The 69,491-nt window shown below is 45.0% G+C and overlaps 4 protein-coding genes and 1 long non-coding RNA gene across 10 annotated transcripts in view; 4 read left to right on the top strand and 1 right to left on the bottom strand.

Moving 5' to 3' along the window:
- SMARCD1 (SWI/SNF related, matrix associated, actin dependent regulator of chromatin, subfamily d, member 1) overlaps positions 1-7,176 on the top strand; it is a 12,858-nt gene extending 5,682 nt beyond the window's left edge. The window contains exons 9-14 of one of the 3 annotated variants that reach the window (XR_004384925.1): positions 44-141; positions 1,793-1,928; positions 3,453-3,575; positions 5,156-5,257; positions 5,384-6,022; positions 6,270-7,176. Coding sequence is in view for 1 of the 3 variants with exons in the window: in XM_032876826.1 (XP_032732717.1) it covers positions 44-141; positions 1,793-1,928; positions 3,453-3,575; positions 5,156-5,257; positions 5,384-5,437 (513 nt within the window). In the remaining 2 variants the exon portion in view is untranslated. Of the gene's footprint in view, positions 1-43; positions 142-1,792; positions 1,929-3,452; positions 3,576-5,155; positions 5,258-5,383 lie in introns of all 3 variants that reach the window. The other 2 variants (XR_004384926.1, XM_032876826.1) reach the window with 2 other exon arrangements.
- A 1,166-nt stretch (positions 7,177-8,342) lies between these two features.
- On the top strand, positions 8,343-17,347 carry GPD1 (glycerol-3-phosphate dehydrogenase 1). 2 transcript variants are annotated; one of them, XM_032876829.1, is made up of 9 exons: positions 8,343-9,723; positions 10,284-10,473; positions 10,985-11,162; positions 11,960-12,100; positions 12,712-12,850; positions 13,089-13,201; positions 13,886-14,119; positions 14,342-14,448; positions 15,449-17,347. In XM_032876829.1, the coding sequence occupies exons 2-9, from the start codon at positions 10,433-10,435 to the stop codon at positions 15,543-15,545; spliced, it is 1,050 nt and encodes a 349-aa protein (XP_032732720.1). In that variant the 5' UTR covers positions 8,343-9,723; positions 10,284-10,432; the 3' UTR covers positions 15,546-17,347. The 2 variants fall into 2 exon arrangements, with proteins under 2 accessions (XP_032732720.1, XP_032732721.1); XM_032876830.1 differs by lacking the exons at positions 8,343-9,723; positions 10,284-10,473; positions 10,985-11,162 and adding an exon at positions 11,558-11,783.
- Positions 17,348-18,230: 883 nt separating this feature from the next.
- LOC116878958 (cytochrome c oxidase assembly protein COX14) lies at positions 18,231-20,704 on the top strand. 2 transcript variants are annotated; one of them, XM_032876823.1, is made up of 2 exons: positions 18,231-18,307; positions 20,292-20,704. In XM_032876823.1, the coding sequence occupies exon 2, from the start codon at positions 20,300-20,302 to the stop codon at positions 20,471-20,473; it is 174 nt and encodes a 57-aa protein (XP_032732714.1). In that variant the 5' UTR covers positions 18,231-18,307; positions 20,292-20,299; the 3' UTR covers positions 20,474-20,704. The 2 variants fall into 2 exon arrangements, with proteins under 2 accessions (XP_032732714.1, XP_032732715.1); XM_032876824.1 differs by lacking the exon at positions 18,231-18,307 and adding an exon at positions 18,314-18,508.
- Positions 20,705-29,578: 8,874 nt separating this feature from the next.
- Positions 29,579-58,047, top strand: LOC116878957. Its single transcript, XR_004384924.1, has 3 exons — positions 29,579-30,072; positions 51,883-51,981; positions 58,004-58,047. It is a non-coding gene; the product is annotated as an uncharacterized LOC116878957 (long non-coding RNA).
- On the bottom strand, positions 37,395-67,972 carry CERS5 (ceramide synthase 5). 2 transcript variants are annotated; one of them, XM_032876822.1, is made up of 11 exons: positions 67,603-67,972; positions 48,400-48,505; positions 47,696-47,826; positions 46,576-46,633; positions 44,215-44,265; positions 43,417-43,509; positions 41,776-41,904; positions 41,502-41,608; positions 40,594-40,750; positions 39,488-39,596; positions 38,213-38,324 (listed from the first exon to the last, which is right to left on the bottom strand). In XM_032876822.1, the coding sequence occupies exons 1-11, from the start codon at positions 67,797-67,799 to the stop codon at positions 38,317-38,319; spliced, it is 1,146 nt and encodes a 381-aa protein (XP_032732713.1). In that variant the 5' UTR covers positions 67,800-67,972; the 3' UTR covers positions 38,213-38,316. The 2 variants fall into 2 exon arrangements, with proteins under 2 accessions (XP_032732712.1, XP_032732713.1); XM_032876821.1 differs by lacking the exon at positions 39,488-39,596 and having other exon boundaries at positions 37,395-38,324; positions 67,603-67,960.
- Positions 67,973-69,491: the final 1,519 nt, after the last annotated feature.

The following is a 69,491-nucleotide window of genomic DNA, read 5'->3' as shown; positions in this document are numbered from 1 at the left end:
CTCAAAATGCTAGCTTCCTAGCTGCCTTTCCTCTTTCACACAGATCTTTGAGTCTCAACGTATGAAGTTTTCAGAGATCCCTCAACGGCTGCATGCCTTGCTCATGCCACCAGAGCCCATCATCATCAATCATGTCATCAGGTAAGTCGGTGTAGGCGAGGTGGTGGTGTGCCAGAGTGGGCTGCTCCCTGCTCTCACCAGCCAGTTGTCCGATTTTCAGGAGGTAGATTGTCAGATAGTGGTGATTTAAATTATTTAAACTTACAGTTTAGTGAAAAGAAGGGTTACGTATACCCAAAACTCATTATTTCTTAATTATTTTATTACATCTTACTAGTATTTGTGTTTGTGGGGTTACTTCTGTCTGTTCGTATGTGTAGTGGAAATAGTCCATTTCCCCTGATATCCAAAAATAGACAGTTCCTGTGAAGACTTTTGCAAGCTAAAATGGCGTAAAGCAAGAAAGTGATTACCATTCATTTATATGAAAACATTTTTGAGCGTCCCGGGCCCCCAAAAGGACCTCTTTCGCTCAAAATAAATAGAAATAAAGTCCACGTGCTCACAGACACAAGTCAAAGCTGTGGTGGCTTACTGCTGAGATGCTATAGTTCTCCCAGAGAAGGAGCTTGCGGTCGCCCCCTGCTGCTCGGGGTGCGCGCTGCCTCTGTGATGCTGCTGCCACACCGATGATGATGATGATGATGATGATGATGATGATGAGCGCAGGTTTGGCTTCTCGCCTGTCTTCCTAACCGGGAAAATCCTCCTAAAAAACTACCGTAGGCCTTTCGGAAAAGCAAAGGGGTATAACGTGTTAGGATGAGTTACTGCACATCTCATCCCAGCTCCTTGATCAGTGACATAACGTTGGCAGCTTGAACTCAACCACGTTGGGAGTATTTAAACCACAGAGATCAGCACATGCTACAGATTGGCCTTTTTACCTCCTCTTTTGGAAAATCAGTTGTTAGACATTTACCAGACCATCACGGATGGGCTCCTATCTCCTGTGTGGATGGTAAAACATTCCAATCTGAGACTCCACAATTCTTTCATCTCCTTTCACTGTTTTGTTCGGAAGATGGATGGGCAATGTGTCTCACTAGATACGGAGTGAAGGAATGCCCGTCCTCCTCCTCAGAGCGCAGGTGGCTGGCTGTAGTCTCTGCCTTCTTTCCCTCACTCTGTATTAATTCCAATAGAGGCTTTCCTTTCTATCCTGCACCATCACTCAGCCACTAGTAACTCCTACGACTTATATGTTGGATCGTTAATAGCTGATGTGTCCTGTATTCTGTGCTTAAAGTTAAGCCTTTTTTTTTTTTTTTTTACTTATTTTGTATGGTTTGTGTTTTATTTGGATTTACTTTCAGGGTCAATTTTAGTTTAACGGGGAGAAAGATGTATAAGATACTATAGAAGTACTTTCATTTGGGAAGGGAGAAACTTCATTTTCACTGGATATATTTTGTATCATTTGAATTTTTACCATTGATTTAAAAAATATACAGTAGCTTTGTTGGATTTAAAAAATATACAGTAGCTTTGTTGGCGTTTGTATATAGTAGGTCATACACACTTGAAGTATAGTTTGAGACTTTGTCCAATGTAACACCATGTAGCTACCATTGCAAGAAGGATACAAGAAATTCCTGTTAATATGCAAAAGTTCTCTTGTGCCTTTTTGCAGTCAACCCCTTACCCTCATTCTCAGGCCTTCTTCTGGATCTTGTGTAAATAGGGCTTAGGGGATAAACCCTTTACCAGTCCCCTCTGGTTTCCTCCCCAGTGTTGACCCAAATGATCAGAAGAAGACTGCTTGTTATGACATTGATGTGGAAGTGGATGATACTTTGAAGACCCAGATGAATTCTTTCCTGCTATCTACTGCCAGCCAGCAGGAGATTGCTACCCTAGACAACAAGGTAGGGGCCTCTGCCCTGGGTAGCTTGGGTGCCAGCAGCCCTCTGCCACAGCTCATAGGCTATCTTTTGATTCTCAGCATTGGTTCCGAATGTATTAACACTTAGTATATGCCTGTACAGGTGCCGGTTGGAGCTGGATGCTAGAATTATGCCTGTAACTTTGAAGAGCTTTGAGCCTTAGTTTTGAACTGTGAAATAGAGATTGTCGCTTTTTTTATAAGGTTGGGAGGATTCAATGCAGCAGTATACGTAAAGACACAATATCTGGCACGTGAAAACAGATGGTAACTGCTACCGTTCCTGCTGTTACTCTGGTTAGACATAGTCCACACAGGTAAAGCCAGAAAACTCAAAGGAACACAACAGGAAGGCTTTCCTGAAAGAGTTGCTGCCCCAACTAAATCTTGAAGGGCAAAATGAGAGTTAATGAAAGGGGTGTGGGAGGCAGAGGACTTTCCAGAAAGAGGGAACAGGGTATGTAAAAGTTGAAAAATGAGAGAGAAGTGTATTCAAGAAGTATAAGCCGTTTACTAGATCTGTTTCAGGGTGCTCGGGATGGGAAGTTTGGGGAAGGGGAGCTTGATAGGGAGACAGGAGCCTAACCACGAAGACACTTCAGTACAGGGAAACTAGTTTCTCTTTTGTCCCAAAGCCTGGAGGCAGTGATGCTCTTTGCATTTAGAATGATCGCTGGCAGGAGAGCAGAGAGCAAGTTGTAAGAGGGGCAGATCTGGAGGCAGGAAGCCAGTTAGGAGGCCAGTGCAGTAACGCATGGGAGATGCGTAGAGGTCAGAATCTGTGGTACTGACATTGAGGATGAGAAGTAGACAGATCTGAGAGGTGTCCAAGTGGAATGGAAGAGACTGGGTACGGTTCAGGTGGGGGTGGTGGGGAGCAGCTTGAGGGAGAAGGAGGCATTGTGACTCCCAGGGGCTTAGCTCGGGTGCATGGGAGTGTTCTTCCAGATTGGCAGCAGGAGAGCAGAAGTGAGTATTGGGGGAGAGGTCGTGGATTTCGTTTAGGAGAGTTTAGATGCTTTGAGATGTCAGACAGCTGGAGTGGTTGGAGTTTAGCAAAGGGACTGGTCTCTAGACTGAGGACTCAAGAACCTGTCAGTGGTAACGGGAGATCTGTCAGTGAAGGAAGCTGCCAGGAAGAGTACAGATGATGAGAGAAGGCCAGGAACAGACCCCGGGGCCATAGCTTTTGAGACAGCTGTCTGTACCACTGCTCCTACCTCTGAGTGTTTTTGCCTTTATTTGTGCTGTGGATTAAGTACTCACCGTGTGGCTTCCCCTATAGTGGACATTGTGGGGACCAGAAGGAAAACTTCACCATGTGGGGTGTGTGACACCATGCACAGACCTGCTCAGAGAATGCCGAGAGCTGGAGCAGCTGGGGCTTGAGGCAGCAGTCTGGGCCTGGGTTAGGAGCAGCAGCACAGGGAGATGGGAGATACTGTCTGCCCTGTAACTTCGCACTTCCCAGTCCGAAATGTTAAGACTTTCTTTCTCTTCCTTTCAGATCCACGAGACAATAGAAACTATCAATCAGCTGAAGACCCAGCGGGAATTCATGCTGAGCTTCGCCAGGGACCCTCAGGGTTTCATCAATGATTGGCTACAGTCCCAGTGCCGGGACCTCAAGGTAAAGAACCTACGAAAGGTGCATAGGGACTTAGGTCGGTGAGGCACACATTTGCTTTATTTTTGTAGCATCTGGTAGAAGAGCCAGAGGGGGAGGTGAAGGACCATATTGTCTTTAGCCTGCTCTTGGGTCCATTTTACAATCAAGTAGGGAAATGGAGGTGGAACCGCCAAGTGTTTCTCTAGTACTTGGAGGCGTCACTGTGTACTGTATCGTAGTGGGTGCAGAGGGCAAAACTGGATCTCTGCTTTCAAAGTGGTCTGCATTCTGTTTGGAGAGACTAGGCTGTGAAGTTTTGTTTTGTTTTATTTTTAAGATATTTATTTATTTATTTATTTATTTGACAGAGAGAGAGAGAGAGATCACAAGTAGGCAGAGAGGCAGGCGGGGGGTGGTGGGAAGCAGGCTCCCTGCTTAGCAGAGAGCCCGATGCGGGGTTGGATCCCAGGACCCCAAGATCATGACCCGAGCCAAAGGCAGTGGCTTAACCCACTGAGCCACCCAGATGCCCCTAGGCTGTGAAGATTTATGCAGTTAGTTAGTTAAAATGTGAAGATGTAATTGGTCTTATTTAATAACTCACGAATTGGGCAGCATCCCTTCTAGGAAATGGGCACTCTGAGGAGTTGTACAGAATGAAGGTTTTGATAGACAGGAGTGGGGGGCGGAGCAAGGAAGTTATTAGCAAAAGTAAAGAAAGGATTGTTTCAGACCAGGTTATTTTCTTTTGAGGGGAAGGGAACCGACTGATCTGATTTAAAAAGTTGTAAATCATGTGAGACGTTATCCGAACTCACCGCTACCACCGAGATCGTTCAAGGGAGAAGGGAGGTGGGTGAGGCTGGAACAGCTGGGGAATGCCCCCTGGTGAATTTGGGATTTGAGCTGTTTCTCAGGGGAGCACCATAAGCTCAGGCAAGGAGGTGGGGGTGAGCACTGAATGAGTGAAACGTGCCCCTGGTTTTCTCCTTTCCTGTGCAAGGTGACTGACTAATTACGGAGGCTGAGCAGAGGAGCAAGGGATCAGGGTGCCAGAAAGGGACCCTGAACGGAGCAAGGACTCGTTGATAGCAGGGGGTGGCTTCAGTCGTGTGTTAGTAGTTTGCGAGGGCCGCCATAGTAAAGTACCACAAACTGAGTGCCTTACACAAAAATTTATTTTTATCTGGAGGCTGGAAGTCTACAGTCAGGGTGTTGGCAGGGTTGTTTCCTTCCGAGGGCTGTGAGGGAGAATCTGTTCCAGGCCTCTCTCCTAGCTTATGGTAGCCTCACACATTCCTTGGTTTACAGATGGTGTTCTCCAAGTGTCTTCGCATCATCTTCCCTCTGTGCATGTCTGTCTCTGTGTCCAAGTTCCTCCTTTTTTGTAAGGGTAGCAGTCTTGTTGGATTGGGCCCACCCTAATGACCTTATCTTAACTTGATCATCACAGAGATCCTATTTCCAAGTAAGATCGCATTCCTAGGTCCTGGGGGTTAGGATTTTGACATCTTTTGGGGGGATATAGTTCAATCCATAACAGGTGTGAAGGAGGGAGACAAGTCTTTTCTCCTCTCTCTTCCCTCTCCCATATCCCCCAGACCATGACCGATGTGGTGGGGAACCCGGAGGAAGAGCGCCGAGCCGAGTTTTACTTCCAGCCTTGGGCTCAGGAGGCTGTGTGCCGATACTTCTACTCCAAGGTAGGCGCCTGGGCATGGGAAACTGATGAAAAGCCAGGGGTCTGAACTCCGGATGGGGGCCAGTGGTAGGAGATGCCAACTTCTGGTTTGTCTTATCCTCTACTCTCTCCACTGTTTGCTCTCTAGGTGCAGCAGAGACGACAAGAATTAGAGCAGGCCCTGGGAATCCGAAACACATAGGGCCTCTCCCATAGCCCTGATTGGGCTGCACCGATTCTCGTATTTGGGCCCTGAGCTGCCTGCCTCATAGCACCTGCCTTGGTCTTGCTTGGGGCCTTCCAGGGGATGCTGTTGGTTCGAGGACAACACCAGAATGAAGAGGGTCTCACATTTCTGTCTCACAAGACACCTGTCACCCTCTTCTCCCACCCCATCCCTTCCTGTCCCCCAGCTTCCCTTTGCCCCACAAAGTTCCCATGTGCCTCTACCCTCCCCAGGTCTACATAGGACCTCTAGGTAGTGTTAGAGAGAGAACCTGTAGTGGTAATCAGTGCATTGACTGGATTGGGCCTAAGGCCAGGTGGTCTTCAAGGGGACCAGCTATACTGATCCTGCCCTTCAGAGACCCAGGAGTTGGGAGCTCTAGCCCCTTCTCTGAGACTCAGGCCTGGGGGCACTCTATAAGCTAGTTGATCTTGGCTTTCCAGATAACAGAATCCAATTTCCTCCCTTCCTTCCCTCCACAGGTTTGGAGCACACTCTCCCTTTACTTGTTGCCCTCTAGCACTAAAGGAACCCTGGTTCTTGGGCCCCACTGAGCCCCAGGTCAGTCTGCAGCCCTCTGGATTGGCCTGCTGTCTCAGTGCTTCTCTTACTCCCTTGTAGGGGGTCCACATCAGTATTGGAGTTTGTTCTTTAACTAGTGCTCCTTCCCAGCACACTCCCTGTAGCTGCTGTTTTTAGGATTCCCTGCTATCGATCTGTCCAAACGCAGGGCATTTGGGCGGGGGAGCCTTGCCTTTCCCGGTCAGAGTCCCAGGGATCTAACCTGGGGTATTGTCATTGCTGGCAGACGCTGTTCCTTCCTGGTGTTGCTTGGAGGCGTGACTCATTTATTCACTCCGCCCTGCCTCCCCTATCCCTTCACGGAGAAACAGGCCTGAAATCAAACGGGTAAAAGCCCTGGGCCGTCCCTGTCTTCCTGTCCCTTGTCTGCCCAGTTGACACCCACTGGTGACTTCTAGGGCACTGAGGAGTGAAAGCGCCTAGGGCTGGCGAATAGCTCTGAGTTGGGTTTGTGACTCTTCCCTCTCCCTGCCTCACAGGATTGTGACTCCCCAGCCCCTGCCCTCAAAGCTTCAGACCCCTCAGGTAGCAGCAGGACCTTGTGATCTTGGCCCCTTGGAACTGAGATGGTTTTGCATCTTTCCAGGAGAGCCTCAGATTCTTCTTCCAGGTTGTATCACCCCAAGTTAGCATATCCCAGGCTCGCAGATTCAACATAGCAGGGTGGGAGACAGCTGGGCACAGAGGGGGAATTCCGTTCAGCCTGGGCTCTAAACCCACAGAACTGACAAAGCCCCTGCTTCCCCACCCCCTCCTCAGGCTCCTGCGAGCACATCCTCCAGCCCCATAGCCCCGCCTCTTCCACACCGGGGACAGAATTTTCTCCCCATCTTTCCCCTCCTCCCATTATCCCATCCCTCCCTTAAAAGGTTCTCCCCACAGACACTGGACAACCTCTGTCCTTGGGGCTGGAACCATGAGAAGGAAGTTCAGCACTCCTACACTGTCCCTGTTGAAGATAACTGTTTTTATTAACTGAATTATTATGTTTTTTTCATGGACCAAAATTTTTTTTGTACTGTCCCCTTACCGATGTCACCCAGTTTTAATAAAAGAATCTTCTGAAGGATGGGTCCCCCTACCTACTGAGGGAGAGCTCTTCCCTGGGCTCTTTCTCTGATACCATTAGCCACGCTCATGGTGTCTCTTCATTTTATTTAAATAACTATTTATTGAGCACCTGCTATGTGCCAGCTGTGGTGCTAAGCACTATGGATATGGTGGAAAACAAGGTTTCTACCTTGTGGACCTCCAGTTCTCACCTTCGAGTTTATTCTGTCAGCCCAGCAGTCCAAGCAAGCTGGGTAACTGTTGGGATTATTGGACTTCCTCACTGAATCTGACAGTCCTGCCCCCAGCTCTCGGTAGGGAGGTACCACAAGACAGTGGCACTGCCATCATCCCCCTTATCTTGAGCTCCCCGTGGCACCCGCTGGCTTGAGAGCACGGCCTGGGGGCACCTGCAGTTCCTTAGGCTTGCCGATCCTGAGCCACCTGTCGGCGAGTTCCTTGCAGGGTTTCCCTCTATGAGGGCCTGCTCAGCTGAAGACATCTGTGTGACTCTGCCTGTCAATCCTCTTAAGGTTCCAATTCCATCACCCTGAGCGATTTCAGTTCGTTCTTTTTTTAAGAGATTTTATTTGGGGGCACCTGGGTGGCTCAGTGGGTTGGGCCTCTGCCCTCGGCTCAGGTCATGATCTCAGGGTTGTGGGATCGAGCCCCGCATCGGGCTCTCTGCTCAGCTGGGAGCCTGCTTCCCCCCTTTCTCTGCCTGCTGCTCTGCCTACTTGTGATCTCTCTCTCTGTCAAATAAATAAGATACTTAAAAAAAAAGATTTTATTTGACAGAGAGACAGCACAACTAGGCAGAGCAGCAGGCAGGAGAGGGAGAAGCAGATTTCCCACTGAGCAGGGAGCCTGAGGGAGGCCTCCATCCCAGGATCCTAGGATCATGACCTAAGCAAAAGGCAACTGCTTAACGACTGAGTCACCCAGGCTTCCTGAGATTTCAGTTCTTAAGACCAGCATGGAAGTACCATGTGATTCTCATGCTACAGCAAACCTGCCCATCGGCACAGTAGGGAATACCGCTCAGGACTGGTGTGTTAGCAGAAGCATGAAATTTTGTAGTTCCCATCATAATGTGCTCGCTTCTCACCTGGTGGCTCATACTTGTCTCCTTGGTGCTGTTATCTAGGTTGATTCTACCCAAGAAGGGGGTTTAGAATGTAGGATGAGTGCAACCACATTCCAAACTTGTAGTAAAAAAAAATTAACCTTTGCCTTCATGCATGGGAACGCCCGCGAACGTACTGCCTTGCAGGCAATCGAACCCACCCAGGTTACAACTTGTTCCCGATGTGGAACTTGGGGGTTGGGACTTGAGTAGGGAAAAAGAATGTGTGGGGGTGATAACTTGGGAGTGGAAAAAATTGATGTCAAGGACGTTGAAATGGCATCTGTTTTTACCCAGGCTAATTACATGTGTAATGAATGGCTGATGAACCATTATTAATTTCAAGCAAATAATCTACAGTTCGCTCTTGGGAAAAGAGCTCCAGTAGTACAGATAACTTCTGTGATGAGCCAATTCTGAGACTGCACACTCTTTATTCCTATATAAATGCACAAATTCGGGTCTCCATACTACTGAAAATGATTTTAAGGGCAAAATGAGAGATGGGAGAATTTAGGCAAAAAACAAGGGGTTATCTTATGCATAAACATCCATTCTCCGGGGTTCCTACCATATGCGCCAGGGACAGAAGCATTCTTTCTCTTCCATCTCCCATAATCAGTGTTCCCAGCTGGCACTTGGCACCGGTGCCTTTATCTCAGCACCAGTGCAATAATGGAGCGATCCATGGGAGGCTGGCTTTGTGGCAGGTGCAATTTTACTCCTAAGGGAAACCATCAACTACCAACTTCATGTATGCTCCCCTATGATAGGAACTCCATGGCCATGGGAGGGGAATATGGTGGGCCCCTCCTGGGCGGTCCTTGGAACTTAGAACAACCTTTTTTCTCCACAGTCTTGCCCTTGGGCCCATTTACCCTGACTCAGTGGTTGCACACAGACTCCTCTCTGGCCTAGTGCTCATTGCTGTTGCCAGCCAGCAGGGGCCCCAAGGGATGGAAACACCCACTTAGCAGTCTGCCAAGCCAGGAGGTCAGCACGTGAGCAGACAGTGGTGTCTGCCCTCTAGGCCAAGGTGCACAGACAGCAGATGTGTTAGGGGCATTTGCCCCACTCCAGATCAGCCTAGAAACCAGTTTGTCAAACAGATGGCTGCGGGTGATAATAGTGTCCTGGACTGCTCCGTGTGTGCTTTCCAACCTCTTCCCATGTCCCAAATCACACACCCCACTTACTCTGTTACAGGATCTGAGAACACAAAGCTCCACAGAAGTTAAAGCTGCCCCACATCCTGCCCTCCACCCCTTTCTGGCTTCTTGCAAACTAACCACTGACTTGAGGGAGCCCCTAGTGTGGTAGCTGGGAAATCCAAGAAAGAATTGAAGGACGCTCAAAGCCTCTTGAGGACAGTGAATGCTTTAGCTGCAGTCCTTTCTCTCCAGCCCTCTTCTCCAAGCCCGGAGTCTGCAAAGAAATTGTAGGCCACCTGGCATCAGAGCTTCTAACTGACCTTTCCCACTTTCTCTTCCTGGAAGACGTTCAGGTGAGGATCCTTTGAGGTGAGAGAAGCCCAAGGGTGAGTCCCTGAGATGACCTTGTCCCTTGGGGCTCCTGGGGTCTCTTATCCTTGGGCTCAGATGCCCCCAAAGCAGGCCCTTACCTCTTATTTTGTCTGATCTTTAAAAGTGAGCCCACACAGGGCCCCCTCACTCACAGCCCTGCAGCAGAGCTAGTGTGGGGCCAGTGACAGGTAGTCTCTGTCACTGCTAGGGGACAAACCTGTAGAGATTTTGGGCTCCTGGGAGGCCATGTGGGGTGATTGCTACCTTGGAAAAGAAAGCATTCCTGTATCTACTACTAGGATTGAATGCAATTTATTCCAGTGCTGGGAGACAGAAGGGAACGAGGAGGGGGGCAGTCACTTGCTCCTCATCTGGGCTGTTTCTTGGCAGACCTCAGAATGAGACCATTACAGGGAAGGAGGACTGGGGCCAAAGGAAGAAACTCACTAGCACCATCCACTGGCACCTAAAAGGAAGAGGGGCCTGGACTCTGCTGTTCCCCACCTGTCTCTACCCTTTTCTCTTTCCCTGGCTTTGCCAGAGTCCCTGTCTCCCCAGGCGCCCGCCTCCCCACCCGCCCCTGGAAGGCGGGACTTGGCTGCACCCACGTGTGGTGGAGTTATATGCTCCTAGTCGGCAGAAGAGCTGGGGAGCGGAGCACTGAGCTGAATCAGTTAGAGAAGTGGCACCATGGCTGGCAAGAAAGTCTGCATTGTAGGCTCCGGCAACTGGTAAGTGGCTCTGTCAAGCAGTACTTGGTGGAGGAGGTCCCCCCAAGAACACAGGGCTAGGGGAGAAGCAGGAGGCAGCCGGTGGGTAGGAAGAGCCCTCCAATTTCTGTTCCAGCCTTGCTATCTTCCGTGCCTACCCCCACAGAGCAGATGGTGCCCAAACCTCTCAGGTCCTTGCCTGCCCGGGCAGCTGCACCTGTTTGCTACAGGAAGGGAGCTTCCAGAGTGCTCCCTGCCTGAAAAGCTGCTTGGGGTTGGGGGTTGGGAAGATCAGAAGGCTGGTCCCCTTCTCAGGCTGTGAAGTGTAGGATAGACTGAGTCTCCTTTCTACTGCCAAGAACACACTTTCCTGGTGCTGGCGGGGGCAGAGGGGTGTGACAAGGAAATGGCAAGTAAATGATCTGGGGGGCTGCTGTGCTATCCCCTCACTGCCACCCTGTGCCTCCTCCTCTGTCACTGCTCCTCCCTCATGCCCCAACTCTTCCACCTTCTGTCCTCCCCCTCCCACCAGGGGCTCAGTTATTGCCAAGATTGTGGGAGGCAATGCAGCCCAGCTGTCACCCTTTGACCCACGGGTGACCATGTGGGTGTTTGAGGAAGACATCGGGGGGAGAAAGCTGACAGAGATCATCAACACACAGCATGAGAATGTCAAGTACCTGCCAGGGCACAAGCTGCCTCCCAACGTGGTGAGCCTCAAAACCCTGCAAGGAAGGGACAGGGAAGTGGCACAGTGCTTCCTGCCGAGAGGGGCCATTTCAGCTGTTCCTTGGACTTGGGAAGCATCTTGGGCCAGCTGCTCTCGGCACAGGGCACCCCTACGCACATCCCCCAAGGAGCTCTCCCAGGACTTTCTGGAACTGAGAACTTGAACCCACCTTCCCACCCCCATACACTTATGGGCTCCCAGGCAGCAAAGGGAGGGGGAGAGGACCAGGAAGTTGGTTTCCATGGCAATCAAAGACTGGGGGTCTGGGTAGCAGCTGCCTCAGGCTCTAGTCTGTTACTTATTCACTGGGCTATTAGCTGACCAGGAGGCTGCTCCTTGGACTTAAGGCCCCTGGTCAAATACATGTGGCTTGCTCCCAACCTGGAGAGGGAGAGCAGGAAAGACAGGGAGGGCTCTCCCTTCCCACTTGGGGGCCCTAAGAAGCAGGGTGATGAAATCTTACTTGGCCTCTTCCTCCTGCCAAGCCTAGGCTTCCTGTGGCCTCCCTCGCTGTCCCACAGCCAAGGGCTAGAAGCGTACTGAGTGGAGGTTCCCAGGAGTCCTCAAGAGCCCTGGGCAGCTGGAGCGAAAGGGAATGATGGTGAGGGGGAGGGAAGACGGTGTTTCATTCCTCCAGGTTCATCCCTTCCAGATTCAATCCCCCAACTGCCCTTCCTTTCCCCCAGCAGCCTCACTCTTTAGCTCCTAGATCTCCTGAATGGGCTTCTACAGGGGCTAGAAGTCTGTGAGGCCCATGAGCACTGGTCACCCCCACAGGTGGCTGTCCCAGATGTGGTCCAGGCTGCAGCAGATGCTGACATCCTCATCTTCGTGGTGCCTCATCAGTTCATTGGCAAGATTTGTGGTCAGCTCAAGGGCCACCTCAAGGCAAACGTCATTGGTGTATCTCTTATTAAGGTGCCGGAACAACTTCCTGTGGTTGGGGGGGTGCAGCTAACCCCTAACTGTGGGGTCAGGGTGGGGGAAGAGGGGAGAAAAAAAAAGTCAGAAGACGGCCAAGAGTTTTTTGGAGAGGGGAGTTGTTGTTTTGGGGAGGCTGAGAAATGGGTGCTGGGGGCCTCTGGGAAGGGGAGGCTGGTTGGGGAGTAGTTAAGAGATCGGTTTGGAGGCTGATGTCTTGAGGAGTTTAGGAGGCATACATGGGATGTCTGGGGGTATGAGAAGTGGGCTGGTTTGAGGAATGTGAAAGGGAAGCTGGTTTGGAGCAGTGTCTGGGATGGAAGCTGGTTTGGGGTACTTGGTGGGGGGGTTTATTTAGGGATGTGGAGGGGATACATTGCCTTGGAGAGGTAGGTTGATCGAAGGTGTGTAGAAAGGGAATTTTCAAATGGATTCGTTCCATGTGCGATCTACCGTCCTCACAGCAAGCTTTGGCTGGGTTGGAATGGGACAGGGCTTTTGGGGAGGGACACTGATGGACAGTGGTTTTGGAAGGGGCAGGATTTCTGGGTGGGAAGCCCTCAGTTGGGAATAAAGGGCACCTGGCCTGAGCTCCATCCTGTGCCCAGGGGGTAGACGAGGGCCCTCAAGGGCTGAAGCTCATCTCTGAAGTGATTGGGGAGCACCTTGGCATCCCCATGAGCGTGCTGATGGGGGCCAACATTGCCAGCGAGGTGGCTGATGAGAAGTTCTGTGAGACAACCATTGGTGAGAGCCCTATCATCACCTACATTCACAGCACAGCCTGTTATGTCCCCTCTCTGTACTCCCCTCACCCCCACTGAGCCATCTTCTCCCCATTAATCAGGCAAAGGAAGGAGACCCAAGCATCAGAGGTGAGGGAGGACTGGGACATCCCCAGGGAAAGGGTTGCAGGTCCTGCTTAGGGCAGGCGTGGTTAGAGTCAAGAATCCCCTTTGAAAGCCTTGCCCCCTTCCCACTTTAGGCTGCAAGGACCAGACCCAAGGAAAACTTCTGAAAATGTTGATGCAGACCCCGAATTTCCGCATCACAGTGGTGCAGGAGGTGGATACAGTAGAGATCTGTGGGGCGTTAAAGGTGAGAGGGGTGCAGAGGCAGCTGGGGGGTGGGGGGGAGAAGGCCCCAAAGGAGGGCCTGGCTTAGCTCTACCACGTTGCTGGGACTCCAGGCTCTCACTCTTGGGCAATTGCTCCTCTTCCCCACCAAGTCCCCCCAACACAGGAAGAACTGTAGCAGCAAGGTCAGGGTCATTCCAGCCTGCCAGTTATTCACCATCAAACATTGGGCCGCCTCCTTCCTTTCTTCCTGTAGCTCCTTGGGGGGCATCCCTATCCCTGCCTCCAGTGGGTGGTCCAGGGGTAAGAGGAGATGTCCTGGGGAAGGACCCTGGCTCATGGGAGATAAGACATCCAGGACACCCAGGTAGACTGATGGCCAGAACTCTGGATCTTGGATAGAGCTGAAGACATCAGGGATATGGAACAGAATAGTCATGGAGAGGAGGGTCAGCTGGACAGGAGACTGGTTTTCAGCTCAAGTTCTCAAGGCTTGGGGTATGGGGCAGCACTGGGGAGGCAGGAAGCACGGGGCCAGGGTTACAGGAAGTAGGAAAATCAAGAGGTGGAAACAGCTGGGGACCCCAGGCACACTATACTTCACTTATTCAGTAGTGTGTCCTGGCTGATGGAAGGAGCATGAGGCAGGTGCCGATGGGCCTGCCGGCAGGGATCCTTTCTCACCTGTGACCTCCACTCTCCAAAGAACGTAGTGGCCGTGGGTGCTGGCTTCTGTGATGGGCTGGGCTTTGGCGACAACACCAAGGCTGCGGTGATCCGACTGGGGCTCATGGAGATGATCGCCTTTGCCAAGCTCTTCTGCAGTGGCCCTGTGTCCTGTGCCACCTTCTTGGAGAGCTGCGGTATTGCTGACCTCATCACTACCTGCTATGGAGGGCGGAACCGAAAGGTGGCGGAAGCCTTCGCCCGCACAGGAAAGGTGGGACCCTGGGAGAATGGGGAATGGAGGGCAGCCTGACAGGTTCCAAGTGGAGGGGTTCAGCTTGAGGCGTCTCTCGAGCACAAACATTAAGACTGTTGTGAATATTCCGAACCTTTCTTTCCTCCAAGATCCCACCTCCCATCTGAGCCCCAGACTCTCCACCTCGCGCGCACAACCCTCCTCTCCCATTTCCATCTACCCGTCCTATTTTCTTCACAGCCCATTGAGCAGCTGGAGAAGGAGATGCTGAATGGGCAGAAGCTGCAGGGGCCCCCGACAGCCCGGGAGCTACACAGCATCCTCCAGCACAAGGGCCTGGTGGACAAGTAGGTGTCTGCCCCAGCCCCACTGGGGAAGGGGACCACAGCCATAAGTGCTCTCACATTCATCTTCCTGACCCCTCCTCCATCTGTAAAGTGGGTGGAGAGGGAAACTTAGGTTTACAAAGAGACTAGAGCTTGGAGAGAGTCTGGTCTGTTCACTGTCCCCTAGCTAGTTCATAGGCTTTGAACTGCCTCCAGGCTGGTGTTCTTTAACCACATTGCTTGGACCCCTCCATGCAGCCTCACTTCCTGCCCTTTCCTCCTGTCCTCTGCTATGGGGACTGGGTTCTGGGGCAGTAGGTATAAACTCAACTGACTGCCCCACTTCTCTGTCCCTCAGCCCCAGTCTAAGCCACTCCCTGGAGGCCAACCCTTCTCTACCCTGAATCCTGTCCTGGGTGCTGAGGTGTGAGGAGGACAGTCTCTGAGTCAAGGTGCTCCTTTTTAGGGAGCACAAAGACAGTGGGGGTGATGGGCTGATCAGAGCAGAGCTCTGTTGGTCTGAAAAAGAATCCTAGAATAAGAGAATTTGAATCAGGTTCAGAAGATCAGCTCAAGGCTGGTCAGGGGCATGCCTCCAGATAAAGCAAGCAGCCTGTGCAAGAGGATGGGAGGAAGGAAACACATTTATTGAGCTCCTTCACATTAATACATAATCCCTTCTTCACTACTCTGTTATATGGATCCCATTTTACAGTTGATGATACTGAGGCTTAGTAGAGAAGTTAAGTGGCTTGCCCAACTAGAACAAATAATTCATGCCACGGAATCATACAGGTAAGTTCAATATGGTAGGGAACAGGGCAATCAAAAACCTACCCTAAACCCAGGACTAGGAAGTTGGAATTCTCAGCAGCTGGAAATTTAGAGCCAGAGTCTGCCTGAGCTCAAAGGTGGGAGAGTAGAGGAGTGGAGGGTTAGGAGGTGGATGGGGAGTGGGTGGGGGTAGGTGAGGTAGGGGTATGCCAGAAGGCTGAGCTGGGTCTTTCCTTCCCTATTCTAGGTTTCCTCTGTTCATGGCTGTGTACAGGATATGCTATGAGAGGCAGCCAGTGGGCGAATTCATCCATTGCTTGCAGAATCATCCAGAACATTTGTGAGCAGAGCTGGGGCCCAGGCCAGGCACCTTCTTTGCCCCAATGGAGACAGTCAACAGCTTAGGGTACCTGGCCACCAGGACTTCTGGGACGCTCCATGGAGCAGCCTCTTCTGGAGGACAGGAGGCTGTGGGGCCCAACTATCTACCTGGGGATCCTGAACCATCAAGCAGCCTACAGTCTCTTGCCACCACCTCTCACCAGAAATGGAGTTGCCTTGTCCCCCTCCAGATGTGGGTCTTTCTCCTTGTCTTCTGGGCGGGGGAGACTCCAGCCCCAGTGCTGCCTGCTTTTTTGGGTGTGTGTGTTGGGGAGAGGATGAAGGGAGAGGGAGGCAAGGGCTACCCACTGCTGCCTCACACAGACCAGGAGTCCCGGCCCCAAGCCCAGTTAAGTGGCTAAAGAAGTACCTCAGCCACAAGAGGAATGAGGCAAGGGCTGCCAAGGAAGGGTCCGGGCTTTTGAGCTGACATAGGCCTCAGGGACCCCCTTGCTCTGACCTCTGCCGGGCCCCACACAGCATCAATGGATCTCAGTGTTTGTTAACAAAATACAGAGCTCTCTGCCCCCTCCTAGCTTCTCCTAGCAACATCTGCGTCCTCAGAAACCTCTGGTCATTCCTCCCCATCCCTCCCCCACCCAACCTCAAGGCTGCCCTAGCACCAGAGTTGCTGCCATGCTGGCGTCTCTGGCCCTAGGGCTTGTCATTCTCCCCAGGGACTTCCTAGTTCTTGCCAGCTCCTCCCCACCATGCATGACCTTTCCAAGACGACTCTCACCCTCTAGGCCAGCACCCTCGGCAGAGCAGGAACCTAATCTGCTGACAGCAACACCTTTTCAGAGCAGGCTCAGATCACTCTGCTTCCCTGTGACCTTTATATTTGCCCCACCTCCCTTCTCTGAAGCTCTAGTTGGGGGAGGTGTCAGTTGGGTCCCTCCTGCTTCTTTTCAAGGACCTCCCTGGCTTCAGCCCTTTCTTCTTCCCAGAACCTGTGCCTATTTCTCAGCTGCTCCCAGAGCAGCCAGGGCAGCTAACCAGCACCTGCGTCAGGGGCCAGGGGCCAGAGAGTGGCCCAAAGCCTGCTCAGGGACTGTGAGCAGGGAGGGGTAAGCAAGGCCAGCTCTCCGTTGTCACCTGAAGGCTTTCTCACGAGGTACTGACTCCATCAGCACCTCAGGAGCTGGGAAACTCAAGGAGGAAAAAATTAAAACCACCCTACCCACTGTGGTGAGGGAAGAACAGGAAGGGGAGGAGGGAATATGCTTTGAACTGGCCTTGTTCCAGGATGGGTTGGCAGCCAGGGAATGTCACAGGTCAGCAGCCTGGCCCCTGGCTACAAATAGGCCCTGTGGGCCTGCCAGGCTCCAGCCATGTTCAGCAGATCTCAGCTTCCTGTGGGGCAGCACCTGGCACACTGTGGCTCTGGCCAGCATTATGTTAACCCTTTCTTACTCCCTGCCAGATCAGGGAGGCAGGCTCCCCTCCTCAGCCCTAGCCCTTGAGGATTCACTGTCTTACCAGTGAAGGGCAGAGATGCCTGAATCAGGCTGTGAGAGTGAAGGCCACAGCCACCCCAGATTTGGCTGGGCCCAGGTTGGGGCTCTGACTGAATCCAGAGCTGCCTCCCCAAGAAGGTCAAAGTGAGGGCCGAGAGACAGCTCTTTTCTTTCGGCTGCTGCTGTAACCTTGTTAGAGAGTCCCACACCTTTGCCTACTTTTGTTCACTCCACAGTTAACAATCTAAGGCCTTCCCATCAAGCCTACTACTTGTCTACTCAATAAATTGTGGTTTTTCCAGAAAGGAGTTGGGGAAGGGCGCTTCAGTGCGTGGGGGCAGCGCGAGTGCCATGTTGTATCGCTGCGTGTTATGTTTCCATTTATGCCACAGGGAAAAATGAAGACAAGAAGGACATGTCTCCTCCATAATCCCTACCACTCCGGGCCCCTGGCAGGGGTGTCCACACAGTCCCTCTCCCCGCAAGGGGTCCCCTAACCCCGGCGGGTCCCTGCAAGCGGGGAGTTCACAATACGGTCCCAAAGCGCTACAGATGCGTCCCTCGTACCCACTCCGGGGCCGTGACCAAACCTGCCGCCTTCTTGGCCAGCCAGGCCTCGTGGTGCCAGGCCTCGCGGTACCTGGCGGATCTGTCCCTACCTGAGTTCGGCCGAAGCCGGCCACGCGGAAGTGAGCAGGTGCAGGCTCTAGGGGGCGCGCGGCCCACCTCCGGAGGGCTGACCCGGAGAGAATCCCCCCAGCTCCTGGAGGCGTCACCGCGCCCAGGCTGGGGATTGGCTGACTCTGAGTCGGAAAGATAGACGGTCTTTTTTCTGTGGTGATTGTGTATACTACAAGTTCCGGGGCTGGAGCTGGAGTCACCAAAGACCGGCTGTCCATGGAGAAAGACTACAAACCCCAGAATTCAACAGCGACAAGTTCCGGGGCTGGAGCTGGAGTCACCAAAGACCGGCTGTCCATGGAGAAAGACTACAAACCCCAGAATTCAACAGCGACAAGTTCCGGGGCTGGAGCTGGAGTCACCAAAGACAGGCTGTCCATGGAGAAAGACTACAAACCCCAGAATTCAACATTCCTCTCCGAGAGGAAGACTGGTCTGAGGATGCGTAGTAAGGGTGACTGGCCTGGAAGCGCAAAGGCGGCAACGCGCGAGCTGCGGCGTTTGCGGGTTCGGTTCTCTGTGGGCGGATTTGCGTGGGTTCGGGCGCGTGCTGACGTCTTTCGCGTCCCGAGCGGAGTCCCTAGAGGGTAAGTGGTACGGGTGGGAGACAGAACGGGTGGCTTCCTGCACTAATAGCCCCCCAGGAACGGGCCGGTACCCTCGCGTACATGGCCAGGCGTGCTGCGTCCGGCTGCGCTAGGAAATTGGCAGACTGCCGCGGCCAGACGCTGCCGGCCTTGGCCGAGGCCGCGGCTGGACGCCAGGAAGCAGCAGCACCTAGCACCCAGGTACGCCGTTGCGAGTGCCCCGTAGGGGCTGCTCGTCCGCTGAGGCGCCTCGTTTGGGGCCGGCCTTAGTTTACCCATTGTCTCATGCCCCGGCCTTCAGTGCCCTTGAGATCACCGCGTTCCCTGCCCCGCGCACCGCGAGCCGCCGTCCAGCACCGCTTCCAGCCCAACAGACCCCCGACAGCCGTAGGTTCCTGTCAGACTTTTCCTCCCACCGGGGGTCTTGGCCCTCCATGCTCCAACTTAAGTAGCTCTGACCCTTGCCTAACAGTCAGCTGCACCTTGGTGTGCGGCTCTCCCGGGCACCCTGTGCTGCCGCGTTCAGCTCCCGGAATGCTCTCCCCTTCCCTCTTCCCTACTGGTATACATCTTGTCTACCCTATTAAAGGACGGAGCCACCCCCCCGCTCCCAGCTTGCTGCTGACTTCTTGAGTCACCCCCCACTCTCCGCCTTTTCTCTGAGCTCTCACTTCGCTTCTCCTCTGGTCACCGCCCATCTTTTACGTTAAATAACTGAATTTGGGGTCTGTGGCTTTCCCCATCAGACATTAGCTACTTTGAGACAGAAGCCTTTTTTCCCTCTGTGACTTTCATAGCAGGAGTAAAAAGGTAGACGGATAAATGAGTAAATCTAAGCGGAGGTGGTTGGAACACATTTGAGGATGTGATTTCCAGGGGCGCCTGGGTGGCTCAGTCGGCTGAGCATCTGCTTTTGGTCAAGGTCATGACCTTCAGGTCCTGGGATTGGGTACCCAGTTGGGCTCCCTGTGAAGCGGAGAGTCTGCTTCTCCTCCGCCTCTCCCCCTGCTTGTGCTTTCTCTCTGTGTCTCTCTGTCTCAAATAAATAAAATCTTAAAAAAAAAAAAAAAAAAAAGGAAATGATTTCCAGAGCCTAACCCCGAGCCTCGAGGTACTGTCATGTTGGGGGGGCAGGGGCGGCAAAAAAGGAACAGAGCCAGAACTTTGCAGATTGCACTCCTATGGAATTTTCTATACTGTACTTGCTGTTGACATTATTTCAGGTATGTTATGACTTACACAGATGCTTGAGGGCTAACATGGGAACTTAGCCACCATGAACAAGACTGTTTTCATGAGAAAACAAATTGGTTACTTGTAGAAGGTTCCCATTTGATCCTCCCAGAGAGAGTAATTCACCGCTGATGTTTAATCCCTGACTACCCCCATTAATTCCCTACTAGCCAGAAAACCTGATGTGTGCTCATAGTCATATGTCAGTTAAGGACATTTCTGGGTGGTTCATACTAGTCCTTTATCTCCACAAACAGAGGGCCAGGTTTTACCTGTAATGTCATTCAGATGCACCTATTTCCAGCTCTGGCTGTATCTCGTATGCAGACTTTATCTTTCTGAATCTTTTTTTTTTTTTTTTTTTTTTTTAAGATTTGTTTGTTTATTTGACAGAGAGAGAGCCAGAGAGCACAAGCGGAGGGGAATGGCAGAGGGAGAGGGAGAAGCAGACTCCGCCCTGAGCAGGCATCCCGATGCGGCACTCGATCCCAGGACCCTAGGATCACAACCTGAGCTGAAAGCTGAAAGACGTTTAACTGACTGAGCTGCCCAGGCGCTCCTGTCTTTCTGAATCTTAAGTGTTCCTTAAGTGTTCCTGAACAGTATCTGCGTATGTGGAGGGGCCCTTCAGAGTAGAGTACAGACAGACTGAGCCTGCTTAGTGCAAAAGGTGGGGAGTGGCCTTACACAGAGAAGGGGGCTGGGCAGATGAGGCCTCACTCTTGGGTCTAAATCCAGTCTGTCTTTGTAGGGGACAACATGCCAACTGCCAAGCAGCTAGCTGACATTGGCTACAAGACCTTCTCTGCCTCCATGATGCTCCTCACTGTGTACGGGGGCTACCTCTGCAGTGCCCGAGCCTACCGCTATTTCCAGCTGCGCAGCGCCCGGCGCCAGGCTGCGGAAGAACAGAAGACCTCAGGAGTCCTGTAGAACTGGGGGTTTTCCTCCTTGAGCAGAGAGGCCTGAGGCATGCTGTGGAATGATCTCGCCTGCAATCCTTTCCAAGTCGAGAGAACTAGGGCCTTAATGGTTTTCAAATCCTGCTGAGAAATCCTGCCCCTGTTTTCTCTGGTACTGCTGGTTCGGGGAGGCGGTGGAATCACAACAGGAATGGGAGGATCAAGCACACCTACAGACATTAAATATGTTGTCATGTCTGTGTCTTGGTATTTTTGTTTACTTAAATAGGGTACGGAAGGCCGAGGTGGGGCCTTGACTACCAGTTTTCTAGTCACAGACTGGATTTCCGTATTTTGAGCTCTTGGCCCCTGTGAAGTGGGGGTATGCAGTTTTAGGAGTTGTGGTGTCAGCTCATGCTCTCAGACAAAAGACTGTTCCAGCATCTGTACACATCCCCTGAAAAGACTAAAGACCATAGCTCTTCTTGGTCAGTGACCGATCCTAGACCAATTACTGTGTCCAAGTAAAGGTACTCCGGCCAGCTCGTGGCCACACGTGTGCCTCTCAGTAAGGAAGGCAGAGGCCCTTGTGTAACAACAGCCCTATCAAAATTGCCAGGAGTGGAGGAGGCATAGTTCCCAAAGGGAAGGGTTATTGGGCAGCCTGTAGTAATGCAGTCCAGCTTCTCAGGCTCAGTGGGCGTCGTATTAGCATAGGGTTGATTTCTCCCTGTGCCAATGCACAGGAAGTCCACCTGCAGGTCTTTTTGCAGGGTTGTGCAGAGGATTTGAAAGAAAACCGTGCATTCAAGGTAAAACCCAACTAAGAGGACAGCTGTTCTTGCCACTCTTCCATTGTGAGCCTTGAGGCTTGCTCGTTGACTTCATTCTCATTCTTGGTAATCGTCAGAGATAACAATCCCCTTGGACGTTTGTTTTCTGTCATGCTTTCACTCCTAAACCTTTCACGTGTAAGCCCTCTACTGTGATAAGAAACACCCAGCCTTCCTGTACCACCAGGCCTTGTACTCCCATCCTCTCTTGGTGTGTTAGCCAAGAATTCCACTGCCTCTCCTTTCTCACTTACACAGAAAGTAGGTAGGGTCACCATTCTCCCAGCTTGCCTGTGCACTTCCAAAAAGTGTAATACCACTTTTTTTTCCCCCTCCCTTCCTCTGCCTCTTCCCTCCCCTCTCCTTTTCTTAACGTCATTGCATTTCGAGATGCTCTCTTACATTCTCATTTCCTGCTCTAGAACTTAAAGACTTCAGGTCTTTTGATTCCTTCTGTTTTCTTCCAGTCTGTCAGCCCTTTCTTGACCTAAACTGATTTCCTGTCCAGCCTGTGCCCATAGCAGAGCCCTCAAATAGCTCTATTGCAATCTTTGCCTCCTCCCTCATTACCCTTTTCCATCCCAGACCTTGCTCCATTTGTTGTCTTTAATTCATACTCTTCTTTCTTCTCAGTATACAAACTTGCTTAAGGCCCCCCACCTCCTGTCTAAACAGACTTCTCAAGGTTATTTAAGAAGTCTACGTGATGCTATTTCCACGGACTTGAAATTCCTTCCCCCTCCTCCATTGTGTTGAAACTCCTGGTTAGCGTGGCCTCTCTCGTGTCACACCCACTGATGATTGCAGCCTTCCCCGGCTGTTCAGCTGCTGCACTGAAGCTCTGCTTTGGCCACAGGGTGGGACCACTATCTTGTTTCCTCCTCTGCCTTTGACTTTTCCTTTTGATTTCCTTTGGGAATTTCTGCCCACTTTAAACACTGATGTGCTTCAAAGTTTTGTTCTTAGATCATTGCTCTCATTCTGTATGTTTTTCCTACATTATTCCAGGTACTCAATGGTTTTAACATGAAAATAGTTAAGTGCTTAGTGTTGGTATCCCAACTCTTACCATTCTCGCCATATTGCAGTAGGCTAATTACTTAACTCCTCAGTTTACCTCTGTCTAATGGGGATTAAAAAATAACAGTTCCTAATTTAAGAGATCAGGTTAAAGATTAAGTGAGATAATTCAAATTAAGTATTTCTTTGGCATATGATAAGCACTCAATAGATGTCAGCTATTAATACCTGCTGCTGACTTCCAAATCTGTATCTTCCAGATTGGCCTTTTGGGCTTCAGCTATATCCAGTTGCTTGACATATCTACTTGAATATCCTGTAGGCCTCTCTGACTTGGTATGTCCATGACTAACCACATTCCTTCTTGTCTCCAGGACCTATTTTTTCCCTCCTACTTTAGTTAATGACGCTATCATCAAGTCAGAAATAGTGGGAGTTTTATTAGACTTCTATATCCTACTCCTACCCAAGTAATTATCTTTTTAATTTTTACCATTTAAAACATCCACTTAATCAGTTGATTCCTTATCATTTCTTGCTTATAATTTTGCAGAAGACTTTTAGAGGTCTTGATTCAATCTTGACCTCATCAGATTTATCTGCCACATTGCTATCAGAGACCCCTATTTGGAACTAACATGATTATGGCACTCTTGCTTTTGCTGTCCTTTGGAGCTCAACCATAGAGTATAGGTTAAGAATCTTTGACCTGTGGAGTCAAGTCCAGATTTCTTAGTATGGCGTATGAGGTCCTTAAGACCTGACCCATTTTATGTCCCTACATCATCCTTTTTGTTCTGGTAATATCAACTGCCTATATGCTTGCATGCTGTTTCTTGTTCCATGCCTATTTGTGCTTTCTCTCTGAATAGAATGTCTTGGGTACCCATCCCCACACCCCCTTATCTTCTTTTTTCTCTTCCAATAGGGTTTCTTGGACTTTCCACCCTCCCATACTGGGGCACATGTCTGTAGAAGACACCACTTTTCCTTTTAAAAAAATCTTTAAAAGCACAAGTAACTAAGACAGTTTTAAAGAGGAACAAATAAGATGTGTTAGCCTACCAGATACCATGACATAGTAGGACGCTTAGAGTAATCCAAATGTAGTGACATTAGTGTAAGGAGTAGATGAATAGGTTCTTGGTATAGTACAATAAACTCAAACAGATAAGCATGTATGTGAGAAATTGAGTGTGATAGAGTATCTAACCTATGGGGACAACTGTCCTCTATGTTGTGAAGATGGAGATACATATCTATATATCTCCATATATAATTGTAAAAGTACAAAAAAATAGATTGAAAGGATACACTGAACTCACAATAGTAGTTATATTGGGGGTGAGGTGAAGTGAAGTAGGGCAGAGGTAGAAGGGAACTTAAATGATAACTGTTTGTTCTAGTCACAAGACTTATGACATCAAATGTATTTTTCCCACACGGAACAATTCTCCCACCTCTCCAGACAGCAGCTGAGTATCCTACAATTCAGTTCTGCCCTTAGCTACCTGGAGTCAGCACAGACTCCACAGGTTAAAGGCTTAGTCTCACAAGACTGGGCCCCATTTAAGATGCCAGTCACAAGTAGTAGATCCCCGGGTTATCCACACTCTGCCTCACTTGGCTACAAATCGTTCCCATGATCTCCTTAGGTTTGATAATTTGTTACAATGGTTCACAAAGCTTAACTAGAGAAACACTTTATTATTGCTTGGTTTATTATAACGGATACCACTCAGAAACAGCCAAATAGAAGAGATGATTAAGGCAGGGTAAAGGCATACCACCCTATTAACACCTTAGTGTGTTCTCCACCCAGAAGCTCTCTGAACCCCATTGTTGAGGGTTTTTCTGGAAGTCCTGTTACATAAACACAATTGATTAAATCATTGGTCACCGGTAGTTAGCTCAATCTGCAGCCCCTATTCCCAGCCTGGGGGATGGGAGAGTGAGGCGGATAATTCCAGTCCTCTAATTATGCCGTGGCCCTGTTGCTATGGTGATCAGCTTCCATCCTGTGGCTTGCTAGAGGCCCACCAAGTCAGCTCATTAACATACAGACATCACTGGAGATTACAGAGGTCTTAGAAACTGCCAATAACTGGAGAAGATGACCAAATATTTATGTATATATGTATATATTACTTTTTTTTTTTAAGATTTTTTAAAAATTTATTTGACAGACATCACAAGTAGGCAGAGAGGCAGGCAGAAAGGGACAGGAGGAGGCAGGCTCCCTGCTGAGCAGAGAGCCCGATTCGGGACTCGATTCAAGGACCCTGAGATCATGACCCAAGCCGAAGGCAGAGGCCTTAACCACTGAGCCACCCAGGCGCCCCTGCCTTTTTTTTTTTTTTTTTTAAAGTAAACTCTGCCCTCAACATGGGGCTCTAACTTACAACCCCAAGATCAAGAGTCATATGCTCTACCAACTGAGCCAGCCTTGTGCCCCTGTGTTTCTTTCTTTCTTTCTTTTTTTAATATTTTTATTTATTTGACAGAGAGGGAGAGATCACAAGTAGGCAGAGAGGCAGGCAGAGAGAGAGGAGGGAAGCAGGCTCCCTGCTGAGCAGAGAGCCTGATGCGGGGCTCAATTCCAGGACCCTGAGATCATGACCTGAGCTGAAGGCAGAGGCTTAACCCACTGAGCCACCCAGGCACCCCTGCCCCTGTCTTTTATCACAATGTCACAGGTCTCTAATTTTGTACTTCTTTTACAACTAAGATTCAAGATAAGACAGAATGTTAGAGATGTTAATTCTGGTTGTTGGAAGTAATGAAAGTCTATATTATTCCTTGATTTCCTGCATTTTTTTTTTTCCAATTGCTCAAAGAAAAACTTGGGGGGAAATATTTTTGATGGCTTCCTGTTCACCACTATTGTTCTTAGCTGAAGTAGTACCCGCCGCCCCCAGGTGAAAATGTTTTGATTGTCACAGTGATTGGGAAGCATCTCTGGCATTTGGTGGGTGGAGGCCAAGGATGCTAGATTTTTTGCAGTGCCCAGGATATTCTCTGCACAAGTCCCAAGTCCCGCACAACTATCAGATGTCTCTATAAATACTCAAATAAATGAAAAGACAGTTTAAAAGTAGCTGAGCCTATAATCTCTCTTTTCCATATAAACACAAATGTACTTTCTATACGGGTTTAGTGTACTCGGATTTCTCTCAGCATGCAACTTTATATAAAATGGAGGGAAGACTACAGTAATTTGTCTTATTCAGAACTTCTGTATACAATTTCAGAAAGCCGTGCCTTTGATGGCAAAGCCTGTTCTTGGTATTTGAGTCTGTGACATAATGCAGTTGTGACCGTCTGCATTTGTAGCCACTGAATTGATGATGGGTGTACAGAAGGGCAACCACCCGAATGCTAGTATAACTGTCCACATATTTACACACAGAAATCATGTTACTGTAAATTGTTTTAAAATTCTCCTTTATGTTACTATTAGAGCCTTATGCTGATTTTAAAAAATTATGTGTATCGGTATGTTAAACAATTAGTCATTGTATTTAAGATTAGTACCAAGAGAGTTATAAATATCATTATACAAAGTAGGTGGTTTAGAAATAATTCATTCACATTTGATCATCTTTTGCTACGGTGCTGAGGTGATGGTTAATTTTGTGTCAGCTTAGCCAGGCTATGGAGCTCAGTTGTTTGGTCAAACACCAGTCTGGATGTTGCTGTGAAGGTATTTTTTAGATGTAGTCAACATTTTTTTATTTATTTATTTGACACAGAGAGAGAGATCACAAGTAGGCAGAGAGGCAGGCAGAGAGAGAGGGGGAAGCATGCTCCCTACCAAGCAGAGAGCCCGACGCGGGGCTCGATCCCAGGACCCTGAGACCATGACCTGAGCCCAAGGCAGAAGCCTAGCCCAGGTGCCCCATGTAGTCAACATTTAAATCAGACTTTCGGTAAAGCAGATTGTCCTCCATATTGTGGATGGGGCTCATCCAATCAGTTGAAGACCTTAAGAACAGAGACTTGAGAGTTCCCAAAGAAGGAATTCTGCATCAAGACTGTAATGTAGGGGGCTCCTTGCTCAATGGGGAGTCTGCTTCTCTGTCTGCCTGCCACTCCCCCTGCTTGTGCTTTTTCTCTCTCTGACAAATAAATAAATAAAATCTTTAAAAAAAAAAAAAGATCTATTTATTTGAGAGTGGAGAGCAAGCAGGGGGGAGGGACAAAGGACAAGGGAGGGAGAGAATCCCTAGCAGACTCCCTGCTGAGTGCAGAGCCCAACACAGGCTGATCCCAGGAACCCGAGGACATGACCTGAGCCAAAACCAAGAGCCTGCTGCTTAACCTTCTGAGCACCCAGGTGCCCCTGTTTGCAATATTTTAAAAATAAAGAATCTTAAATATGTTAAAGAATTGAAGAATAATGGTATACCCATAAAGTGGAATGTTAAATCTGTCAAAACTAGCAGAATATGTATAGTATGATCTCATTTTTGTTTTATTTTTTAATTAAAAAAATTTTTTTTTTTAGATTTTATTTATTTATTTGTCAGAGAGAGTGAGCACAGGCAGAGAGGCAGGCAGAGGCAGAGGGAGAAGCAGGATCCCTGCTGAGCAAGGAGCCCGATGTGGGACTCGATCCCAGGATGCTGGGATCATGACCCGAGCCGAAGGCAGCCGCTTAACCAACTGAGCCACCCAGGCGTCCCTAATTTTTTTAAATTTTTAAAAGATTCTGAGAGAGCACAAGAAGGGGGAGGGGTGGAGGGGCAAGCAAGACTCTTCACTGAGCTGAAGCCTCCCTCGGGGCTTGATCCCAGAACCCCAAGATAATGACCTAAGCCAAAATGAAGAGTTGGCCATTTAACCAACTGAGCCACTCAGACACACCTCGTTTTTGTTTTAAAGGGAACATTTGTGGGGTTCCTGGGTGTCTCAGTTGGTTAAGCGACTGCCTTTGGCTCAGGTCATTATCCCAGGGTCCTGGGGTCGAGCCCTGTATCAGGCTCCCTACTCAGCAGGGAGTCTGCTTCTCCCTCTCCTTCTCTGGCTCTCCCTGCGTGTGCTCTCTCTGTCAAATAAATAAGTAAAATATTGAGGAAAAAAAAAACCCCAAACAAACAAAAATCTGATTCTTGATATCAGCTCAGGTCATGATCTCAAGGTTGTGAGATCAAGCCCCAGATTGTGCTCTGCTCTCAGCACAAGTGTGCTTAAGATTCTCTCCCTTTGCCCTGCCCCCTCCCCCAGCTCACACTCTTTCAAATAAATAAAAAATATAAATAAATAAAAGGAACATTTGTATTCATGTAGTTATCTGATAAGTGGTTTTGGAAGGCTATATACCAAGTGTTAATAGTTATTGGGGCAAATGGAAATGTCATGTAGCTCATTAATTGCGTTTTTTACAATGAGCATATATATCTTGTATAATAAAAATATTTGGGGGGAGGGCACCTGGGTGGCTCAGAGGGTTAAGCCTCTGCCTTCAGCTCAGGTCATGCTGGGGTCCTGGGATTAAGCCCCGCATCAGGCTCTCTGCTCAGCAGGGAGCCTGCTTCTTCCTCTCTCTCTGCCTGCCTCTCTGCCTACTTGTGATCTCTCTCTCTGTCAAATAAATAAATAAAATCTTAAAAAAAATATTTTGGGGATTTCAAACATATACAAAAGCTGAGCGAATAGAAACAAGACCCTTATACCCATCCCTCAGTTTTAATTATTATCAATCTATTGCCACACTTCAAAAATACACACTTTTTTGTTTTAGGAAAAACAGTTTTTTTGTATCATTTATGCTAGTTAGTCTGTAAGCTTCTTAAGGTCGGGAATACATGAAAAAAAATATATATACACATTTTTTTAAGATTTTATTTCTTTATTTGACGGAGAGATCACAGGTAGGCAGAGAGGCAGGCAGAGGCAGAGGGAGAAGCAGACTCCCCGCTGAGCAGAGAGCCCGATGCGGGGCTCGATCCCAGGATCCTGGGATCATGACCTGAGCCGAAGGCAGAGGCTTAACCCACTGAACCACCCAGGCGCCCCCATGAATATATTTTCTATGTAAAATATTTAAAAATAGAGATAACTGAAAGTACCCCTTGTCATTCCGTCTATTCCCCACAATTTCCCTGCTTGAAAATTACTGGTGTTACCAGCTCGGTGTATTTTTCCAGACCATTTCCAGTGTGTTTACAGGTACATAAAGATCTGCAGTGAATGTTGATTGACTCTTCTCTGGTTCCTTCTGTTGTTCAGAACCAAAGACTCGGGAGAGAAGCACTTATTGGCGAGGCCTGGGACACCAGGGCCCTCCCCACCCTGTGTTAGTCAGAGGCAGCTTTGGTGGCGAGATTCTCGTCTGCCTGAGAACCATTTGTAGGGCGTGGACAGTGAAGGGAAGTAGCCAGGCAGACAACTGAGAACCATAACAAGGGATGGTCTGTAACTGGGAACGAATTCCCTAAAATAATTAGTATCAGAGAGCAGAACCCTGTTGCTGTCAAAAGCTTAGTATTGTTCCCTAGGTGTCTGTCACAGAGCAGTCATTGGAGTGAAAGAAGATTCCCAAATCTGCTTTTTTTTTTTTTTTTTTAATAGACCTAGGGCTTATGACTGAACTCTGTTGGTGAGGCCTGCTCTGCAGGAAACTTTGCTGAACAAGAAAAGACAACTATATACAGATGGCTGAGGGTGGAACAGATTGTAACCTTACTATCAGTCACCGATTCAGTCCCTTTTTTTTTTTTAAGATTTTATTTGAGAGAGAGAGCATGAGCAGGGGGAAGGGGTTGAGGGAAAGGGAAAAGCAGACTTCCAGTGGAGCAGCGAGCCCAGAAGGGCCTTGATTCCCAGGACCCTGAGATCATGATCTGAGCTGAAGTCAGACGCTTGATCAGAGCCACCCAGGCACCCTGTCCCTTTTTTTTTATAAAGACATTTCTTGTACCTCTAATGTCTAGTCCCAACTAGTAAGACACCCTCCCCTGAGTACTTTTTTCCCCCCATGAATACTTTTTAAAAGACTCATTTGTTGCTTTAAACCTTTGAGGGCTCCTATAATCTACCATCTAAAATGTAACTTCAAAATGATAGTCAGGGTTCTTCACTGTACAGTCCCAAGCCGTCTTCTTATTCTCACCTCCTGCCTCTTTGATCCAACTCCAGCAGGTTAGTTCCCTGAAAATGCCATATACTTTTTGTATTAAAAAATATTTGAAATGAATTATTCCAAATGTAAAAAGCACCAAAAATAAAATATAATACCATTACTCATCTTACCCACATCCTCCCTTCCCAAAGATAAAAACTATCCATCCTTCTGATATGTTTCCAAACTTTTACTATAGAAATACATAATATTATTTGGGGTTAAAAAAAGTAATGTTAATTTCATCAAATGGGACATTTTCTTTTGAAACTTGCCCTTTTCACTCAACATGTTTTTGACATTTATTTATCCATTGTGCTGGTTAATTTTAGGTGGCGACTGGACTGGGCCACTCAGGGCCCAGAGACTTGGTTAAACAGAATTCCTCATGCGTCTGGATGTTTCTGAATGAGATTTAAAAATTTGAATCCACAGACTGAGTAAAGCTGATTGCACTCCCCAGTGTGGTTGGGCCTCAACCAATTCATTGTCAGCTTGAATAAAAAAAGATAGAGTAAGAGAATTCTCTCTCCACTTGCCTGTCTGAGCTGAGACACTGGCCTTCGGAATCAGACTGGGACTCCATCGTCAGCTCTACTGGTACTCTAGCTTGCTGACTTCAGATACTGGGAACTTCTCTGCCTCCACAATTATGTGAGCCAACTCCTTATAACAGATCTTTTTAAAATTTATGTATTTATATTCTCTTGGTTCAGACTAGTACATCCATATTCACAAAAAAGACGGAAAAAACCCCTTAGTCTTTAATTGCTCATCCAACTGCATGAGTAAATCCAAGTATTCCATTCCTTTAGAGAAAGATCATTGAGTCATCTCCACTTTTTTCCTCTTATAAATAGCAATCCGATGAGTATCCTTGAATGTTTTCTTGGGCCCATCTACTAGTTTCTCCAAGAGTAATCATTACTAATATTTAGCTTTACTAGTTTTGTTTTTTTTTAAAGATTTTATTTATCTATTTGATAGAGATTACAAGTAGTCAGAGAGACAGGCAGAGAGAGAGAGAGAGGAGGAAGCAGGCTCCCCGCTGAGCAGAGAGCCTGATGCTGGGCTTGATCCCAGGACCCTGAGATCATGACCTGAGCTGAAGGCAGAGGCCTCAACCCACTGAGCCACCCAGGCGTTCCATAGCTTTACTAGTTTTTGTTAAGTTTTCCAAAGTGGTGTTAAGTGCTTTCTGTTAGTTTTAATTTATGTAGTACTGATTTCCGGTAGGGTAGAGCACCCCTTTAATTAATTAATTAATTAAAAAGATTGTATTTATTTACTTCAGAGAGACAGAGAAGCAAGCATGGGGGCGGGGTTGGGCAGAGGGAGAAGCTGACTCCCCGTTGAGCAGGGAGCCTGATGCAGAACTTGATCCCAGGACCCTGAGATCATGACCTGAGCCAAAGTCAGCAGCTTAACCCACTGAGCCACCCATGCACCCTTTAATTGACTTATTATCCATTAACATATTCTTCCTGTAGAAATTGCCTATTCATATCCTTTTGCTCCCTCCCCTGTCTTTGTCTTGGTACTGGTTGTCTTTGTTGTTTCTTTAGTTATGTATATTCTGGATACTAGTATTTTGTTAGTTATAGGTCTGGCAAATTTGACTCAGATGGTGTTTCAGAGTTTTTGCATTTGGGAGGTGGTGTAAGAATCCCATGTGGTCTGCGTCATCACGCCCCTGTATCTCCAGAGCAGTGCCACGGGTATCTGATCTGAGACCATTTTTATGTAAGTTTTTACATGGGGATGGGGTGGGGAAGGTCATGATATTTCCTAGAACACAGAGAAATTGTATATTTAAATTCTCAAATTCACATGGAGTGAAATTCCATGGTTCCAAAATTTCCTGGCATCCTTTTTTGCCAAGTGGATGAATTTTTCATGGTTTCCCCCCTTTCAGTAAGGCTGTTTCTGTCTCATGGTCCCAGTTTTAACTGGAGGTCTCACTTCCAGCTTCCTGCAGGTCTTGTTTCTTGTCAGCATTAAAACCCAAGTTCTTCAGTTATGTTCCCTTATCCCTCCAGTAATTGCATCAGCTGTTTTACCTTCTCCACTAGTTTTCTTTTCTTTTTTTAATTTTAAAATTTTTTTATAAATATATAATGTATTTTTATCCCCAGGGGTACAGGTCTGTGAATCGCCAGGTTTACACACTTCACAGCACTCACCATAGCACATACCCTCCCCAATGTCCATAACCCTACCCCCCTCTTCTAACCCCACTCCCCCCAGCAACCCTCAGTTTGTTTTTTGAGATTAAGAGTCACTTATGGTTTGTCTCCCTCCCAATGCCATCTTGTTTCATTTATTCTTCTCCTACCCCCTTAACCCCCCATGTTGCATCTCCACTTCCTCATATCAGGGAGATCATATGATAGTTGTCTTTCTCCGATTGACTTATTTCGCTAAGCATAATATCCTCTAGTTCCATCCACGTTGTCTCAAATGGCAAGATTTCATTTCTTTTGATGGCTGCATAGTATTCCATTGTATATATATACCACACCTTCTTTATCCATTCGTCTGTTGATGGACATCTAGGTTCTTTCCATAGTTTGGCTATTGTAGACATTGCTGCTATAAACATTCGGGTGCACATGCCCCTTCGGATCACTACGTTTGTATCTTTAGGGTAAATACCCAGCAGTGCAATTGCTGGGTCATAGGGTAGTTCTATTTTCAACTTTTTGAGGAACCTCCATGCTGTTTTCCAGAGTGGTTGCACCAGCTTGCATTCTCACCAACAGTGTAGGAGGGTTCCCTTTTCTCCGCATCCTCGCCAGCATCTGTCATTTCCTGACTTGTTAATTTTAGCCATTCTGACTGGTGTGAGGTGATATCTCATTGTGGTTTTGATTTGTATTTCCGAGTGATGCCGAGTGATATGGAGCACTTTTTCATGTGTCTGTTGGCCATCTGGATGTCCTCTTTGCAGAAATGTCTGTTCATGTCTTCTGCCAATTTCTTGATTGGATTATTTGTTCTTTGGGTGTTGAGTTTGCTAAGTTCTTTATAGATTTTGGACACTAGCCCTTTATCTGATATGTCGTTTGCAAATATCTTCTCCCATTCTGTCAGTTGTCTTTTGGTTTTGTTAACTGTTTCCTTTGCTGTGCAAAAGCTTTTGATCTTGATAAAATCCCAATAGTTCATTTTTGCCCTTGCTTCCCTTGCCTTTGGCGATGTTCCTAGGAAGATGTTGCTGCGGCTGAGGTCAAAGAGGTTGCTGCCTGTGTTCTCCTCAAGGATGTTGATGGATTCCTTTCTCACATTGAGGTCCTTCATCCATTTTGAGTCTATTTTCGTGTGTGGTGTAAGGAAATGATCCAATTTCATTTTTCTGCATGTGGCTGTCCAATTTTCCCAACACCATTTATTGAAGAGGCTGTCTTTTTTCCATTGGACATTCTTTCCTGCTTTGTCGAAGATTAGTTGACCATAGAGTTGAGGGTCCATTTCTGGACTCTCTATTCTGTTCCATTGATCTATGTGTCTGTTTTTGTGCCAGTACCATGCTGTCTTGATGATGACAGCTTTGTAATAGAGCTTGAAGTCCGGAATTGTGATGCCACCAACTCTGGCTTTCTTTTTCAATATTCCTTTGGCTATTCGAGGTCTTTTCTGGTTCCATATAAATTTTAGGATTATTTGTTCCATTTCTTTGAAAAAAATTGATGGTACTTTGATAGGAATTGCATTAAATGTGTAGATTGCTTTAGGTAGCATAGACATTTTCACAATATTTATTCTTCCAATCCAGGAGCATGGAACATTTTTCCATTTCTTTGTGTCTTCCTCAATTTCTTTCACGAGTACTTTATAGTTTTCTGTGTATAGATTCTTAGTCTCTTTGGTTAGGTTGATTCCTAGGTATCTTATAGTTTTGGGTGCAATTGTAAATGGGATGGACTCCTTAATTTCTCTTTCTTCTGTCTTGTTGTTGGTGTAGAGAAATGCGACTGATTTCTGTGCATTGAATTTATATCCTGACACTTTACTGAATTCCTGTACCAGTTCTAGCAGTTTTGGAGTGGAGTCTTTTGGGTTTTCCACATATAGTATCATATCATCTGCGAAGAGTGATAGTTTGACTTCTTCTTTGCCGATTTGGATGCCTTTAATTTCCTTTTGTTGTCTGATTGCTGAGGCTAGGACTTCTAGTACTATGTTGAATAGCAGTGGTGATAACGGACATCCCTGCCGTGTTCCTGACCTTAGCGGAAAAGCTTTCAGTTTTTCTCCATTGAGAATGATATTTGCGATGGGTTTTTCATAGATGGCTTTGATAATATTGAGGTATGTGCCCTCTATCCCTACACTTTGAAGAGTTTTGATCAGGAAGGGATGCTGTACTTTGTCAAATGCTTTTTCAGCATCTATGGAGAGTATCATATGGTTCCTGTTCTTTCTTTTATTAATGTGTTGTATCACATTGATTGATTTGCGGATGTTGAACCAACCTTGCAGCCCTGGAATAAATCCCACTTGGTCGTGGTGAATAATCCTTTTAATGTACTGTTGAATCCTATTGGCTAGTATTTTGGTGAGAATTTTCGCATCTGTGTTCATCAAGGATATTGGTCTGTAGTTCTCTTTTTTGCTGGGATCCTTGTCTCGTTTTGGGATCAAGGTGATGCTGGCCTCATAAAATGAGTTTAGAAGTTTTCCTTCCATTTCTGTTTTTTGGAACAGTTTCAGGAGAATAGGAATTAGTTCTTCTTTAAATGTTTGGTAGAATTACCCTGGGAAGCCGTCTGGCCCTGGGCTTTTGCTTGTTTGGAGATTTTTGATGACTGTTTCAATCTCCTTACTGGTTATGGGTCTGTTCAGGTTTTCTATTTCTTCCTGGTTCAGTTGTGGTATATATGTCTCTAGGAATGCATCCATTTCTTCCAGATTGTCAAATTTGTTTGCGTAGAGTTGCTCATAGTATGTTCTTATAATTGTTTGTATTTCTTTGGTGTTAGTTGTGATCTCTCCTCTTTCATTCATGATTTTATTTATTTGGGTCTTTTCTCTCTTCTTTTTGATAAGTCTGGCCAGGGGTTTATCAATCTTATTAATTCTTTCAAAGAAGCAGCTCCTAGTTTCGTTGATTTGCTCTATTGTTTTTTTGGTTTCTATTTCATTGATTTCTGCTCTGATCTTTATTTCTCTTCTTCTGCTTCTCCACTAGTTTTCAGTTCCTTTTGTTGTGTCTTTGGTGTCCCCTTTCCTGGATTTCCTCAGCTATGCATTGAAAACAAAACCAAACCTTTATCTACCATTTCTAGATGTTTGTCTCAAGTTATGTTAGCCCGCATTAAGCCAGGACTGGTATCTTTCATGTACTTGGACATCTCTTCTAAACATACCTTTCCATTTCAGTTAATGGCCAAGCTCCTCTTTCAAGTTTTTCTCCCATCTTGCCAAGAATAATTTAGGATAGTTCTTCTTGCACTGGAATACTTTTCCCCCTTACTGTGGGTATAGGAGCTCTTTGAGAGCAGAAACCAGATCTCGTTCATCTTTGTGTCCCCACCTTCTGCCATAGTGCGTATTGTAAAGTAGGCACTTAAATATTTTATTGAACTGAAAATATTTACCTGCTTGAATACTGCATATAAAGTCTGAAGAATTTGGTTTACAGTCAGCAATACTGAATCACCTACTAACTAAACTCATGTGATTTTTAGGGTTGAGGTAACATGAAAGTTTATGATACATGATGGGCGATCTAAGGCGTTTGTGGTTTGGGGTTTTTTGTTTTTAGTAATCTTTACACCCAGTGTGGGGCTTGAACTCATGACCCTGATATCAAGAATTGCATGTTCTATCGACTGAGCCAGCCAGGTTCCCTGGTGTGTGTTTAAGATTTTAATTATTTACTTGAGAGAGAGAGAGAGAGAGAGAGAGAACGAGCAAGGGGAGGGGCAGAGAGAGAGGGGAAGCAGACCCCTTGCTGAGCAGGAAGCCCAATGCAGGGTCTATCCCAGGACCCCCAGATCATGATCCTAGCCAAAGGCAGAAGCTTAACTGACTGAGCCACCCAAATGCCCCTATGTTTGTGTTTTTTAAGCAGTTTAAGATTTCCTCAATGTGGCAGATTGAATTTTTCCAAAGGTGAATGCAACTCCATCTCCAGTTGCACGTGGTCTTCCCTAGTGAGCCTCCTACTCCTCATCGAGGTTATGTAGTCTCTCTCCCCACCCTCTCGAATCTAGGTGGTCCTTGTGACTATTTTTTTTTTTTTAAAGATTTTATTTATTTGACAGAGAGAGATCACAAGTAGGGAGAGAAGCAGGCAGAGGGGGAGGGGAAAGCAGGCCCCCTGCTGAGCAGAGAGCCTGATGTGGGTGGGACTCGATCCCAGGACTCTGGGATCACGACCTGAGCGAAGGCAGAGGCTTAACCCACTGAGCCACCCAGGCACCCCTCCCCACCCCGTGACTACTTTAATCAGTAGACTACAATGGAAGTAATATATGTCAGCTCTACAAGACTTTTTTTTTCTTTTAAAGTAGGCTCCACACCCAGTTTGGAGCCCAGCACAGGACTTGAACTAATGACCCTGAGATCAAGACCTGAGCTGAGATTGAGTTAAGTGGTTGGGGCACCCGCGTGGTGTGGTAGGTTGAGCATCTGACTCTTGGTTTTGGCTCAGGTCATGATCTTGGGGCCATGAGATTGAACCCCACGCTGAGCATGGAGCCTGCTTGCAATTCTCTCTTCCTGCCCCCCCCCCCAAATAGTGATACTGGGTTTATTAGCTGTTTGACCTTAGGCAAGTTAATTCTTTTTGCTTCATTTTTATCACATGTGAAGTGCTTAATATAGTGCCTGGCATGTAATGAAGAGCTGTGTGTTATCTATTACTATTTTTATTATTATACCATTCAGTTGCATCTTTGTCAGATTAACTGGGACAACTAACCCCAGATTTACATAGCAGTTGCTCAGATTTCAAAAGGCTTAAAACCATATCTTTTAAAAGCCTTTCATTCATATTTCACAATTACTAGTCTATTCAATAATATGGCAAGTTGAGGAACTAAATGTAAGAGTGCAGACTAGCTCAGACCAAATAACTATGTAAGATTTTTCAGAAATAATTTTCATATGCCCCAAGGTAAGTTTTTTTTAAAAGCCAGCCACTCAGGGGCGCCTGGGTGGCTCAGTTGGTTAATCATCCGACTCTTGATTTCTGCTCAGGTCAGGTCTTAGGGTTGTGGGATTGAGCTGGATGTAGAGCCTGCTTGAGATTTTCTATCCCCCCTCTCTCTACCCCTTCCCCAGCTTATGCATGCTCTCTTAAAAAACAAAACAAAAGAAGCCAGCCACTCAGTAAGGTAATTTTAGCTGGGTCTATATCCCAATAATGTCAGTAAACACCAAGTGAGTACCTGATTCTTAGAACAGTAACCTGTTTCTCTCAATTTTCATCCATTTCCCTGACAATGAAGCATTGCATAAGCCTTAATGTACATAAGAACATCTGGAAATATTTTGATAATCTGAATATTCATTAAATGGAAAACTATCCTGAGATGAATACTACCATTGGCAATTTTGCCAAGACCTCAACTACAGAAAAGTCTGGATTAGGAAGACTGTTTTTCCATGGCTAAAAGAAAATAGAATTAAAAGAGAAAATGTCTCAGACTCATTTATCACCATCTTTTAAGTGTTAACTGGTAGTCTCTGTATGGGACATACAGGTATCTCACTAAAAGTGTCTTCAACCAAATCCTTTGGTAATAGCCATACTTTTATCTGCTCAGTATTTTTTGTGACTACTATGCATATTTAATTTTTTCTTAACACATAAAGCCATAAAGTATAGGCACTCCCTTCCCAGCAGGCACAGAAAGCAAAAATTGGGTGTCTAAGAACCTTTAGAATCAGACCTGAAAATTTCCTTACTTAGCTTATGGATTCAGGGAATTGGGGATAGAGTCACTAAAGAAGTTGAGACGGTAGAGGAGGGTTGAAGCACTTTTAATCACAGAAGAGTAAACAATAGTATAAACCGTTAACGGCTCACCCAGTGGCTGTTGCTCTCTGCCAGCCCTCAGCGCACCCTCTGCCAAACCCCCCTCCCTGCGTACCATTTAGTAAAGAGCAGGGCATCAGTAGCTGTCCCTGTAATTACCAGGTGGTAGGAAGAGCATCTAGTTAGAGGCCACGAAAAATCTCAGTCATCTCATCCACAGTTGTGTTTCTGTACAACTTCATGTGAAATATTCCAGCTCCAAGGAGGAACAGTGCAGAAACCTGGAGCTGAACTTAACTGTTCCTTTCAGATGGCCAGAGCTTCGAGAGCCATGAACAACAAGGGAGGGGACGGCCCAGAGCCAGCATTATCAAGATGCAGCCAAATCTGGGATTGAGGTGGGTTCAAAGGGGGGCGCAAGGCCTAGTGGCCCTAGTCTTGAATTGTGCCCCAGCCCAGGAAATGAAACTCGTGCACATGCACAAACGCATATGCACACATACATACATGTGCACGGGTGCGCATGCACACGTACACACACACACACACAGACACACACACAGCAAATAACATTACTGAAGGAACCTGGCTATTAAATACAAAATGGCAGAGTTTTTTTAAAAAAGTGAAAAATATTTGCTTCTTTGATTCTCCTCAGTGCCCTGCAGACCCCCTTGTCACAAGCATGTAGACGTGGGGAGGCCTGAGAGGAGTAGGCTGCTGGTGGCCCTATGAGTCCATGTGTGCTGTGGTCCCCACACCAGCCACCTTACTCTTCAGCCCAGTAGCTGCTTCCCATATGACCGTTCACCCGATTGGCACCATTGCTGGAGCTGCTGCCACAGGGGCTTTTTGTGTTGGTGGTCACGTCTTCTTCCTCCGAGCTGCTTTCCACGTCACTGCGGTCATCCTTAGACACCTGGGTGGGATGGGGCCAGAGGTAGAGAAGATGAGGACAGAACTTGTCTGCTACTGTAAGGCAGATTCCAGCCCACAAAGCCCATATTTTGGCCCTGCTCCTTCCGTGACCCACTTTTCTAGTGGCACCTGACTCAAAATACTGTCTGGGCCATGGCTACAGCTGTGAATATCCTTTGCCTCTTTCTTGATTTCTCCTTCATCATCTTTGTTCCCTATGGTACAAGAAGTTGGGAAGGGGGTGTCTCTCAGGATCAGCCCGAGAGAGAGAGCTGAAGTCATTCACTGAGTCCGCGTGGACTCCAGGCGCTCTTTTGCCTCTCCCACCTCAAACACTAGAAAAGACCAATACAAACAACACAGGTGGCTGTCATCATTGCCTCTATCTTCTGGCGGTGGTGACCACTGGAGTTACTCATATTGGTCATCCTGACTTTTGTTTATCCCTAGAGCTGATACATAACTAGGCCTTTTTCAGTCGTTCTACTGGACTAAGTACCCTATGACACCAAAGTATTTCCAGTTCTCTACCATGGACCATAAAAAGTAAAAAAGAGAAACCCAGTGAGACCTGCCAGACTTCTGACGTCCAGAACTGAAGGATAATCAATGTGGAGTTTTTTAATTTATATTTTATTTAAGTAAGCTCTGCACCCAGTGTGGGGCTTGAATTCATGACCCTGAGATTAAGAGTCGCATGTTCTACTGACTGAGCCAGCCAGGGGCACCTCAAGGTGTTTTGTTAAAAGAAGAAAAAGTAAAGGAGAGAAGGGAGTGAGAAGGGAACAGAGCTATAAATGCCATTGCCAAGGAGTGGGGCACTTGCTTTGGTTAGCTCTAAGACTGGCTTATTGCAGCTGTTACCTCTGAACACAAGCAAATGATTACCTGACCTTTAGGAAATTTCTACCAGAGGGCAGAGTCTATTTAGATTTGAGGTAAAGGGAGGCTCAAAGAAGGGAAAAAATAAGAGTAGATTCAACTCTTGCCTCCATTTAGGAACAAGAATCTGGCAAACTGAGCTCCAGTCAACCGTGGCCTCCCAGGGTCAGGAGAGAGGCATGCTCAGAGACAACACGGGGAACAGGAAGGAAAGCAGGAAGGAAGAGAGACACGTTCAAACAGACATGCTTTACTGAACGCCAGAAGCACAGATACACTTACATGCAAGAGATGAAACTGTCCAGCTCCCACCAGGCATAGGAAAAAAGAAGGAGGTGAGAAAAGAGTGGAGAGTACAGAGTCTGGGTCTAATCCTTCCTGGATAGGTCACCTGGTCAGGAAAGAAAAGCAGGGGAGAAGAGAGATGTCTGGTAGCCCAGAAGCTACAGCAGGATGCATAGACACGCTGAGCAAGTTCTAAAACCAACTGCAGCCATAAGGAACTGGGACACAACAGATCATATATGCCTGGGTTACATGCCATCTCCCTTTCCCAGACTCAGTGCCCTGGCAGAGCCCCTCCCCCTCGGCACTCTGTATTGCTGAAGGCTGCATCCCGAGCCCACTGGCAAATCCCAGCCTGACTGCTTCCGAACCTCCACACTCTAGCTATGAGTGTGATCATTAAATGACCCCTCTGTGTATTCTTGGTCTCTCGGCATAAGGTGGGTATTTGAAATCCTAATTACCTATCTCATTCAGGATCACCACTTCATACAACAGTGGGATGAGGCCAGTACTTAGCCCCACATCTCGGAACACCACAGTGTGGTCATCTTGGGGTAGCTTGCGAACTATCATGCCATTCTTAGGCAGTCGAACATTGCTGCTTTTATACAGCTTATAGTTTAGAGCTCTAAACTAAACCTTTGGGAAAAGGTTTCCATGCTAGAAAACCAAAAATACGAAATACACTGAAGTAGGGAGGTGAGGGGTAGGAAGGGGTTGAGGCCATCTCGAAACATAATACTGTTCATTATTTAACCATAGTCATTCCTAAGGGACAGGAAGAAGGCAGATCCTTTCTCCTAAATCTGTCTTTTTTTTTTTTTTTTAAATAATCTCTGCACCCCACATGGGGCCCCAACTCACAACCCAGAGATCAAGAGTCACATGCTCTACTGACTGAGCCAATCAGGTGCCCCTCCAAGTCATGTCTTAACAGGCTAAACACTTAGAGAAAAGTCAAAAACTCTGGAGTCCTAAGCTTTCTGCTTTCTTGGGTCTACTTGAGTACCGTGGCTCACTAAGCTAGATAGAGAAGGTCTACCGAGTAATGTCTATCTTGCTATCCAGCCCCAAAGAAAGAAGCCATCTTTCCTCCTCACCTTTCCTCGGATCAAAGCTTTGAAAGCAATTCGTACAATTAGGTAGGACCAGATGATATGCAGAACCTGCAGGATCAGGAGAAGGCCATTGAAGAGCCACCAGGAGGGATAAGGCCCGATCATCTCCCAACTCTCAAAGAAGGTCGTGTTCAGAATCCTAGAAGAGGAGGCCAGTGGTGAGATTCTAAAGTCAAAGCCAGGTGGACAGGAATGAAGCTCAGTTCCCTAGGAAGCAGAACCCAGTAAGCTTTTTCTAACAGTTGAAATGCAGGGATATTCATCCATAGTGAAAAAAGATAAAGAAAGGGCACCTATGAAGTTTTTGATCTTAGGAGGCAAGGAAAGATATGTAAGTCTCAGGAACTGATGGGTTAAGTCGTATCATTAATCGTTTCAAATATGAATCGTTTCACAAAACTGGGGCAGCAGTTTTAATCATAATCGTAACCATTACTCAGGCCCTTAGGCACAGATAGGACAGTCGGTAGTTGATTCCCTCAGACCAAAGAGAATCCCCAACCTACAGTCATTGGCTTTGTACAGAGCAGTGAGGGTGGAAGTGAGAGTGGTGTGTGTGTTGGTTACGGTGCAGGAGGCCAGAAGAGCAGGAAAATAAGAGAATTTTGCAGTCAGTGCAAAAGAAGGCAAAGGAATTACTTAGGCATAAAAGGAGGGCTATTCCTCAGAGGAGTCTGGAAAGCCACAGGCAAGTGAGTTGGATATTCTCAGCCTGGATCACATCTTCCTAGAAATACTGTGCGAGGGAAGTAAGGTCCTGGGAGAGTCTATCGGTCAGGTTAGGCCCAGGATAAGGCAGGGCAATAGGGTGTCTGGTGGCTTGTTCCCTAAATTGGCAAAAGGTATCCTTAGCAACATACTGACCACAGCTCCATGGCCCTAACACTTACCAGAATGGGTAGATTCCTAGACGAGTGACCACAAAAACAGCACTGAAGATCACAAAAAGGGTGTCACAGAGACGCTGATATTTTGCATAATTGGCCAGTTTGGCTGCCTGGGGAAAGGAAGAGAAGAACTGAGCTGGGGAGAAAGCCAGTTCTCTGACACAAAGAAGGAGGGAAAAGAGGAATATTGAGGAAATGGGTTGGTTGGCGGCGGGGGCTGGGGGGAGCCGAGAAAGAGGAATAATGTGGAAACAGAGGTTGGAGGGGGGTAGTTTACCTCCAGCAAGAAGTCTGAGGCATCATGTAAACACATGATCAGAGTCCCCACCCGAACCATGTTGTTGATGTAGGAAAAGGTGATGAGCCCAATGGTGGCCAAGTGATGCACAAACATGATCAGGAAGTCCTAGGATGGAATAGAAACAGCAGAGGCGGGTAAAGGCAAGGCCATAGAGGTTCTATGTTGTTTAAACTCTCCCTTATGGAACACCCTAGCATTCGACCCAAAACTCTACACCAGTAACTGACCTATAATCTATGTTAATATAGCTCCAAGCATAGAAAATAACCATTCTGTTTGGAAGTTGCAGAATATGTAGACCATGTATGCTGACCTGACACTTGGAAATAATTTCCCAGGTGGTATTCAGACCTATAAGCAGTATCTTTGAGATTCTAAGACTGTTCTGATGAAGGAAATTTCAACCAAAGGGACCTAACAGGAGAGGTCTGTGCAGGTGTGAAGCTAAACTCTTCTAAAAAGTTGCAGAGAAATACTAAATAATATCTTAACTGTAAGCACCTTCTGCTTTCAGATTTAAAGCTCTAATTCAAATGCCAAGGTTAAACGGAAAAAATCTCTAATTACCTGTTATCAGACATATCTAATACTTCTCAACCCACTGAGGGACAGAGGATGGGAGAAGGCAGGTGAATTTGGGTCAGAGAAACAGGGATGAGAAGTCTGTGCTCTCTCCACATAGATACAATGGTAGGTTGTAGTTCTTGAGCTGGATGGGTTCACAGGTATATGTTCCAGTATGTTTTAAAAGCCACATATGTATTATGAACCTTTTTATACGTGTCGTGTTTTAAAATAAATTTTTAATAAGGGGACCTGTGTCTCCTGACCATTGGAGAGTGAAAGGCATCTGAATTGAGTACCGAGCTCTAGATTATACAAAAACTAAGAACCCAGATTAGTGTCAATCCATTCCCATAAATGCTAACCCTGGTTTTCCTTACCAAAGATAATCATGAGTTAGTGACAGATTAATGTTAGAGCTGCTGGAACCACGTTATGTCAGGTGCATACCAATAAAAAGTGAAGATTCTGTCCTTTCTGTCTGTGTATAAAAAACTTAAGTCATTTCTAACTTTGTCACTGTGTGGGCAAGTCAACTCACTTCCCTGAATCTCTGTTTCCTAAACAATAGCAAGAAAACAGTAAACTAAGTCATCTAAAACCCCTTCCAGTTGACATTCTTTGAGTAGCTGGAGTTCCCAAGAAGGGAGAACAGAGAAAGAGCAAGGATCTCCGATGTAAATCAAAAGCCAGATCTTGCTTTTTTGAAAGCAGGCCTCTTCCTGGATGAGGCCTTGCTATCCCCAAGTTCTGACTAGTTTCCAGAACTTTATACATGTAAGAACCTTAGAGAAAACTAAGGAAAAGGGTATGCTTTTTAGCTGGTTAACTGTTCTTATCCTGGGCTGCCCTGAATGCCTCAGATACACTTACTTCATCATTGGTCAAGTCTCATTTCTGAGAGCATTACCAAGACCTAACAGTCTCATCAAACCTACTTTCTCCCTCTTTTGTGGTCCCAGGCAGGCCAGAAAATCCAGAATAGCAATCATGGTGGCTGCTAGAAAGGAGGAGGATGCAATAAATTAGCATGGAGGGAGGCAGTGTCCTTACCTTCCGTTTAATGTCTATAAACTGAGAAAACATAAGAGACCAATAGAAGGCCAATTCCATTATATAATAGTAATAAAGCCCACTTGTGAGAGGCTGGAAAAGAGAAAGTAGTAGTTAGAATACCAGCTAGTTAAAAATTCATTCCACCTCCACAACTTCCTGTTTCAGAGGACCAATACCCAAAATTATTAGACACCCTTCTTCCCCATCATCTTCCAAGATCTGTACTAGCTGACAGGCTTTGGATTGGTGTGGAGAATTAAACCTCTTCCCTCTGCCCCTCCACATACACATTTTCAGCTCACATCTTTAGAAAAGATCAGATAGGGTTAACACATACAATAGCACAATCAAATCAGTATGTCTAGAACTCTGGACAATTAGTGCTGATTTTCAGGGGATTGAAGACACTCAGGTCTTTTCTTCCATCCTGTTAGCAGCCCCCTGACATTTTTCTAGTAATAGGTTAGAACCAAGATGCTTTTAAGGGGACTTCAAGTTACCCTTGATTCAAAAAGATCACCTGAATCAGAAAGCATCTCATTAAGTGCCAGGAAGCTGCTTTTCTTTCCACCCCAATTAGTGTGAATATAATAGGGAATCTGGAACAAAAAGATGCTGGATTTCACTGTTATGGGGGCCCCAGAAATAGATACCCTGAATATATGATTCAAAGAGACTCAGCCCCTAATCCCTCCAGAATACCAAGAAGACATGCCATCTGCCCTGAGACTGCCCTGCCTACCATACCTTCCACACACAGATAAGGCCCCTGTCTTGAAAGGGCTCGGACCATACCTGATATGGATAGCCACGCCAGCACTGTCGGATGTCCCAGAACCAAGGTGACTAAGAGAAAACAGATAATCCAGGTCAGCCTTTAAGATTCAACCCTGGCTTACGTATAAATCCCTTTCTCTATACTAGGAGCACAAGAGAGATGGGGAAGAAGACGGAACCGATAGGTCCTGAAAGGCTCAATAAATGGGTAGGTTTTTCTTCTAAATCAAGATAGTGTTATTACAAAGAGAAAAAACATACTTGGAGGTAAATGAGAGCACGGAGAGCTCTAGGATAGTTTTTGGAAATATCAACATCTAGGATATGGGAAATAGGGAAGCAGGAAGACAATGATTCCATCTGACAACGGAGAGAGAGAGATCTCCATGCCGAAGATTCAAAAGTCAAAAATAATTATCTCTGTTGGAGTTTCAATTATGTTCTTTAAGGAATTTGTCTATTTCATCTAAGTTGTTGAATTTATTTACTATGAAATTGTTCATAATATTGTCATTATCCCTCCAACATCAACAGGATCTATAGCGAGAGCCCCTTTTTCTCCCTGACATCGATCATTTGTTTTCTCTTTTTTATTCTAGAAGTTTAACAGCTTTAATTAAACCTTAAAAAGAACCAACTTTTGGCTTTATCAGTTTTCTCCATTGTTTGTTTAATGCCTATTTCATTAATTTTTTAAAAATTTATTTTTTAAAAATTTAAATTCAACTAACTAATATAGAATGTATTATTTGTTATAGGAGTAAAGGTCTATGGTATTTCATTAATTTTTTTACCTTTTTTTGGTTATTTTTTTCCTTTAACTTACTTTGCTCTTCTTTCTCCAGATCTCTCTTTTTTTTTTTTTTTTTTTTTAAGATTTTTATTTATTTATTTGACAGAGATCACAAGTAGGCAATGAGGCAGGCAGAGAGAGAGGGGGAAGCAGGCTCCCCACCAAGCAGAGAGCCCTATTTGGGGCTCGATCCCAGGACCCTGAGATCATGACCTGATCTGAAGGCAGAGGCTTTATTAACCCACTGAACCACCCAGGTGGCCCTCTTTCTCCAGATCTTAAAAGCTTATATCATTGATTTTAAAGCTTCCTTCTTTTCTAATATAAGCATTTAAAGCTATAAATTTCCCTCTAAGCATGCTTTAGCTGCATCCCACAAGTTTTGGTAGGCTGGGTTTTCAGCATCATTCCATTAAATATTTTCTAATTTCCCTTGTGATTTCTTCTTTAATCCATGGGTCATTTTCAAAAGTTTAACTTGCAGATATTTTCTTGATATCTTTTTTTTTATCTTGATATCTTAATATTATTGATTTTTAGCTAAATTCCATTATGGGCAGAGAACATACCTTATAAGATTTCAAAACTTTAAAATTTACTGAGACTTATTTTATGGCCTAGCATGTGGTCTGTCTTAATTCATGTTCCATGTGCACTTGAAAATTATATATATTCTTCAGCTGTTGGCATAGTGTTCTCTAAATGTCAATTAGGTCAAACTGATTGTGTTGTACAAATTTACATCCTTAGTAATTTTTTATCTAGTGACTTAGTCAATTATGAAAGAAGAGTATTAAAATCACCAACAATGTTATGGATTTGTCCAGTCCATTCCTTCAGTTCTGTCTCTTTTTACTTCATGTATTTTGAAGCCTCAGTTATAACATTTAGAGGAAAATAGTGTGGTATAATGAAAAACAAAAAACAAAAACCAACCACCATGGAATCGGGAATCAAAAAGCCTGAAATTTGGGGTGCCTAGGTGGCTCAGTCGTTAAGCATCTACCTTCTGCTCAGGTCATGATCCCAGGGTCCTGGGATGGAGCCCCATATGGGGCTCTCTGCTTGGTGGGAAGCCAGCTTCTCCCACTTCCCCTGCTTGTGTTCCCTCTCTCGCCGTATCTCTGTCAAATAAATAAAATATTAAAAAAAAATAAAAAGCCCTGAAATTCTTCACCTCTGGTAAGTAACTAAAAAGCAGGAATACTACCAGTTTTATCCACTTTAAAGGGTTACTGATTCCATTTCTACAACTGTCTCCTCCTTAGAAGAACAGGATTTTTGTCAAATGCTTTACAGAGCATCACAGACTATGCTGATTAATCAATACTATACCTATACTACGCTATTACAATTAGTACTATTATCTCCCCTAAATAAGGGGAGAAAAAGTAAAGTTAAGAAGTTATTGAAGTCAGACACCAGACAGAAGACCATCTATCTAGCATATACACCTGGGCCGTAGGCATTATAGTAAAAATAAAAGGGGAGGAGGAAAATAAAGAGCTAATGGTATTTAACTTCTGTCTCTAGACATGTAGGCATGATTAGAATCCAGCAGCACACCACAGACAGTTTAGACTTACCGACCAGAGAAATTTAATTCCGTAGCAGAATATAGATAAATAGAAAGTGAATCTCCACCTGGGTGGGCAAAGAATAGAAGTTAGATGAATATTCACTCAAAAGAAAGTCTTTGAGGCTGAGGAAGTCAAGACAGCAGACTTGGAGCTCAGACAATTATGGGTGAGAAATAAGGTAAGTTCCCAGAGGGGCATTTGGCTGGCTCAGTCAATACAGCACATGCAACTCTTGATCTCAGAATTTTATGCGTGAGCACCACATCAGGCATAGAGTTTACTTAAAAAAAAAAAAATAGTAATAATAAATAAATAAAATCTTTAAAAAAAACAGAGAAGTTCCTAAATAGGGACGAATACTGTTACCTAAAAAGCCAAAATGATAGAGACATCTTCCAGCTCTGTTTAAAAGACTTCCACAAGTATATACTGGCTTTAATCAACTTTTCTTCCATACACTCCCTAAGGATAGTGCCTAATATTTTTTTTTGCATGACAATGATAAATTGTTTTCTGTATCCAGAGGATAATTAGTAAAACCCCAGTGAAATGAAGTATAGTGGGACACCTGGGTGGCTCAGTGGGTTAAGCCTCTGCTTTCGGCTCAGGTCATGATCTCAGGGTCCTGGGATCGAGTCCCGCATCGGGCTCTCTGCTCGGCAGGGAGCCTGCTTCCCCTTCTCTCTCTCTGCCTGCCTCTCTGCCTACTTGTGGAATCTCTCTCTGTCAAATAAATAAATAAAATCTTTAAAAAAAAAAAAAAAGAAATGAAGTATAGTATATCCAGAAGAGGGAGGTTTCCCACCAAAATGTCATTTTAGAGCAAGCTGGTACTATCTCTGCCAAGGTGTACAAGGGTGTGCCTATCTACCTACATTAATGCAGTTAGAGGAATGCCCTCCCAGTCTGTTTGGGAAAAGGGAACAAAATGGAATTACAACATTTAGCTTAGTGGTAAGCATATTCAAGACACTAATGGTGACTAGTCTTCCAGTTCTCTTCTTTCCTGCCTATAATAATTTGAGTTAGCCTCTACATCCACTGACTACCGTCCTAGCAAAAAAAAACCTCAGTCCAGTCACACCCTACCCTTCTCCTCACTCCCCACCTCCCTATGCACACCTACATGCTTTCACAGAACTTTGTGAGCGTTGGAGGCTTGTCCTGATTCCTCCGATGACGAAACCAGCATTGGATCTTTCGGACATCCCAGTCCAGTTGCTTTGACAGGCCTTCCAGCCTCTTCTCATCAGGATACTGTAGATGTATGACCAGAGTCAGAACATCCCTTTTTCTTTGACCCTCTCATTAAATCCCTCTGACTAGCTGAGTGGCAGAGGGATGATAACTACAGCAGTTTAAGGGATGTTTGTCTTTCCCCCAAACTCATTTTTAGTAAGAAGTCCTATTTTACAAGATCAAAGACCTTTACCTTTATATACCTCCTTCTCTGGTTGTCTCCCTCCAGCCCAAGTTGAGTGAAAAAAGCTATTAAAAATCCAAGCTGCAAAGGCTATTGGTACCCTCCCTATCTTGATTATGCAACTGAATAATGACGGAAGCTGGAGCAGGGATAAACAAAATGAAGATGTGTGTCTGGGAAAGGCAGGACTGTGGTGGCTAGTAGGCCTAAAATTCAAATGTATGTAAACTTGACTTATTTAAGGGATCCTGACCCAAAGGTATTCCCCCTGACGGGATAAAGCTCTCCTTACAGTTATATGGACTACCCATCCTATCCCTACCCTTGGAGATACTTGCTCTCTACCCTCCCCTTCCCTGTGGAGCAACCCCTCACATGACTCGTCCTCTGTTTCTTTGCCCACTTACCTTGGTAATAGATATGAACACCTTTTCAAGGATGGCATTGGGTTGGGCCGGATAGGGACCACTGTCCTGGATGCCAACATGAAGTGCGCAGGGTTTGGCAATAAAACTGTAATGAGAAAAATCCAAAGCCATTTCTAAATATGGTTTGCTAAGCACAAAGGAAAGATCCTGATTAGGGGACTAATGGGGCAAAAGGGAAAACACTTGGCTGGGAACTAGGATTTGTTGATTTGGTCCTGGATTCTGCCACTGACTCACTTGAGAAGTGACCTGTTGACCAAATATTAGAATGTTAAGCTCTTTTTCCATTGTTCTCTGGCTTCCCTAATCACATCTTGAGCTTTAGAGTCAGAAAGACCCAAGTCAAACCTATCATTTTATTTACCAGTCTACCACTTACTGCCTGCAGGAACTTGGGTGATTAACCTCTCAAAGTCCATTTTTTTCATCTATAAGATGAAGACAACATCAACATCCTTGCTACTCAATATAAGGGCCACAGGCCAAAAACATTATTAGTTTTTCCTGTAAGCCTTTTGGAAATGTAGAATCTCAGACTCCATCCCAGACCTGCAAAATCAGAATCTGCAGTAACAGGATCCTCTGGTGTTCTTCATATGCCCATAAAAACGTTAGCAGCACTGGTCTACTTTATAAAACCTTTGTAAGTATTCAATGAGACAATGTATCATGAAGACCATGGCACAAATGAGATACTTAATAAACAGTAGATTTCCTTACATCAGAAGATCAAGAAGATCTTAATTGGGAGGGCCCTGGAGAACTGAGACTGAGCTCTTCCTAAATACAAACATCCTATGTCTCCCTCACCTTCCTGGCTAATCAAAAGGTTATGTAAATACTTAGAACTTTCAGTAGCCTGGAAGAAAGGAAATTGGGAAGGGTGAGAAATAAATTACCTGTTAATATTCAGTTCTATTCCCAAATCTACCACTAATAAGCCATATAAACTTAGTCAAGTCACTTAACTCTTGGGTCTTGGTTTCATCATCTAGAAGAAGTAATAAGGTGATTCCTAAGATTTTTTTCTACATCTATGATTCCATGGTATTATCACTGATTGTACTTAGTTTTTAACGTTTAGATCTTTGAAAATTAAGGAACTGTTCTTTGGTTCTTCAAGAAAGATCTCTGTAGGGGCACCTGGCTGGCTCAGTTGATAGAACACACCACTCTTGATCTCAAGGTTGTGAGCTCAGGCCCCATGTTGGGCACAGAGTTTACTCTAAAAAGAAAAAAAATCTTAGGAAAATAAAAAAGAGGGGTGTCTCAGTGGGTTGGTCGTTTAAGCATCTGACTCTTGCTCTCAGATTGTGAGTTCAAGCCCCGTGTTGGGCTCCACACAGGGCATAGAGCCTACTGAAAGGAAGAGAGGAGAGAGAGAGAGAGAGAGCTCTCTTTTTCACAACAATAAACTTCTGTGAGCATTAGCTCTAGGAAAGGCTCATGTAATCATTTTCAGGATGAGTCAAAACCAGTTTTACGTTCTCTTAGCACGTTACGGAGTCCCAAGATGAAAATGAGACTGGGAGGCGTACAATGGAGTGCTCTTGACCTATTTTCTTGATCTGCATTTGAATCCAGAATTTATCTCTAAGGGAGGGACTGAGAATAAGAAACTATTATCTTCCTCTGTGAGAACTTTTTTTTACCCTTATCATCAAAGTTCCCGAGCCATGGAGAAATATTTATTCAGAGCACAAAGTCAGCCACATCTGTAATCTATTCTCCCCTTTCACACAGGTGGTGCAAAAGTTTCATTCGAAGGCCAACACTAGTAGATACTTTAATTTCTATTTCCTGGTATATTATTCTGTGTACAAATATTTTAGCACCCCACTCATGTTTAAACTCCTTATGAACACAGAATATACAGAGAATATTGTTTTTGCGTTTACCAAGGTTCTGTGTCTGTGCTCAGTAAATGCTCAGTAACTGACAAGTGACAGGTCTTACAAATCCTACCACTGCTCTTTTGGAACTCAGTTTGGGCCCAGGACTGATCAGCATCCAGAGGAGTAATTAAGGCAGTCATTCTTTGCTTTTGAGTTTGTGCTATATGAGATGAAAGCACTGTCTTCTCTCATCTACATTAATTACATGAAGAGGTACATCCAATAACAAAAACAGCCTTTCCAATTCCTACCCTTGCTCCCTGATCCAGGGCTCTTTCTCAATTCAGAAGCAGTCAGGTGATTAAAGGCCCCGAGTTAGAGTTTACCAGCTACAGGACTTGGTGAGTTACTCACCTATAGGAGGGAGATAAAATCTACTTCACAGGGTTATTTTAAAAATGAAATGACATGATTCATGCCTCACCCAGTACCTGATATTTAGTAAACATTCATTAAAAGGTGGATGCTGTTCTTCTTCTTATTATTTTTTAAGGCACCTATTATTATTTTTACCAGAACAGTTCAGTCTGGGTGCTCACTGATGGTGTCTCTGGCATAAGGCAAGAAGAATAAGAAATCTTATTTCATACAACAGGAACAGGTTTGTACCCTGCTCACCTGGGTGAAGCCAAGATAATTTTTTTATTATCTGGACCTTGGAGTGGACTTAATATCCTAGAGCTGTAATTAGCTCATATCCTGACCTTATTAGTTCACAGAGTGCAATGAAAGACAAAGTCACTGACAGCCAGTCAGTTATACAACTACAGACCCTAAGAAAATTTATCTATGTGACAAATATTTGTGGAGCACCTATATTGTGCTACAGTGTGAAGCACAAAACCATAAATAGGGACTTACGGTTGCAAAAGAATTTTTTTTCTGATAAAAGTTAAATATATAGATTTATTTAGGTTCCTAATGAATCACCTAAATGAAGAAAAGTGAAATTAGGTCTTCATCATTTCTGTTAGAGAAGCACTTATCAAAGCATGGCATAGAGACTCCTAGGGTTTCAGTGATACTTTCAAGAGGTCTATAAGGTCCAAACACTCTCATAACAAGTCTATAACTTCAGAATCATTCTTTTCTTTCTCATTCTCTCATGAGTGTACAGTGGAATTTTCCACAGGTTACATGACATTGCAATAGACTGAACGCAGAGGCTGACATGGAAATACAGCTGCCAAGTACAAATGAGACTTATAAAAATGTAAAATAATACTATTCTTATCATAATTTTTTGTTTTGTTTTGTATACATGCTGCTGAAGCAAGCACACATTTGTTTTGTTTTGGGAAATATTTTTCATGAGACATCAGTTATATTACCCATATAATCAATTTGTCATTTATAAATGAATTAATAAAAAGTATTTGTTTTAAATTTCCATTTTAATTTCTAAAGCAGCCCGTGTTGGTAGCTGTTCTCCATATAAACATAAACTCTCTCAGATCCTTACTAATTTTCAGAGTGTGAAAGATTCCTGACATCATAGTTTGAAAAATGCTATGCTGGATGACAGTGAGAAATCAAATTTACCTTGTGCTTTTTTTGTCCTCTCCAGGATCAATCTGTTGCCCAAGTTTTAAAATCATTTGAAAGGCCAGACTTCCCTTTGCCTGCAGGTCTGAATTAGTAGGCATTCAGTGGCCTATAATGAATGGTAAGCTACTCCTATCCACCTGCCACTCCAGGAACACGAGTCTAGTGACCCAACCTGATTATAACATTTCTGTTCTGCTTTGTAGACATCATTTCATTCTGCCCTTTTCCTGCCCTGCAGCTACATGGCAGCGGCTGAATGAGGTCCGAGTTAATTAAGATGAAATTACTTACTACTTTGCTTTTTCATACCAAAGACGGGAGCTATGCTAACAATTCTATCTTCCTGATTCACCTCAACATCACTGGTGAACATGTACTATAACAAATATATTTCAAAGTATAGATCAAGCTTCTTAACTGGTGTATCATGGCAAGTAATATATTTGGGCTGTATTTACCCTGAGATACTGCTCTTAGCTCTCAGGCTGATCCATGGGGCCTGTGGTAGCCAGGTAACCTTAGTCTGTAGCCTCTGGCCTCATATACCTCACTGTGCAATACACAAAATATTTTCTATATGTGCAGCAACATTATTAGGTTGGGAAGCAGTGGCTCAGATAAATTTCTGGAAAAATATAAAGTGTCAGAATTTATATATAAAAAAGAAAAATAATCATCAAAGAAATCAAAATAGGGAATGAAGGGAAAAATACAATAAAAAGAGAAAGGTCTTATACAGACTGATGAGGATGGTATACATTAGGCAATACCTGAACCTGACCTTGGTCACTGACCAAGTGACAATACCTGAACCTGAATGTTACCCACCCCCCAACACACATACGTGGGAAGAGAGAGAAGATTTTTTTTTTTTTTTTAAGATTTTACTTATTTGTTTTAAAGAGCACAAGTCGGGGTGGGGGAGGGGGCAAGGAAGAGGGGGAAGCAGGCTCCAGGGAGCCTGATGCGGGGCTCCATTTCAGGACCCTGGGATCATGACCTGAGCCTAAGGCAGATGCTTAACTGACTCAGCCAACAAGGCACCCACTCCTGTCCTTTTTAAAGATTTTATTTATTTGAGAGAGAGACTAAGATGTTTAAATATTCTTTTTTTTTTCTTTAAAGATTTTATTTATTTATTTGACAGATGGAGATCACAAGTAGACAGAGAAACAGGCATAAAGAGAGGAGGAAGCAGGCTCCCTGCTAAGCAGAGAGCCCGATGAGGGCTTGATCCCAGGACACTGGGATCATGATCTGAGCCGAAGGCAGAGGCTTTAACCCACTGAGCCACCCAGGCACCCCTTAAATAAAGATTCTTAAGGCCAGAGAAAGTCTGTTTAGAGAATTTAATCCTTAGGTACACAAGCAGCATTCAAAAATCTTGCCCCAAGACATATGTACCCCCAAGAAGCAAATGCAGAGTCCCACAGAAAACAGATTCCGAAATTCCCTTCCCTTTGCAACCGAATTCTTAATAAACTAATCACATTAAAAAAATTTTTTTTAAGATTTTATTTATTTATTTGTCAGAGGGAGAGGGAGAGAGAGCGAGCATAGGCAGACAGAATGGCAGGCAGAGGCAGAGGGAGAAGCAGGCTCCCCGCCAAGCAAGGAGCCCGATGTGGGACTCGATCCCAGGACGCTGGGATCATGACCTGAGCCGAAGGCAGCTGCTTAACCAACTGAGCCACCCAGGCGTCCCCACATTAAAAATTTGAGTGGCTTCTGTAGGGTGGAAAGAGGAGAAAGTAAAAAAGACATTCAGGTAGCTGGAACAGGATGTATTAAAGCAAAGAGATAAGAAACAAAATATTTAGAGAACTATGCAATGTACAAATTTGGGGCTGGCAATAGGGGCAGGAGAAAAAGCCGTACACCAGATCACAGGTGCCTTGTATGTTATGATAAGCGTGAACTTTATCCTATGTAGTCATTGGGAGGTTTTAGGCTGAGGTGGATAAGAGATAGATTTGTGTATTAAAAAAGGAGTGTCATCAGTTAAAGGCCACTGTAAAAACTCCATGCTTTAAGTGATAAAGCACTGACCTAAGGCTATAGAAATGGAAAGGAAAGGATTGATTCAAGAGATGCTGAGGAGGTAAAACAAATAGTACCTGGTGACTGAAGAGATGTAGAAGGCAAAATAAAGAGTTAAGTGTTCCCTATTTCTGCCTTGGGAGATTTGATTATGGTGTTTCAACCAAGCAGAACGTAAGGTAAGAAAGCAAATTTGGGAGTAATAGATGAATTGTGTTATGCTGAATTTGAAGTGCCTATGGGAACATTGAAATGGAACTGTCTAGTAGGCAAATAAACTTGGAAAGGGGCTTAACACACACACACTCTCTCTCTCTCTCTCACCTGAGAAAGAAAAAACAAAGAGCAAGAGAATGAGAATATAGGTGGTAGCTAAAATTGTGGGGTGCATGTGATTGCAACAAGAAAGGAACACAAATTGAGAAGAAAACCAAGGTCAGGATCCTGAGAAATACTAGCATAAAAGGTGCAGTTAGAGGACACGAAGGCCAGAGGTAGAGTCGTATTAAATGAGGCAGAGATCAAGACAAGGATTTCAATATCCACTAGATTTGGCAACTTGGAAATCTGTGGTAACCTTCACTAAAGAAATTCCAGAAGAATAAAGACTCTAGAGAGGGTATATAAGGAGGAAGAAGGAAGTGGAAATAGCTGATTCTTAAACATCTTGACTGAGAAAGGAATCCCTTCAATTTCTGGCATCAGAGTCACTCTATAAACTAAGATCCCTGTGCTTCAGATCCGTTCTCTTCCTGATCAGAAATTTCATTCTATTTATTCTTTTTTTTTTTTCTATCCTCTTCAGCCTCACTATTTCTTTCTTCTTGTCAGAACTTAAACACACTCAAGTTCTTCTCATTTTTTTTTTTATTAAGGATTTTTATTTATTTATTTGACAGATCACAAGTAGGCAGAAAGGCAGGCAGAGAGAGAAAGGAGGAAGCAGGCTCCCCACTGAGCAGAGAGCCCGATGCGGGGCTCGATCCCAGGACCCTGGGATCATGACCTGAGCAGAAGGCAGAGGCTTTAACCCACTGAGCCACCCAGGTGCCCCGTTCTTCTCATCTTTAAACAGCTCTCCCTGCCCCTCATACCCTCTGGCACTCTCTCACCTCTGACTATGAAGTTCTTGGAAAAAGTTCTCTCCTCAAGCCTTCTCTTCTAACTCCCACTCATTCCTAGTCTTCATCCCCCTCTCATCTGGCCTCTGTCCCTACACTCCATTGGCACTGCTCTTGCCAAAGCTGTCAACAAGCTCCCTACTGTGAAATCAAAAGGATGCTTTTCAGTCCTCTTACCTGACCACTCGGCATTATTCTACGTTACTGACCCCGCCCTCCCTCATGAAATGCTCTTTTCTCTTAGCTTCTTTACTGCCATACTCTTCCTAGTTTTCTCCCTCTATCTCTCTGGCAGAACTAGACTGCTTGGTATACACTGCTAGTTGAGTCACCTAGACATGCTATTTAACTTTGTCTATGCTCCCATTTTCTCACCCCGTAAAATAAGGATAAACTAATATCCACCTACTTCATAAAGTTACTATAAGGACTCAGCAACGCTTAGCACTCAGAACAGTGCCTGGGACCAAGTAAGTACTTATTAAATGCTAACTACTGATATTATCAAATACTATAAAGCTGTCATACCTCTTGTCTTCTGTTGGGCTCCCCAGCCCCCGCCTCTGCTAAAACGTGCTGTTTCCTCAGAGTTCTATGCAGGTTCTTTTCTTACTCTACACACTCACCCTGCTTGATCTTATTTAATTACAGCAGAAAGTCTCAAAGTATAGTCTATAGACCCCACAGGGTCCCTGAGGTATTCTCTAGAGGCCCACAAAGCAAAAACTATTTTTGAAATAAAATTTGCCTTTGTTGCTGTGCTGACATTTGCAATGATAGTGCAAAGCAATGGAAGGTAAAATTTACAGTGCTTGAGAATAAATCAAGGCAGTGGCAGCAAACTGTAGTAGTTTTTGTGTTCTTCCTTGCTATATGTCCTCTTCGTTATTTATTTTTAAGCCAGTTCACTTAAGAATGTCCTCGATGAAGCAATACAAATGATTGATTTTAATAAATATCAGACTTTGAGTGTATTTTAAAAAAGCATTCTGTGATAAAATGGGAAGTACACAGAAAGCACTTTTGCTGGACACCAAAGTATATAGTTATCTCAAGGAAACACTAGTTCAACTGAGTTCTGTGCTGAAATAAATCACTTTCTTCACAGACTACCACTTTTACCTGAAAGAATGGCCAACAGACAAACCAAGGTTATTTGGATCTGTGTTTTAGGAAACATTAATTCTTGAAAATGAAAAAAATTAAGCTTTCATGACCCCCCCCCAAAAAAAAAAACTAGGAAAGAAAAATAGTGCCAATGATAAAATTCAAGCTTTCAAGTGAAAATTAGAATTTTGGAGAACTTATATCCACCTCTGAGCTTGACAACTTCCCAGTGCTTCAAGCTTTCATAGGACTGGTTCTGATGAGATTAACTAATATGATTTTTTAATATTATATAAAGGAATGTACTGACATTTGGGAGATCTATATAACTCAGTGAACCAGTATTTTTCTTTTTCTTAATTGAAGTACTTTTTTTTTTTTTTTAAAGATTTTATTTATTTCACAGAGACAGAGATCACAAGTAGGCAGAGAGGCAGGCAGAGAAAGGGGAGGAAGCAGGATCCCCGCTGAGCAGAGAGCCCGATGTGGGGCTTGATCTCAGGACCCTGGGATCATGACCTGAGCCGAAGGCAGAAGCTTTAACCCACTGAGCCACCCAGGCGCTCCCTTAATTGAAGTACTTTTATTTTGTGTACAAAGAGTTAGCATGAAAGTAGGTATCTTAGATATCTGCAGTTAAGGTAGAAGACCCATTCAAGAAGTTCACTTAATCCACCTTACTGAAGCCTATATCCTTCACAGACTGATGGAAACAATGGTGGCACATACTGAGGCTGTATTTTCAGATCAGACTACGCTAGTTTGAGCAGATGTGGCAAGCATGAGAACCTTTTTTTTTTTTTTTTTTAAGATTTTTATTTATTTAAGAGAGAGCAAGACAGCAGCAGAGGGAGATGGAGGGAGAGAAGCAGGCTCTCCACTGAGTAGGGAGCCTTATGTGGGGCTTAATCCCAAGACCCTGGGATCATGACCTGAGCTGAAGGCAGATACTTAACCGAGTCACCCAGGTACCCCAGGGATGAGAACTCTTGCCAGATTTCCTCAGATGACTCCAGTAGAGCTACTGGTAACCCATCTTGCTCTCTTGGATGCAACGAGGCAAAGTGACCAATTCTTGATAGCCATTCAAAATTTAAGACAGACCAATGGATTTTAACATGAATGAAAAGTTCATTGATAGGGTTTCAGATTCCACAATGCAACCAACATTTAAGAAACTACTACGTAGAGACATGTGGGTGGCTCAGTCAGTTAAGCATCTGGCTCCTAGTCTCAGCTCAGGTCTTAATCTTAGAGTTGTGAATTCAAGCCCTATGTTGGGCTCCACGTTGGGTGTGGAACCCAATTTTTAAAAAAAAGAGAAAAGAAACTACTACTTGTGTTGTGATGTTGTATCAAAGAAAAACTACTTCTCCTTTCCAATGACATATTTGTGTGAGGCCAGCTTTTATTTATATACTTCAACCAAAACAATGTATCACAAGAGATTGAATGTAGAAGTCAGAGAGAAGAATCCAAAAGAATCCAACTATCTTCTATTAAAGCCAGACATGAAAGAGATTTGCATGAGACTGTTCTCTCTAAATATTTTTGAAAATGATTACTTTTATAAATTGTTATCCACATTAACATGTAACATGGCTTACTGTTACTTTTTTTTTTTTTTTTTAAAGATTTTGCTTATTTGAGAGATTGAGTGAGAGAGAGCAAAGCAAGCACACAAGCAGGGGAAGAGGAAGAGGGAGAAGGAGACTCCCCCCAACTAAGCAGGTAGCCTGATGCAGAGCTTGATCCTTAGGGCCCCGTAGGCAGATGCCTAACTGAATGATCCCCCCAGGTGCCCCTATTACTGTTACTCTTAATGAAATAGAAAGTACGTTTCTTAAATTTCTCAACTTTTTTTTTCTTTAGATTTTACTTATTTACTTGCCAGAGACAGAGAATGAGCACAAGCAGGGGGCCTAGCAGGCAGAGGCAGAAGCAGAAGCAGACTTCCCGCTGAGCAAGGAGCTGGATGCTGGACTGATCCCAGAATCCTGGGATCACGACCTGAGCCGAAGGCAGATGCTTAAATGACTGAACCACCCAGGTGTCCCTCAACTTTACTTTCTTTTTTTTTTTTTTTTTAAAGATTTTATTTATTTATTTGACAGAGAGAGATCACAAGCAGGCAGAGAGGCAGGCAGAGAGAGAGGAGGAAGCAGGCTCCCTGCTGAGCAGAGAGCCTGATGCGGGGCTCGATCCCAGGACTCTGAGATCATGACCTGAGCCGAAGGCAGCGGCTTAACCCACTGAGCCACCCAGGCGCCCCTCAACTTTACTTTCAAATATGAAAAAACTAATAGGAATAAGGGATGCTCAATAAATTTTAAGAATGAAAAAGAATGCTGAGAGCAAAAAGTCCCATTCAAAAATTACTAAATTATACTAATACTATTCATTTGTGTGCTGATAACTCCCAACCATACATTATTTTGTATATCCCTTATACATATGCACCCACGTCAGGGTATTTTCCTGAGTAAATTCTTTAATACACACACACACACACACACACACACGAAGATTTTATTTATTTGACAGAGAAAGACACAGCAAGAGAGGAAATACAAGCAAGGGGAGTGTGAGAGAGAAGCAGGCCTCCTGCCAAGCAGGGATTCTAACATGGGGCTCAATCTCAGGACCCTGGGACCATGACCTAAGCCAAAGGTAGACCCCTAACAACTGGCACACCCAGATGCCCCTATTTTTTGTATTTTTAAAAATATTTTATTTTTAAGTAACGTCTACACCCAACATGGGGCTTGAACTCACAGGCCCAAGATCAAGAGTTGCATGCTCAACCAACTGAGGCAGCTAGGCACCCTTCTGAGTAAATTCTTGAGGACAGAATTTGCTGTCTACCAACAACATGTGCTACACACATTTGTTGTACTTACATGTATATTCTTTGCAGTTTCTTTTGATGACTATTTTTTTCAGTTGGCAAGTTTGTTCTTTTTTTTTAAAGATTTTTTTTATTTGTCAGAGAGTGTGCACAAGCAGGGGGAACAGCAGGCAGAGGGAGAAACAGGCTCCCCACGGAGCAGGGAGCCTGATACAGGACTCTATCCTAGGAATCTGGGATCATGACCTGAGCTGAAGGCAGATGCTTAACCGACTGAGCCACCCAGGCGTCCCTGGCAAATCTGTTCTTAAAGCAGCAGCAGATGAAAAAGAAAAAGACCTCTATGATATATATTACCCTAAACCATGAAAGGCGGGCACTGGGATTAATAGCAGACTATTCTTCCCTCCTTCTCCCACTTTCATCAAAGTTATCGTCACTTAGGCCTATAATAGGGCCTTAGAGTATTACGATGACTAATACCTGTGTAATCTGATGTACCTACCAGGTACTGTGATGAGAAGGATCAGCATCCTGCTTACATCTAACCTCACTATAAGGGACATAAGTCTTGAGATAGTAAGAATTACATACAGTATGCATGTTAAAATGTTTCAGGTAAACACAATTTAAGACTAACTTGTAGTATCACTGTATAGTAACCAGTGAATATTTTACTTGCTGTAGAGCAGCAGTTCTCAAAGTGTGGCTAAAGAACAGCTAGCGGTCCCTAAGACTCTCATTGCTAAAGAATTTCTCCCTTTCCAACTATATTCACACATTTTTTTCATTACAGATATTTATCTTTTTAATTTTTTATTAATTTTTTAAGGGAGGGGGTGGGACAGGGGAAGAGGGAGAAAGAGAATCTTAAGCCAGCTCCAAGCCCAATGCTTAACCCAGCCCAGAGCCGGGCAAGGTGAGGCGGGGTGTGGGGGTGTGTGGCCTCAATCTCACAACCCTGAGATCATGACCTGGGCCAAAATCAAGAATCAGATGCTTAACGGACTGCGCCACCCAGGTTCCCCATCTTTACACATAATTTATCTTTTTTAAATGGGCAAGTGAGGGGCGCGTGGGTGGCTCAGTGGGTTAAAGCCTCTGCCTTCAGCTCAGGTCATGATCCCAGAGTCCTGGGATGGAGCTCTCTGCTCAGCAGGGACCCTGCTTCCCCCTCTCTCTCTGCCTTCCTCTCTGCCTACCTGTGATCTCTGTCAAATAAATAAATAAAATCTTAAAAAAAAAATGGGCAAGTGACTATACAACTTAATGTATTTGCTTAAAGTAGAAACATTCAAATGTGTAAGCGCCAAGAGATGGTAGAGAAAAAGGTTAACAAGAAACTCTTCCTTAAGAAGTTTTTACTATCCTTCAGAGTCCAAGAAACAAGTGTTTATTAGTGAGACATTAAGCCTATATTTACGTTAACCATTAAAAGGAAGTGAACCCACCTCTTCCAACTCCCCTAACAGCCTTATGCATATATTTATTATACTGTATTTTATTTTATTTTTTTTTAAAGATTTTATTTATTTATCTGACATACAGAGATCACAAGTAGGCAGAGAGGCAGGCAGAGAGAGGAGGAAGCAGACTGCCCATTGAGCGCACAGCCCGATGCGGGGCTCAATCCCAGAACCCTGGAATCATGACCTGAGCTGAAGGCAGAGGCTTTAACCCACTGAGCCACCCAGGCGCCCCATACTGTATTTTAAACCACTGATTTTCTTATTTTCTTTCTGAGAGCAGAAACCATGACTTACTCACAGTTTTATCCACTGTACATAATTTGACATCTGGCATATACTAAGCTCTCAATAAATAATTGCTGAAGAGAAAAGAAAATGGGTAGGAACTTAATTCTCAAGAAAAGGTGACGTGTTTTACGGAAATGTGCCCACCTGTCCTCCTGGGTGATCAGATTACCTGCCAGCTCCATGTAGGAGAAGGTCATTGATTTCTGGGGAACCAGTAGAAATTCAAATTAACCAATTTCAGTATAACTGGAAATGTCCCCAAGAAAATTAAACATAACCACAACAACCTAATTGGGTTTGAGACCTTCTGTGCTTATTATGTGAGACGTCTTACAACCGCTGACACTACCCAAAAGCCAAAGACTACAAGGAATACTTTTTTTTTTTTTTTAAGATCTTATTTATTTGAGAGGAGAGAGAGAGAGAACCAGACTCCCCACTGAGGGGCTCAATCCCAGGACCCTGAGATCATGACCTGAGCCAAAAGCAGATACTTAACCCACTGAGCCACCCAGGCACCGCAGGAATACCCTTTTTAAGAAACTCCATAATTTTGAGAAGAGATAAAATACTGTGATTGTTCTTTTTTTTTTTTTTTTTAAGATTTCATTTATTTATTTGACAGAGATCACAAGTAGGCAGAGAGGCAGGCAGAGAGAGAGGGGAAGCAGGAGGCAGGCAGAGAGAGAGGGGAAGCAGGCTCCCTGCTGAGCAGAGAACCTGATGTGGGGCTTGATCCCAGGACCCTGAGATCATGACCTGAGCCGAAGGCAGAGCCTTTAACCCACTGAGCCACCCAGGCACCCCTACTGTGATTATTCTTAATGTCTTATCAGAGCTCTGCAGCACCCCATGTACACTTAACTACTCGACAAACTTGTTTGTTTACAGATCAATTACTCAATAAGAGGCCATATACAAGAAAGCAAAACTACAGAGCAGTTCTTGGATAGACTGCTGATCGATCGATCACTCAGTAATTACTCAAAATAGCCTATTACATCATTTATATCATTCAGGAAATGATTTACATTTTAAAACCCCATTTTTGGGCACCTGGGTGGCTCAGTTGGTTAAGCAACTGCTTTCAGCTCAGGTCATGATCTGGGAGTCCTGGGATGGAGTCCCGAATCAGGCTCCCTGCTCCATGGGAAGTCTGCTTCTCCCTCTGACTTTCTCCTCTCTCATGCGCTCTCTCACTGTCTCTCTCTCTCAAATAAATAAATAAATAAAACATTTGGGGGAAAAAAACCATTTTTGGGGCGCCTGGGTGGCTCAATGGGTTAAAGCCTCTGCCTTCGCCTCAGGTCATGATCCCAGAGTCCTGGGATGGAGCCCACATCAGGCTCTCTGCTCCGCAAGGAGCCTGCTTCCCCTCCTTCTCTCTCTGCCTGCCTCTCTGCCTACTTGTGATCTCCGTCTGTCAAATAAATAAATAAAAATCTTTAAATTAAAAAAAAAAAAACACCATTTTTACCACAATTTTTAGAAAAACCTGTTCTTTAGAGCGGGGTCTGATATACTTAGGATGGATCACCTTCTCGTCCTAAAAAAAAAATGAATCAAATGTGAATTTACATTAAAATTCTTTTCAGGTATAAATATTTGTTTGAATTACTTATCAACACTGCTCAGGAGGAATATAATACACACCACATATATAATTTTAAATTTTCGAACAGCCACATTCAGAAAGGGAAAAAAGAAACAGGTAAAATTAATTGATAATATACTTGTTTAACCTGATATATCCAAAATGCTATCACATCAATATATAATCAATGTTAAAATTTGAGATATATTACCTTCTTTTTTTTTTTTCCTGAACAGTCTTCAAAATCTGATGTGTATTTTACACTTAGAACACATCTAACTAACACATCACATTTGGACTAGTCACATTCGAAATCCACAAAAGCTAGTGGCTACTGCACTAAACAGCACAGTTTCAGATAATTCAGAGAGAATTCCTCACATCCAGGAAAATTGTTTTTGTTTCTAGGAAAACCGATTTCAAATTTTGTTGTTGTTGTTACAAGTTATTATGGTTAACTCCTTTTGTAGTAACATTTCTTTTTTTTTAAGATTTTATTTATTTATTTGAGAGAGAGAGAGAGAAAATGAGAGGAGAGAGGTCAGCAAGAGAAGCAGACTCCTTGCCTAGCAGGGAGCCCGATGTGGGACTCAATCCCTGGACTCAAGGATCATGACCCAGCTGAAGGCAATCACTTAACCAACTGAGCCACCCAGGTGCCCTGCAGTAACATTTCAATTAACTTCCCCGAAGATTAAGGTGTGAGTTCAAGCAGAGAGAGTCCAAAACTCAGTGAAGAGCAGCTTTCATCTGCCTAAAAATACCTCTGGAGAGGAAGCCAAAAAGAGGTATATCTCCCTTTCCACTCTGTAAGAAGGGTGCAGATTTCATTTGCTTGTCTCTTCTTCATTAATTTCTTCTTAACCCATCTAGGGTTAGTTTTCTGAATCAGGAAGTGGCTAAAGCAAATCTGATGTTTCTTTTCTATGATGAATATATTGTCTCCGGGGATAAATCAGGAACCTGACCTCAAGCATTCCAGTATTCAGAGTTTTCTGCAGAGTCTTAACACCCACTGCACACAAAAGGTTGGGGAAAGAAGCTTCCCCAGAGAGAGGATAGACACAAAGGCTTCTGACCGTCTGGAGCTTCTTAAGAAGTGGCTTCTTAGATAAGGGCAGGACCATGTGACTGACCTTTCCAATCTTGCTCTGCTGGATCTGCAAACCTGATTTGATTCTGTGATTTACAACCCAATAACGCCCAACAGAGTACTTTTAGGGATGCAATGAAAGGGGCAGTCTCCCTTACAGCCTCGTCAGCAGCTTTGTCCATTTTTCCCAAAGCCCCTCTACCCTGTCTAGAGGACCCACTAATACTGGGTCACAACGCTGTGACCTGACATGGATCTGGGAGGAGGGCAGCAGGCCTATCAGGGAGAGGAAAAAAGTTCTACCTCCACTTAGCAGAAATGGGGGAAAACAAGAAAGGCAGTATGTAGCGGAGGTAGCAAGGCTTACAAGAGGAAGATGAAATGAGTGGTTGAGAAACGTGCGCGCACACACACACACACACACACACAAAAAGTGAGTCACTACTCTTGTTGCCAGTTACATGACAGGCCAGCAAGTGAGTCTGTTCAGTCTCCTGTGACAGAGAATGGTATTGAGAAGGCTCTTTACACACTCCAGTGAGGTTGCTTTGGAAGTAACAAGAGAGAAGAGGGGACTGGAATAATGAATGAGCAGCATGGATAGCTCTCATCTATCTCCTGCATAATTCACAAAATAATTTTCTTCTGGCAACACAAAGCTCCTATTGCAATACCATATTCAAAATAAATGAGACTATATCGCTCTGATGGGTGTCAATATTAAGTCTCAAGTTCCTGCTTGATCCCAAGAAACAAGTGCTCAAGCAACTAGATATTAAGTTTCAAACAATTTTATCATGAACTTAGTAGGAAGTTTTAAAAAACACATGGAAGAGTTTCTTATCCCTGTTTTGATAGAGTACAGGGTAGCATGAGTATGTGTATGGCGAGGGGAGAAAGAAAAAACGTGTAGAAAGGTGCACAACATGCATGTATAGTACGATGAAATTTAACCAGAAACAAAGGAATTTTAGTTTTGCCTCTCTCAGCTAAGCCAAACATCTATTTCAGGTTGAAGATCTAGATTCTGGTCACTCCTCTGGGTATCTGTGTAGATGAGGATAGACCCTTCTCAAACATTCAATAAATATTTACTGACCACATGCTATTCCTGAGGCATTCTGCAAGGTGCAGCCCACCAGAGTACAACCCCTCACCAGAGCCCCACAAAGGAAAACCTCCATTCTTTGGTAGGTAATAATCTCCTACCTGCAGTTCTTCAGCAAAATAGTTAGCTAGATACAAACACTTTACTTATTATGGTCAGGCACCTTTTCAAGTCGTCCCTCTCAGATGTAGTTCTCCAGGGAATGTGAGAACTTAAAAAAAAAAAAAAATGCTCAGTGTAGTTGATGAAAAGGATGAGAAAGTAAGACCAAACTGTAAATGCTATGTTTATTCTTTGGGAGATTTTTTTTTTTAAAGTTTATTTATTTTTTAATAATTTCAACACCCAACTTGGGGCTTGAACTCACCACCCTGAGATTAAGAGTCACATGTTCTTCTTACTGAGCCAACCAAGCGCCCCTATTCTTGGGGAGATTTTTTTTTTTTTTGAAGATTTTTATTTCTTTGTCAGAGGGACAGAGGGAGAAAGAGCACAAGCAGAGGGAGAAGCAGGCTCCTTACCAAACAAGGAGCATGATATGGGACTCGATCTAGGATCCTGGGATCATGATCTGAGCCAAAGCCACTTAACCAACTGAGCCACCCAGGTGTCCCTCTTTGGGAGATACTTAAAACAGCACAAATAGTAATAATTTATCAAAGGGCATAGTGTAAGACTCATTAAAATATGCAGAACAATTTGAAAAAAAAAAAAAAAAGTCTTCAAGTCAAATACATTATATTAAATAACCAAGAATAAGATGAGCATGGGTTTGTTCTCCAAATCTTAGAATATTGGAAGAAGGGGGTTAAACCTTGAGGCTTAGGAAAATGATCTGGATCTTAGTTCCCCAGTGAGTATGAAACCTCTGAAAAGCTGCAGGATGTTTCTAAGCCTTAGCTTACTATCTATAAAAAAAGGCTGGAGTTTTAGCTCTTACAGTCTATGACTACTACATGAATCACTTCTAGAAACCGATTTGAGAAATGAGAAAACGTAGGAAAGACAATTAACTGTACCAATATTTCTAATACATCTGTTACTATACTCTAAGAGTGGATTCTACTACTTTTATGGAAGGCCAGTGTAGCAAGAGAGGAACTGCTAATCCTGCAGTCAATTCTACTGCTTAGTAGGTTTTATAAAAAGAAACAAAATAGCAAGACGGCTTCGAGGGTTAAACTTTCCTAAGGTCAATCATGGGATGAACAAGATGCCTGACCTTACTAGCCAAGGAATATCATACTAGAATGCTTTCAGCTCAGTGTCCCCATCCACCCTTACTCCCTGGACACTGGAGCACCATAGAAACATTCAGATAGAATTCCCACAGGTAAAGGATCCTTTCCAGCAGCTCTGCCAGGGGATATATAAGTCTTCACAGGCGTCTGAGGGAACTCTTTGGAAATCTGAAGATACACGCAAGTTTATACGAAATGGGTATTTACAAGCAACAAGCTATTTCCTCTTACCACTGACATGATGAAATTTCCATGTTGGCATATATAAAAAGCAGAGGATCTCTTCCTAGGACAATTAAATTTTTTCTGTCCTGAATTGTGTATTTTCCTTTTTAGTCATTACATTCTTTCTCTTTTTTCAGTCCTCATACACAGCTGCCAAGGTGGAGAGTATTTGGAACTAGATTATTCCTAAGAGGGATAAGTGGTTTTTGCCCCTACACCAGGAATATTTAATACAATGACTATACTTTTAAAATGGCAACAGTAAGTTCCCAAGGACCCAGTAAAAGCATTTAGATCTTTCCGTTTCATTTGCTTCAGTTAAAAGCATCTTCATTTTTGTACGTGACTGTCTGACAGAGTGCTTTGGTAACAATACACAAACACTATGAATAAATGGATGAATGGCAAGCTAGCTACATATAAAAAATATCAAAGATTAGATAGTAGGCAGTTTTGAAAAGTAATCCAAAACACATAACATTAATTTTTCAGAGAGTAAAAGATCATTTGCAATATACTTCCATCCTAGAAAGGGCATTTCTGCTCTGCATAAGGGCCAAATGAACAAGAGATGTCAAAAATGCCATCTTCATTACCTGAGACCTATGCGGAAAGAAGTCTCCTTTCCTGGAGTCTGAGTAGGTTTGATCAAAATCACCCACAGCTGTAAGTCCACATTATAAAATCTAATCAAGTCCTCTGTGAACATTGTATCTTAGCAGATACTAATCACTCAGTCAAAGAAAAGTGAAATCACTTTTACCAAGAACACAAGTTCAGGAAACGAAGGCTGTGATTCTGCTAAATTTAGAAGCTGCCTCAATACAGGTGTCCTCTTTTAAGCCCTCAGGCTCTCATCCTTTCAAAATGACCACTCCTCCTTCCATCTCGGGCCTCCAAGGCCTGTTCTGCAACTAATCTGACACCTTTCCATACGTTGGAAGCCTCAGGCTCCACCACGCCTCATCCCTACCAGATATCTACTGTCTTGCGGTCTCTGGCAACATTTTGGGCGGAGGGGGGGTGAGAATACATACATATAATTTTTTTTTTTCTCTCTATCACACACACGTCCATGAACCGACAGACCAAGGCTTGGGGCCTAACCCTGTTCCCCTCAACTCTCAAGAGTCCAACCTTGCTCTCGGAAGGGCTGGCTCTGCGTTAACCCTTGAGCTTCCACAGCCCCAACTAGAGCTGGTTCCCGTGGCCCTTTCCTGTTTCTCGCTTTGGCTGTTCGGGCTCTCGGCCGCAGCACACACACAACCCGCTTCCCGTCAGTACAATTCTTGGATGGCGGCAGCAGGCCAAGAAGACCCCCCAGGCGACCTCCGGGATCGGAGATGGAGAGGCCCCAGCGTCCCTCCACCGACTCCGGCTCTTTCACTGTCCACGCCCCAAACTCGGTTTTTACCTAGGCTCCGCGACCACCTCGGCCACCCTCCGAGCATCCCGCGCGGCGGCCCAGGCTTTCCCAGCCCCTGCTTCCGGGCTTTCTCCGCACTGATGCTTCCGGTGCTCGGTCTCTCCCCGCAAGCGGGCCCCACCGGCCCGCGCCCCGGCCCTGGCCCCGGCCCTCCGCGCCGCTCGCTCGCGGACTCTCACCGCTCGAAGAGCAGCCGCACGGAGAATATGCCCGCCGCCACTGGGAATGCCGAGAAGACGTGCCGCGCCCGCGGGTAGCCGTAGCCGTCGCCCGGCCCCTCGAGGTCGGCCCAGCTCACGTTCTGAGGCAGCCAGAAGCGTTCGCTCCACAGCCAGCCCCACAGCAGGCCCAGGGCTCCAGCCGCCGCTGTCGCCATCTTACGCCCGCCCCGCGGCCACTGCCGCCACAGCCTCAGCTGCAGCTTCAGCCAACGGAACCCGCGAGGAGGCGGCCCCGGGGCGGGGCCCGACCGGCGGCCACCCCGTTCCGGCCCCTTCTCGTCCCCGGCAAGTCTCAGCCCGCCTCCTCCGTGGGGCCGGGCCTCTTCACCGCCCATCTCGGCTCCACACCCACCCACCTCCCTGACTGCGGCCCCCGGGGCCGCCTCTCCTTAGGACCCCGCCCCGGCCTGGCCATGCCTCACTTCCCCGCCCCGCCTCCATCCCGTCCCGCGGTCCTTGAGCTCTGGCCCCGCCCATTTTTGCCAAGGGTTTCGGCCACTCTTCCCCTTCTTCACTGTCCTCCAGCCACGGCCACACCCCTATTTCAGGCCTAGCTCCCTGAAGGGGACGCTCCTCCGTCTCAGCCCAGACGTTCCAAAGGCTGTTCCCGCTTCAAGGCAGGCCATATCTACAAATCTGCCCCCAGCCCCAGTCACTGGTGCCTACCTCTTCTCAGATCCGCCTAACTCTGCCCACCTGTAGCGTTTTGTGCTCCCAACTTTTTACCTTCCTTCGTGTCTTTCCATGATCTCAATTCCCTTTCCCTGTTTTATCTCTTAAAATGGACTTTTGAAAATCCTTTTTTCTCATGGGTAAAAGGAAATTGAAGATATCCAAAGGATATTATCCAAAGAATAATACAAAGGAAAAAAATAAATGATGGCCAATATTTAAGGAGAGTGACTGTGCCAGGTACTGAACATTTTACACCAGTTATTTAACGCCATCATCCTACGAAGTTAAGTATTTACTGTTTTATCGATGGGTAAATTGAGGTCCAGAGAGGTTAAGCAGCTTTCCCAAGGTTAGACAGAATCGTGTAGACCTGGGCTTCCAATCTAGAGAGTTTTAGACTCTGGAACCCTGAGCCCTTGTCTTATAAACCTTCTTAATATTAGGTTTCCACATTAAATATTTAACTCTTTTGTGGATCTACATAAGCAAGAAGGGGAGCTATAAACAAGAAAACTTCAAAAAGCTAAAATTCAAAATTGTCCCTCAACTGCTGGAGATTGCTGAACCCTGAGTGCAGTCTGTTTAAACCCTAAACCCAGCTGCTAGGTTAATTACCACAGGCTAACTAGAATGATCTGAAAAGAAGATTAAAAGAACTGAATCTCTACCTCTTGTTCAAGGACAGATAAAGTAACTTTGTAACTAGTAAGGCATGCTTACACCAGAAGTTAGAGTTTCAAGGGGAGAGGAAGAAGGTGGGGGGAGGGCAAGGGAACCATCCTAAAGTTGACTAGGTTTGCTTTAGCTCAGTGGTTCTCAAACTTGGGGTACCACAGCTTGGATATTAGCTTGTCCCATCTCTCACATGGAGAGTTTGCTAAAAGTTTTCTGGACCCCATCCACAGAAATTCTGATTTAGGAGGTGAGTTAGGGTGGGGCCTATGATTTGTATTTCTCATTTCTAATAAATTCATAGGCAATGCCACTGCAGCTGGTCTGAGAACCACTGCCTGGAGCCATTTTTGTTTCAACGCAGCAATAGTTTACTGGTAATTACCCTCTATTCAAGGTACATTTTAAAAAGGTAAACTTGGGGCACCTGGGTGGCTCAGTGGGTTAAGCGTCTGCCTTTGACTTAGGTTGTGATCCAAGGGTCCTGGGATGGAGCCCCA

Source organism: Lontra canadensis, unplaced genomic scaffold, assembly GCF_010015895.1.
Source record: "Lontra canadensis isolate GAN:19392208 unplaced genomic scaffold, GSC_riverotter_1.0 scaffold59, whole genome shotgun sequence".
NCBI lineage: Eukaryota > Metazoa > Chordata > Mammalia > Carnivora > Mustelidae > Lontra > Lontra canadensis.
Note: the sequence above shows the minus strand (reverse complement) of the source record. Positions and strands in the feature narration are given on the sequence as shown.

Bases quoted from the DNA above. Each gene is read 5' to 3' on its own strand.
- GPD1 (XM_032876829.1), top strand. From the start codon at position 10,433: ATGGCTGGCAAGAAAGTCTGCATTGTAGGCTCCGGCAACTG. The intron at 10,474-10,984 runs GTAAGTGGCTCT...CCCTCCCACCAG, and splicing joins ATTGTAGGCTCCGGCAACTG to GGGCTCAGTTATTGCCAAGA. The intron at 12,101-12,711 runs GTGCCGGAACAA...TCCTGTGCCCAG, and splicing joins TTGGTGTATCTCTTATTAAG to GGGGTAGACGAGGGCCCTCA.
- LOC116878958 (XM_032876823.1), top strand. From the start codon at position 20,300: ATGCCAACTGCCAAGCAGCTAGCTGACATTGGCTACAAGACCTTCTCT.
- CERS5 (XM_032876821.1), bottom strand. From the start codon at position 67,799: ATGGCGACAGCGGCGGCTGGAGCCCTGGGCCTGCTGTGGGGCTGGCTG. The intron at 47,827-48,399 runs GTAAGTGGGCAA...ATACATCTACAG, and splicing joins TGTTCATATCTATTACCAAG to TATCCTGATGAGAAGAGGCT. The intron at 40,751-41,501 runs GTAAGTGTTAGG...CTCCTCTTCTAG, and splicing joins CTAGGAATCTACCCATTCTG to GATTCTGAACACGACCTTCT.